Here is a 72,089-nt window from a genome sequence, read left to right on the forward strand (position 1 = left end):
AGAAGGCTGTGGCCGAGGCCGAGAAAAAGGCAGCCGCAGAGCAGGCTCTTCGTGAGAAGCACGAGGCCAGGGTTATTGAAGCTGAGCAGGAGCTTCAAGAGGCCGTGAAGAAATGCGAGACCTTGGAGCAGAGTTTAACGGAGAAGGAATCCGAACTCACAAGGGCTCACCAGGCCGCGCGCGATGCCCGGGGGAAACCCAAAGCGCCCGGCAGGAGATTCAAGAGGCGAGGAAGATCGCGGCGGGTAAGGCTTTTTTTGCATGTAAAGCAAGTATTTGAGGAGAAAATTATGTTTCTAATTTTGAATTCGGATTTCTCCAGGGATATTTGCGGAGCTGCCCCGCAGCATATCGGATGCCGCCCAATTCTACCGAGCCGAAGAAAGGGAAACTGCGGATAAGCTCTTCTGGTCGCAGTATCTGGCACCGAATTATCCGGTGCCTTTTGCCGATCAACTGAAACAGTTGATCGAACTGCATAGGGCGGCCGAACTAGCCATGAAGGATTTGATTATCCGGCTATGGCCCGCCGAGCCGATTCCAAGCAACACTTCGGGCTCGTGAAGCGGCTTGTAAGTGCCTGCCCTCGACTTGACGTCACCAAGCGGTCGGTCTGTATAGAGGGTGCGCGAATGGCCTTTGCCCGCGCAAAGGTACACTGGGGGAAGATGGATGCTGAAAAGCTGATGACCGAGGGACCGCCAGAGGGGAAGGAGCACCGCAAGCCCGAATTATATTATGAAAGTGTCCTAAAAGGATCCTGCCTTGCGGCGGAGCAATGCACCAAGGACGTTATATTTCCATGAATACAATCATGTTGTCCTTTGTAATGTTAAACAAGGTCATTTCTATTATTGATTGCCTGTTATATGAAAGTTTATCCTTGTGCACGGCCGTGTTATATATTAATCCTGAGAGTTGGCCAGTCGTCGGCTTCTGCCCCCACGTAGGAAGTACGGGGGTGTTCGGGATAAACCTGATCACTCTTTATCCCAGTTTTCGGTCCTTCGAAGGAGGTGTTCAGCACAACGAACCAGGCAATCAGACTATAGGGCTTTATCACTCTCACTTAGCCATAGGAGCTTTAGGAAGGTAGGCGCAGCCCCTGGTGTTCAGAAGACCGCACGAGGGGCTCTATAAGCACCTGATCGAAAGAAAAACCGATCCATCGCACGCTGCATTGGTTATGGCATTATGCGGGAGAAATCCTTAAAGATTTTACAACCTCTCGAACAGCTGACCAGCTCTCGCCGTATCATGACAGTCAGTTTTCGGCTTTCTCTACTGAGGTGCTCATCCGGAAGAACCGGGACACAATCGCAGTAGTTCTCCCTGTGCCGCCTTAGCCGATATAGCGGAACGTAAGGCAGCAAAACATGGGAGCCGGGCAAACCCAACATTTGACCCAAGACATGATTCGGAGCTGATGCATATAATGCTATAAGTTCGGGGTGCCGAACTTCCATGAAGGTGTTCGGACTTTATTGCCGTATTATGGGTGAAACGAAGCCCCTGGCATATTTAAGGCATATCGCGGCATACAGATGCCACTTGACAAAAGAATTTCAATAAGAAATAACAGCAGATAAGCGTCATATAAATCCACATGTTGTATTTGAATGGTACGTCGATGCGTATGAGTACAGGTAATGTGATAAAAAGGAGATATGACTGTGGAACCTACTAAGACCAGGGGGGAGAAGCTGTGTGCGGATCCGGAGTATAGTCGGATAGTCATTGCGGGAAATATCTAAGGATTCCCTTGCGCGTTCGAGCTGCTTCCGAATCGCCAGTCCTGGTCGGCGCAAGGGTGAACCTGCAAAGGGAATGTAAGAAATGTTTGTGTGCCGGAGAGCGGTTGAGCCGCGGTATGCGGCCTGTCCTGGCCTTCGCCGGAGTGTTTAATTGAGCTCTGGATGAGCCGGGCTATCCTGCCGCGAAGTAGTTCGGAGTCCTTTGGCGGTGTCCGGGAGCCTGGCCGTCGACTCGAGGTTCTATTGGAAGGTGCCACTTGTTGCTTCTGCTGTTAAAGCAGCGGTATACTCCTTGGTGCCGAGGGAAAGTTCGACCTTGCCATTAACCGTGATGACACCGCGCCGACTGAGCATCTTGAGCTTACGGTAAGCGTAATGTGGCACCGCGTTGAATCGAGCGAACGCGGTTCGTCCGAGCAGTGCCTGATAATCACTGCGGAAGGGGACGATGTCGAAGATTAACTCTTCGGCACGGTAATTGTCTGGTGATCCGAAGACTACCTCAAGGGCGATGGAGCCTATACAGCTGGCCTCCACACCTGGTATAATACCTTTGAGGGTGGCTTTAGTGGGCTTGATCATCGAATGATCAATGCCCATCTTGCGCACTGTTTCCTGGTAAAGCAGGTTTAGACTGCTGCCTCCGTCCATAAGGACTCGTGTGAGGTGGAACCCGTCAATTATTGGGTCGAGGACTAGTGCGGCTGGATTGCCTTGATTGGCGTTAACCGGACGATCCGTGCGGTTGAAGGTAATCGGCCCTAGTTTATATTGTGGGACGACTGGTTCCATTAAGTCGACATCCCTAAGGGTGCGCCTCCGGTCCGGGTTGGGAGTGTGGGTGCCGTTTACCACGTTCACCGTTTGGATTTGCGGGGGAAATTTCTTTTGCCCTCCTGTATTCGGTGAACTGGGCTCCTCATCGCCATCATCGCTTTGAGACCCCTTATCTTTGTTTTTGGTGCCTGACCTGCTGGCTTGTTTGAAGACCCAACATTCTCTGTTGGTATGATTGGCTGGTGTTCCTGGGGTGCCATGAATTTGGCATGGGTGGTCGAGTATGCGGTCCAGACTGGACGGACCCGAATTGTCATTTTTGAGTGGCTCATTCCGCTGACCAGACTTAGAGCCACTAAATCCGGCATTGACTGCCGTATCTTCGGCATTTTCACCATTTTTTGCGGCGCTTGTGTTTGTTGCGTCGGGGTTTGCCGTTGCTATCTCTGGCCTCTGATGTGCCAGGGTTGCTTGCTGTGTTGTTGCTACGGGCCAACCAGCTATCTTTGCCCGTGCAAAAGCAGGTCATGAGTGTCGTGAGGGCCGCCATGGATTTTGGCTTCTCTTGTCCGAGATGTCGGGCGAGCCACTCGTCGCGGATGTTATGTTTAAAGGCGCTAGGGCTTCGTCATCCGGACAGTCGACAATTTGGTTCTGTTTAGTTAGGAACCGAGTCCAGAATTTCCTGGCTGACTCTCCGGTCTGTTGAGTTATGTGACTTAAATCGTCAGCATCCGGTGGTCGCACATAAGTGCCCTGGAAGTTGTCTAGGAATGCGTCTGCCAGGTTCTCCCAACTTCCGATGGAGTTTGCCGGCAAGCTATTTAGCCAATGCCGAGCCGACCCTTTGAGTTTTAGCGGGAGATACTTGATGGCGTGTAGATCATCCCCGCGGGGCCATGTGGATGTGGAGGAAGAAATCCTCTATCCATACCGCGGGGTCTGTAGTGCCATCATATGATTCAATGTTCACGGGTTTAAACCCTTCTGGGAATTCGTGATCCATTACTTCGTCAGTGAAGCATAGGGGGTGTGCGGCGCCTCTGTGCCGGGCTATGTCGCGACGCAGTTCATACGAGTCTTGTCTGCTGTATTCGGCCCTGCCGGATTTGCTTTTAGTATATCCGGCGTGACGGTCGTCGTCACGCGTTGGGACGCGCCCTCGTGATCCGTAGATCGATCTTGCATGTCCTGCTTTGTTTTCCAATGCGTCTCGCAGGTCCTGCGTGTTACCCCGGGCCTTGGTATTTTTGTTTAACTGGCGACGAGGTGCAGGCTGGACTTCGGCCTGATATGCCGTTTTGTCTCGGCCACGAGGTGGCCGGTCAGCCGCATCATACGCTGGAAGCGTAGGCTTTAATGCTTCCTCCTCTAGTTGGGGTAGCAACCTGCGCTTTGGGTAACTTTTGGTTGGGCGCTCGAGTTCGTATTCCTCGGCCGCCAGGACCTCAGTCCATCTATCCGCTAGCAGATCTTGGTCAGCTTGAAGCTGTTGTTGCTTTTTCTTCAGGCTTTTTGTTGTGGCTATAAGCCGGCGCTTTAAGCGCTCCTGTTTGACGGGATCCTCAGTCACGATAAATTCTTCGTCGCCGAGGCTCACCTCGTCTTCGGAGAGAGGCATGTAATTGTCATCCTCTGATTCTCCGTCTGCTGCCTATTCCTTAGGGCTAGCTTGCCCATCCTCCCGCTCGAAACCGGAGCAATGCACCAAGGACGTTATATTTCCATGAATACAATCATGTTGTCCTTTGTAATGTTAAACAAGGTCATTTCTATTATTGATTGCCTGTTATATGAAAGTTTATCCTTGTGCACGGCCGTGTTATATATTAATCCTGAGAGTTGGCCAGTCGTCGGCTTCTGCCCCCACGTAGGAAGTACGGGGGTGTTCGGGATAAACCTGATCACTCTTTATCCCAGTTTTGGGTCCTTCGAAGGAGGTGTTCAGCACAACGAACCAGGCCATCAGACTATAGGGCTTTATCACTCTCACTTAGCCATAGGAGCTTTAGGAAGGTAGGCGCAGCCCCTGGTGTTCAGAAGACCGCACGAGGGGCTCTATAAGCACCTGATCGAAAGAAAAACCGATCCATCGCACGCTGCATTGGTTATGGCATTATGCGGGAGAAATCCTTAAAGATTTTACAACCTCTCGAACAGCTGACCAGCTCTCGCCGTATCATGACAGTCAGTTTTCGGCTTTCTCTACTGAGGTGCTCATCCGGAAGAACCGGGACACAATCGCAGTAGTTCTCCCTGTGCCGCCTTAGCCGATATAGCGGAACGTAAGGCAGCAAAACATGGGAGCCGGGCAAACCCAACATTTGACCCAAGACATGATTCGGAGCTGATGCATATAATGCTATAAGTTCGGGGTGCCGAACTTCCATGAAGGTGTTCGGACTTTATTGCCGTATTATGGGTGAAACGAAGCCCCTGGCATATTTAAGGCATATCGCGGCATACAGATGCCACTTGACAAAAGAATTTCAATAAGAAATAACAGCAGATAAGCGTCATATAAATCCACATGTTGTATTTGAATGGTACGTCGATGCGTATGAGTACAGGTAATGTGATAAAAAGGAGATATGACTGTGGAACCTACTAAGACCAGGGGGGAGAAGCTGTGTGCGGATCCGGAGTATAGTCGGATAGTCATTGCGGGAAATATCTAAGGATTCCCTTGCGCGTTCGAGCTGCTTCCGAATCGCCAGTCCTGGTCGGCGCAAGGGTGAACCTGCAAAGGGAATGTAAGAAATGTTTGTGTGCCGGAGAGCGGTTGAGCCGCGGTATGCGGCCTGTCCTGGCCTTCGCCGGAGTGTTTAATTGAGCTCTGGATGAGCCGGGCTATCCTGCCGCGAAGTAGTTCGGAGTCCTTTGGCGGTGTCCGGGAGCCTGGCCGTCGACTCGAGGTTCTATTGGAAGGTGCCACTTGTTGCTTCTGCTGTTAAAGCAGCGGTATACTCCTTGGTGCCGAGGGAAAGTTCGACCTTGCCATTAACCGTGATGACGCCGCGCCGACTGAGCATCTTGAGCTTACGGTAAGCGTAATGTGGCACCGCGTTGAATCGAGCGAACGCGGTTCGTCCGAGCAGTGCCTGATAATCACTGCGGAAGGGGACGATGTCGAAGATTAACTCTTCGGCACGGTAATTGTCTGGTGATCCGAAGACTACCTCAAGGGCGATGGAGCCTATACAGCTGGCCTCCACACCTGGTATAATACCTTTGAGGGTGGCTTTAGTGGGCTTGATCATCGAATGATCAATGCCCATCTTGCGCACTGTTTCCTGGTAAAGCAGGTTTAGACTGCTGCCTCCGTCCATAAGGACTCGTGTGAGGTGGAACCCGTCAATTATTGGGTCGAGGACTAGTGCGGCTGGATTGCCTTGATTGGCGTTAACCGGACGATCCGTGCGGTTGAAGGTAATCGGCCCTAGTTTATATTGTGGGACGACTGGTTCCATTAAGTCGACATCCCTAAGGGTGCGCCTCCGGTCCGGGTTGGGAGTGTGGGTGCCGTTTACCACGTTCACCGTTTGGATTTGCGGGGGAAATTTCTTTTGCCCTCCTGTATTCGGTGAACTGGGCTCCTCATCGCCATCATCGCTTTGAGACCCCTTATCTTTGTTTTTGGTGCCTGACCTGCTGGCTTGTTTGAAGACCCAACATTCTCTGTTGGTATGATTGGCTGGTGTTCCTGGGGTGCCATGAATTTGGCATGGGTGGTCGAGTATGCGGTCCAGACTGGACGGACCCGAATTGTCATTTTTGAGTGGCTCATTCCGCTGACCAGACTTAGAGCCACTAAATCCGGCATTGACTGCCGTATCTTCGGCATTTTCACCATTTTTTGCGGCGCTTGTGTTTGTTGCGTCGGGGTTTGTCGTTGCTATCTCTGGCCTCTGATGTGCCAGGGTTGCTTGCTGTGTTGTTGCTACGGGCCAACCAGCTATCTTTGCCCGTGCAAAAGCAGGTCATGAGTGTCGTGAGGGCCGCCATGGATTTTGGCTTCTCTTGTCCGAGATGTCGGGCGAGCCACTCGTCGCGGATGTTATGTTTAAAGGCGCTAGGGCTTCGTCATCCGGACAGTCGACAATTTGGTTCTTTTTAGTTAGGAACCGAGTCCAGAATTTCCTGGCTGACTCTCCGGTCTGTTGAGTTATGTGACTTAAATCGTCAGCATCCGGTGGTCGCACATAAGTGCCCTGGAAGTTGTCTAGGAATGCGTCTGCCAGGTTCTCCCAACTTCCGATGGAGTTTGCCGGCAAGCTATTTAGCCAATGCCGAGCCGACCCTTTGAGTTTTAGCGGGAGATACTTGATGGCGTGTAGATCATCCCCGCGGGGCCATGTGGATGTGGAGGAAGAAATCCTCTATCCATACCGCGGGGTCTGTAGTGCCATCATATGATTCAATGTTCACGGGTTTAAACCCTTCTGGGAATTCGTGATCCATTACTTCGTCAGTGAAGCATAGGGGGTGTGCGGCGCCTCTGTGCCGGGCTATGTCGCGACGCAGTTCATACGAGTCTTGTCTGCTGTATTCGGCCCTGCCGGATTTGCTTTTAGTATATCCGGCGTGACGGTCGTCGTCACGCGTTGGGACGCGCCCTCGTGATCCGTAGATCGATCTTGCATGTCCTGCTTTGTTTTCCAATGCGTCTCGCAGGTCCTGCGTGTTACCCCGGGCCTTGGTATTTTTGTTTAACTGGCGACGAGGTGCAGGCTGGACTTCGGCCTGATATGCCGTTTTGTCTCGGCCACGAGGTGGCCGGTCAGCCGCATCATACGCTGGAAGCGTAGGCTTTAATGCTTCCTCCTCTAGTTGGGGTAGCAACCTGCGCTTTGGGTAACTTTTGGTTGGGCGCTCGAGTTCGTATTCCTCGGCCGCCAGGACCTCAGTCCATCTATCCGCTAGCAGATCTTGGTCAGCTTGAAGCTGTTGTTGCTTTTTCTTCAGGCTTTTTGTTGTGGCTATAAGCCGGCGCTTTAAGCGCTCCTGTTTGACGGGATCCTCAGTCACGATAAATTCTTCGTCGCCGAGGCTCACCTCGTCTTCGAAGAGAGGCATGTAATTGTCATCCTCTGATTCTCCGTCTGCTGCCTATTCCTTAGGGCTAGCTTGCCCATCCTCCCGCTCGAAGCCTGGCTGGAGGGGATTGTCTTCCTCTTCGGCACTATCCACAGCGTTATTGTCTCTTGTGCCGGTATCGCCGCTTTTGCTATGGCGGGGCTTAGAGCGGCGCCGTTGACGCCAGTGCTTAGATTGCTTCTCGAGAGGATTATCCTCCATTGCCTTATTGCCATCGCTTTCTTTGAGGGTGTCCACCATGTATATATCATATGATGAGGTGGCAGTCCAGCGCCCTGTGGGCGGTGGTTCCTGTTCTTCTCCTGCATCGTCGTCCATACCGTCGATGTCTTCGGAGCCAAAATCGAGCATGTCGGTTAAGTCGTCGACAGTGGCTATTAAGTGGGTGGTGGGTGGGGAACGAATTTCTTAGTCGTCCGCTTCCCACTCGAGCCGGACATAGTTCGGCCAAGGGCCTCCTGAAAAGGAGAGAGACCTTAATGAATTCGGCACGTCGCCCAGGGGCGAGTGCTGAAAGATATCCACGGAGGAAAACTCCATGGTCGGCGCCCAATCAGATTCGATAGGCACGGACGCAGGCGGTTCGGAGCCCGTGGCCGGGGACGAATCCAAGGGTCCGGCAACACAGGTCTCGTAGGAGGTGAAGTCAGTATTCGGCTCTATCGCCGCTGAGTGTGCGGCCTCCGTGGCGTGGTCCATCCACCCGTCCTCGGACGGCGCAATCTGCTTCGGATTGAGGGCCGGAGTAGCCACAGGTGTGATCTCTCGAACACCGTCTGACGACAGAGCTAAGTCATGCTCGTCGTGACTGTGCGGCGCACCTGACATGGGCTCGAATCCGTCGAAGCTCAACTCTCCGCGGATATCGGCGGTATAGTTTAAGTTTCCAAACCTGACCTGACGGCCAGGGGCGTAGCTCTCGATCTGCTCTAGATGGCCAAGCGAGTTGGCCCGCAGTATGAAGCCGCCGAATACAAAGATCTGTCCGGGGAGAAAAACCTCACCCTGGATCGCATCGTTGCTGATGATCGAAGGAGCCATCCAGCCTTTATCATGACGGCACAGTGAAACTCTCAATGAAAGCACCAGTGTCGGTGTCAAAACCGGCGGATCTCGGGTAGGGGGTCCTGAACTGTGCGTCTAAGGCGGATGGTAATAGGAGGCGGGGGACACAATGTTTACCCAGGTTCGGGCCCTCTCGATGGAGGTAATACCCTACTTCCTGCTTGATTGATCTTGATGATATGAGTATTACAAGAGTTGATCTACCACGAGATCGTAGAGGCTAAACCCTAGAAGCTAGCCTATGATCATGATTGTTCTTGTCCTACGGACTTAACCCTCCAGTTTATATAGACAGTGGAGGGGGCTAGGGTTACACAGAGTCGGTTACAAGGGAGGAGATCTACATATCCGAATTGCCAAGCTTGCTTTCCACGCAAAGGAGAGTCCCACCCGGACACGGGACGAAGTCTTCAATCTTGTATCTTCATAGTCCAACAGTCCGACCAAAGTATATAATCCGGCTGTCCGAGGACCCCCTAATCCAGGACTCCCTCAAGGGGCGCAGTCGGCCCCGATGTCTTGAAATGCCATGGGGTGCGGATGAGGCTACCCATGGCTAATAACTCCGACATAATGTGTACTAAAGACAAAGCTTTTTGTTACATTTTTCTTTCCCCTCCTGCAAGGAGACCATGGCAAAACCTTCCTCCCCTAGAACTCGCCGACGAGCCCATGAATTTGTCTCCCTCCTATTTTCCACTCCGATAGCCGTTGGCAGGGAGGGGGATTCTGACGCCTCAGCTCTAGCTAATAGATAGGTTAGGGTTTTAGGCCCTGTTTGTGTGGGCTTTTGCTTTTGCTTTTACAACTTTTCCACTTTGGCCAAAAAGCCATAAAAGCTCCTAAGTAGGTGCTTTTGAAGCTTTTTTTGGCTTTTGATGAATTAATATAACCTATTTGAGCTCCAAAATCCATAAAAGCTCCAAAAGCACCTATTTAGGAGCTTTTATGGCTTTTTGGCCAAAGTGAAAAAGCTGCAAAAGCAAAAGCAAAAGCCCAAACAAATAGGGCCTTAGTCTTCACAGGGGAGTCTCGGACGGATGGCAGTGCTTCTTTTTGAGTCAGTCTTCCGGCGTCGATCCTCCACAAATTCACCCGTTGGGACAGATTAAATAGAGCTCCGACGTAGATTCCCGTCAACTCCTCATGGCGGCGAGGTTAGAGTTTCTCATCGTGCATAAGTGATGGCGAGATTTGGTGTCAGATTCTTAAGACCGATTCAAGTGTTCAACTGCGACGATTGTGGCTCCGAGGCACTGGCCCTTAGGGGCACGTGCATGAAGACTTTCTGGTTGTTATTGTCATGGTCATGCTGCTCCGGTATGGAAGTGGCGACACTGTTCCACAAACCTTGATGAAATTTTATAATACTCCCTCTGTCCCAAAATCAGTGACTCAACTTTGTACTAACTTTAGTACAAAGTTAGTACAAAGTTGAGTCACTTATTTTGGGACGGAGGGAGTAGATGTGTGTCCTTTAAAAAAAGACAAAGCTTTGTTTATGTGACAGAAAATTGACGTCAACGGATTCTTCTTCTTTTTTGCGTGAGAAACTTTCAATCTCTTCATCTTCAATCATTGGTAGTACAAAGAACATCAGAGGTAATAAAAATTACAACCATGTCCGTGGATCATCTAGCGACGACTACAAGCACTAGAGCGAGCCGAAGGCGCGCCGCCGTCATCGCCCCTCCTTTGCTGGAGCGGGCAAACCTTTTTGTAGTAGACAGTTGGGAAGTTATCGTGCTAAGGCCCCATAGGACCAGCGCACCAGAGCAGCAACCATCGCCAATGAAGAAAGTTGTAGATCGAAAGAATCAAACGTGTAAACACACCCAAACGAAGACAAACGAAGACCGGATTTAAATAGATCCATCGAAGACCAGCGCCGATCGAATCCCGTGAGATCTGACGGAGACACACCTTCATACGCCCTCTGACGAAGCTAGACGCACCATCGGGGGGATATGACGTGGGACACATTATTCCTACTGAGGGACATCGCCTCCGCCACACAACCCCAACCAAGACGTTAAACCTAACAAGAACGAGAATGGGGAACCTCCCGTCGGCGGGGCCCCGTGATCCTCCGCACCTCCATGGCCCAAAGGCCATTGGAGATGGGGTGGACCGGCGGCGGCGCCGACGGGAGGAGGAAGAAAACCTAGACTCTTTTCTTGTGGAGGAGGAAAAGTTTGACGTCAATGGATTCATATTAAAAGAACTTAGTTCCCATAAAAAAGAACTAATTTATTATTTATCACATAAACCACACGCTAACTGTTCGATTGTCGGTCAAAGATATGAATCGAAATACTCCCTGCAAAATGGTACGGGTAGAGTTTATTTGTGCGTGATGGAGTGTCTTTTTTATCAGAGTCTTATATATTGTGATCGATTAAATTTTTAGAGAAAAAGGACACTGACATCGCCTAATAGGGTCCACGCATGCATTGTTCCACTTACTCTCTCATTCGGACTAGTTGAACAAATAAAACTGAGCACCTAATCATGGACAAGTAACTTCCTTAAAAAATCACGAAAAATGAGCGCATGCATTGTTTTCATATGAACGATGCCAGCGATAAGTAGAACAAAGGAAGCTAGCTTTCAATTAGACAACATCATGGGGAGTATATTATATAAAACGGGTGGAGGCGTTGAGCCATCCATTCCCTGGTATACGTACGCAGTACTAGCCTCCTTTTCTAAAAAAAATACGTACGCAGTACTAGAACAGTTTCAGAGGACCCACATAATGCTAGGCGATCATACATATATCCTCATCAGCACGTAACAGCCATCCAACGAGGCAGTCATAGACTCCCCCAACCTCTCGTTTGATGCTTCTTTATGTTCTCGTTGCTGATGCGAGTATGCGAGCGATGTTACCGATCATCGTCCCCCGTCCAAGTACGGGGTCCGAGACCGCCGAGCTGAGGAGCAGCAGCCTCATATACAACGTTTCTGACGACGGGCGTAGGCACCGGAGAAGAAGCCTGGGCACGTAGCACGTACAGACGAGGCAACGAGCCAGTCATAGACTCCCCCAACCTCTCGTTTGATGCTTCTGTTTGTTCTCGTCGCTGATGCGAGTATGCGAGCGATGTTACCGATCATCATCTGCCGAGCTGAGGAGCGGCAGCCTCATAGACTACGTTTCTGACGACGGGTGTATGCACCTGGAGTACAGACGAGCGTCGGTGCACGCACAAGCCGGTGAGAGATCGTTGTTAATACTGGCGCAGTAGAGCGTAGGACGCTTTTGTAGCCGTCGCCGTATCGATCGCCAGGGTGTCATGGATACGCCGAAACCACTGGTAGGTAGGTACAGCAATCAGAGGTTGTTGATCACGGATGCCCCCCCCTCTCTATCTACTAATCTACGTACCAGTCTGTCTACTAGGGAAAAGGAGAAAAGGTATCAGGGCGCTTTTCGTTAGCAGTAGAAGGAAACGTCGATGAGCACCCGGCAGGAGCAGCGCCGGGCCGGCAGGGGCAGTTGCAAAGCTCGGCACGCGCCACTGTGATGATAAACCACGCTTACTAAGGATGTTTATCGGCGGAGGACTGGAGGAGGATATATGATAACCACCCATCCGTCAAGTCGATGATGAGCACCGGCGACTGGGCAAGACGACAGAGATCGCCGTAACGGCTGACGGGACGGGAGTGGGCAGCAGTGGAGCCGTTGCCATGGCAGGGAAGGGAAGGGAAGGGAAGGATCGACACGACACGCAGCTGGCAGCAGCATGTGTAGGGGCAGGCAAAGCAAAAATGGTGTGCGCGGCTGGGCCCGGTCGTCTCAGTTTTGTCATCTGGGCCCCGGCGGCCAATCCAGGCCCAGCTGGACCGATCAGCCCTGGTAGGCCTGCCTGCTCCTCTCGCTCCACCCGTGTGCGTCGCGTCCGCCTCCGCCCACCGTTTGGAGGAGAAGCAGGACGGAGCCCCACGCACAGCGGCCTCCTCCCCTCCCCTCGCCGGATTTGATACGGCGTGCGGTGCGCACGCACAGCTGAGCGTGCCACCAGCCTTGCAATTCGTTAGTGTGTCCAATGAACGATCAGGGCTGTTGCGCTTCCGTAGTGCTGGCTTATATTTGGGGTGCAGTTGAGACGCCAGCCATAATTTAGCTGCTAAATCACCTTGTCTAGTAGTACTAGTAGTAACAGAAAGGGGCCATTTGTCCTGCTCCTCCCAGAGTAATTCGGCCTAGCCGAGAGCCTAGATTAGCAGCTGCACCGGTACCATGCTTTGAGCTTCAAAAGGGAGATTATGGCAGTTTAATACCCTGGACCTGGATCCAGTGGCCTACTCTCTAGTAGAGCTTATAGGTGGGTTTAGTTGCACCAACGACCAATCCACCTTTTGTAATTTAGCCGGTGTACATAGTTAGTTACTCGCACGTACTAACTGCGACAGATGGCAGAGCTCGAACCAAACTCCATCAGCCATCAGGCATCACATCGCCTATATATAATGGTGCCTCTAGAAGGCCTCCGTTAAGTTCCTAAATATTTGTCTTTTTAGAGATTTCAAATGAACTACCACATACGAATGTATATAGACATATTTTAGAGTGTAGATTCACCCATTTTGCTTCGTATGTAGTCATTTGTTGAAATCTTTAGAAAGACAAATATTTAAGAACGGAGGGAGTAGTTCGTTAGTTAACTTACTCTGTAATGGCATGGTTAACTTGAGACAGGGACGTCGTAGGCCAATTTGGTGCGCAGAGGGTTAGGTCTCACGTCCTCTGGTAGGCCTAAATATGGCGATGGAATCGTGGAGAGGCTCATTCGGTTCGAGCCTAGATATAGCCGATCGTGAAAGATCAACGGCCCTGTGCCTTTGCTTTGCAGGGCACTTGCAGAGCTCAAGCAACTTGGGCTAGTTGTTCGATCGTTTCCAAGAACATTAGGGTTTGGGTTGGGTCCGCAGCTGCGAGTAGGGATCGCTTTCGATCATTCCGTCCGGGACGTGCCACCAGCCTTGCATTGCATGCACGCACGCACGTACGTACCAGGTCCTTATCTTCTCTGCTAAAGCGCCCAACTGAAATGATGCTCCTAGCTTTCAATGTCAGTCCGGGACGTCTGGGTGATAAGCACTAATTTGTAGTCTTTATTAGCGACGTGATCTCGCTTCATTAGCTGTACTGATGCTCCTCATTTGGTTTTTTTTGGAAGAAATGCATGTCATTGGTGAGCTGGGTACCCAGACGCTGGTGAATTTTGCAGGAAGTGGTGAAGGCGGTACATGCGACCAAACATATGTATGGACGTTACACTTTTTTTGTCAGATCGTACAGCGCTAGTAGTACGATATTATTTTCTTCTAGTACACTTTTTGTGCATTAGTAGGTGCTCTTTTTGTTTCATATAAATTGAGCGCGTGCGTCCGGTGATATGTACAGCTGGCGTGCCAGCAGAAAACAGCCCCCGGCGACGTGAGGGGCATGTGCCGGTGATGTACAACATGATGCGACGCGGGTAGTCTATGATCGACCTATGCGCTATGGCTGTTTTGTGGGGCCAGTTCTTTGAAAATCAGTTCGTCTGTGCCCTAGCAGCGAAATTAGGCCGCTTGCTTCCTTGATACTGCTCATCTCTTGAGAGTTATGAAAAGAGAGGAATACACGAATCTTTCGTAATAATGCTGTTTCGGTGGGATTCGTCGGTGCTAGGATTAAAAAGGAGACCTCACTTTGAATTTTGAAACATTGCAGGAGCGAGGCATTTGAATAACGTAATGCCGCGAGAGTGATTGTTGTAATTCGACCTTGGGCCTTAACTTCTAAAACTTCTCTCTTAATTAATGAAAATTGCAAATCTTTTGCCTAATTTTTTAAAAAATTACCTACATGTGCGGGAGGTCCTATTCAGCGTGCAGCGTGTCGAAGGACGACCAAAGCGCACCCCCAAGACGGTCCCTTCGAATCGCTGGCCAGTCAGTCTATTGGGCCTAGGCCCATCTGGAGAAGCAAGGGGAAAACAAAGAGGAAGAAAAACTAAAAAAAGTATTCTAGATAAAATATAAAATATTATTAATGTTTAATAAAAATATTAATGAATTAATTTTTTTACATTTGGAAAAATATTCATGAATAAAAAATGTTTGCTAATTTAGTAAATGTTCGCAATTGTTATCTGAAATTTAAAAAATACTCATGAATTGAAAATATGTTCATGATTTAAAAAAATGTTTTCAGATTTGAAAAGAAGTTCTCAGAGTTTCAGAAATGTTCAAGAACTGAAAACACATTTTTGAATTTTAAAAATGTTCATTAGCTCAAAGCCTCCAGTCGGCATAGGAGCACCACGTTCACGTACAAATAAACGCAAACGCAGCCCACAACCAATCCACTCCCTAACATGCGGGGCCATGAATTGGAAACCTTACTCGATGCACCAGAAGGAACTTAGTAGGGGGTGTGCGACGCTAAACCGGCCGCCAAAGTGGCAATAAATTAAATAAGCATGCATTCATGTGCACGCGAGTCCCCAAAATGGACACACTATTATGCGCGGACTGGTCCGGACTCGTTCACGGATGGTGGTACGAGAGCCAGCCATCCAAAACTAGCTGTCAACCTCCGCCCGCAATACAAACTTATTCAAACAATATTCACGCAAACACGATGGAATTCATTCAAATGAACATAATTCAGACGTAATTTACATAAACCGGACGTTATTCCATCCGTTCAACTAAAACCTAAAAAAACATAACTAGTTTGTAGCCCGAAAAAACTGGATCTCGCTCCCGTGCCGCTCGTGGGCGACACCGGGGCGCCCCCAGCCGCAGCCGCCGGTCTCCGCTCGTCAGCAACTCCTCCTCCTCGCCGCCGCCGCCAGCGAGTGCGGTGGCGACGGGGCCTGCTCCTCTAGATCATGAGACGTGTGTGGCTCGAGTGCACAACGACGCTGGGAGTCTGCGGCGGCCAGGGCGGGTTGGTCCTGTGATTCTTTGCCTGTCTTGCGACCATGGCCGGCATTGATCTGGTGTGTTCGATCTGGCATGGCGACAACACCTCGTGCTTCCTCACCTGATTGGGTGACAGCCCTGTTCCCCTCAATGGTGGGGTAGAAGCGTAACTTAGGGCTGGTTCTGTGTGAAGGTGCTTCTGATCTGGTGCATGGCTATGCAACACTCTAGGAGTGTCTGCTTCCTGACATTGGGCGCTCTCACAGCCAAGCTCCATCCCCGACGAAGCTCCATGAGATTGCCATCGAAAGGTCTTTATGAGGGTTTCTTCTTCCAGATGTGATGGTTGACTCCGACGGGCAGATACAAACTATGGACAATGACTTGACGCAAAGGGATGTTTGTGCAGCAATTGTGGTCCACACCAGATGTAACTGATGGGATCGAGGAAAAGTGGTGGAGGAAAAACATAACAGACTTTGATGGTGGTGCTACTCGAGCACCCGGTCTCGAGCTTCGGGGTGAAAACCTAGGTTTGAACTTCGCTCTTTATACCTGGCAATGGCAATACTTGTATGTCGTTACCTTGTTGAAGACATTGCTCGGATGTGTTCGGACTGATTCTTCAGGGTGAAAACCTAGATTCTTGCCTTGAGTGGTGGATCCGGTGACGGCGGCGGTTGAGCGCCGCTACCTTCCTGAAGGCGTTGCCGTTGAAGAATCTAGTCGTCATGTGTTCTCATGAGATGATTGGTGCGGATATGGTCATTGTTGTAGTTTGTCGATCGCAAATCTGATCGCTTTGAGGTTTTTTTCTTTTTATTTTCACCGCCTATGCATAACTTCGGTCTTACATGACTTTGCTATTTGCCAGCGTGTTTTTTGTGTGTGTGCGTTGGTGTTGGCTGTGTGCATCTTAGTCGTGCAGAGGACGGATGTGTACTCATTGTGTTCGTATCCCCTGGATGCTTCATTTTCAGTTAATAACTATCACCCTTTGTCGAAAAAAATATTGTAGCGGACGGTGACCTCTTACGGCCGGCCGAGCTGACAGGCAGCACCTCCGTCAGTGTTCGTGTCGTCGTCGTCATCCTGGAGCGAGCGCTCGATAAGGAGCTCAATGTTCTCCTGGTACTCCTCATCCGTGACCCCCGCCTCCACGAGGCGGCACGGCGACTCCTACGGTAGGTGCTCCTCCTCGTTGGCAGACAAGATGATGATCTCCTCCTTCTCGGAGGAACATGCTATCGTGGAGGTTGATGGCCCTAGAGAGCGACGGAGGCGGTCCCAAGATCCAAATCCGGAAGGAGATCCGGAGCCTCCACCTACCTGCGCAGAGAACCACTACTTCGGCTTGATGTGGTGCAGTGTGATGTGGACGGCGTCGATGTTGAGAGGATCAGAAAGGCGGTAAGCGGAGAGGAGTGGTAGAGTGTGGCATGGATGATGCCAGAGCTGTGGTCAAATATGCACGACGAGGCGAACATAAGGGAACCCGGCTTCAATGCAGCGCCGGAGTAGGATTCTCGGTCACCGCGCCGGCATTGAACCGGCGCCGCTCGCTCGTCCGGTTGGGTCGATCTGACTAGCATCATTGTCATATGGAGTTACAAACTATGAAATTTATTATACAAACTATGGAATTTTCTTATACAAACAATGGAGTTTTATTTTTCAAATATCATGGCAATTTCAATATGCATCTGCCATGGCAATGCTTGTCATATTTGTTCTTGTACTATTCATTTTTTGCCATGGTAAGTTTAATATGCATCTGCCATGTAAGATGCATTTCTTTGCCATCGATTTTTTACAAAAAATAAGGTGGCATTTTTCATAATCCTTGTCTACTTAAAACCATGGCATTGTTTCCTCAAAACATTGAAAAAGTTTTATATTGCTTTTGCCATGGTTTATATTTTAAAAATCCTAAAAATTTGCCATGTGTATCTTTCAATTTTTCATACAAGTTATACCCATGTTTATTTACATTGCTTTTTTAGATATAAACTATGCATGGTAAACCTTTTGATGTTTTTGCCATGGCATTTTTATTATTAAGAGTATGGCATTTTTATTATTAAGAGTTATTTTTTGCCTTTTCTATTTCATAATACTAACTTGGTAAAGTTTTTTTTTTCTTGTATTGTCACGTGGCATTTTGTATTGTTCCATGGCCAAAGATAAAGAAAAAATGTTCATGGCAAATGTATATTACATATGTTTTCCATGGTAGCTTTTATTAAAGTTTTTTTTGTTGTTTTTTGTACACACGATAGTGTTTTCATAAAAAAAATCCCATGGCAAATTGTAACCCACGACTTTTTTTAAGGAATGTTTTTTGAAATGTCTCCATGGCATATTTTTAGATATTTTTTTCGAATATGATGATTACAAGAACTTGTAATTCTTCCAATTGTTGCCATGTGATCTTTTTACAATTTTTGTGGCAAACCAAAATACATTATTCATTATTTTTTTATGCTTTTAAATTTGTACCTTGGCAAAATCATGTATTTTGTAATAATTTTCCACTTATTTTTTCTTTGTATTTTTGGCAATGTCAAATTTGGCTTGTTGTGCCCCAAGTAGAGGCTCAATCTCTAACAGCGTGTTTGGTTGGGGGTATTTAGAGCTAGGGAATGGAAATTAAAGGGGTACGAGACTTCAATCTATTGTTTGGTTAGGGAGATTGGAAATTCATAAGGGAATAGTCATGGGACTTGGGGCTCCAACTCCCATCATTTTATTAACAGGGGAGGGGGTGGGAGTTGAAAGGGAATTGGTTCACTGAGTCAATCTTAGCCCTTCATCATAACTCACATTAATTTCCCTTGTCTTGTCCCTTGTCAATTTTCACGAACCAAGCAACGGAATACAACTTCTCCTCGAATCCTCGCACATAATTTCCATCATGCGCCAAACAAAGGATTAGGAATAAAACGACTCATCCCATGTCTAATCTCAATACAACTCCCTGCTCTAAACTCCCATTCCTCTTCCTAAATATTGTCAAACACGCTGTAAGATCCAGTCATGAAAATGAGAAGGCGGGGGTGGCGTCGCGCTAGGACTAGCTCCTATTGGACGCTCTTCGCGCCCAACAGCATGCAGACGCACAAAGGACCCACGATTGGGCCGGCCAACTAACAGCAAACGAAAGGAAAGCACGACGTAAAAATGACAGAGACGAGCGAGACGCTGACGAACACGCGACTGTCAGTCCTATGCCACTGACCAATAGAGCCGTCGACTACTATTATGTTCCTCGTGACTATGGCAGGGTGGACGCTCTGCTCTTTGGCTACCTCCACTCTAATCAAAAGACTAAAGACTACTGCTTTAAGGGAAACATGATTTGTCTAAGTTCTCACCCAGACGCTACATCTAAGATAATCTTTACACATTTTTGAATGTTTCTTAAAAAATTGGAAATAAAATTTAAACGCCGAATATTGTCTCGACAATTATTTCTGGAATTCCAAACCTTTGTTATTCCGCATTGTATTTCAAATATAATTAAATTTTGAGATCCCGAACATTTTTTTTAATCTGTGAACAATCTTGAGAAGCGGAAACAGTTTTCGAAACTTCAAACAAAATTTGAAAACATGAACATTTTTTTGAAATCCACAACATTTGTTTATACGCGAACATCTTTTAAATCAGTGAACAATTTTGGAAAAAATGATAATTTTTTTGGAAAGATGAACAATCTTTGAAAAACTGGAACACATTTTGAAATTCTAAGCAAATTTTGATAAAAGGAGAACAAAAAATAATATTCTGAACAATTTTTGAAAACACAAACAAATTTTGAAACTCCAAACTTTTGAAAACACGAACAACTGAAACATATTTTATAATTTTAAACAAGTTTTGGAGAAATGAGAACAAAAATTTACATTCCGAAGAAATTTTCGGAACAAAGGTTAACATTCCGAACAATTTATGGAAACACAAACAAAATTTGGAAAATAGAATTTCTTTTGAAATTGATGAACAAATTTGAGATTCTAATCTTTTTTTATTTTGAAATTTTTTGGAATTTCCGAGCAAAAATTGAAAACATGAACATTTCAAATATTTTTAAGTTTTTAAATACAATCCAGTCATTTTTGAAATTTCTAAACACTTTTGGAAAAGGAAAATAAACTAAAAAATAAATAAAAAGAAACAAAAAACGAGAAAGGAAAAGGAAAAAACAATAGGAAGCCGAAAGAACCCGAAAAGAAACAACACAGGAAAAACTCGGTTCAGGGAACCTGCTAGAAGGTTTCCAAATCCAGTTAGACGCGCTGTGTAGATCTGTTGGTGGGTCGGCTCATGTTGGTCGCTCGCATCGCTGCTATGTGCGATTGCCCAACAGTTCGTCACAGGGAGCGGAGAATAGGTCTTTCCCGTGCTAGGGGTGCCTCTCACCCGAGCGAACTAAGGGTGAGTTCGGATGGTGTCCTGGACACTGTGCCTAGAAAACATTGGTGCCTGCGAGTTGCCTGGTACGTTGGTGTCTTCATGCCTGGTCAGGCTAGCCTAGACTAGAGGTGTTTGGATCGGGGATGACTCCTGTGCACTCGTATTTATGGTGCTACCGGTGCACCATATGCCATAGAACATTAAAAAAATCTTTTAAAAAATCTAGCACATTAACACAATATTAATGTATGATGTAACATAATTTTGTACCAAAATTTGAGACTTTTTTGAGATACAAAAATGACAAATTTGACATCAGTGTGATAATGAGCCAAATCTAAAGCCCAAATTATGTTATGCACTATTCACTGTTGAATTTGTGATTTTTGCTTTCCGAGTTATGTTTCGAATTTTTACTTGAAATTTTGTAACAACCTACACGAATGATGTGTGAATGTGCTTAATTTTTTAGAATTTTTAAACATTTTAAAAGCGCAATATGAGTTTGGTGCGCCGGTAGCGCTACAAACTCCGGTGCACCAGATATTTTCCGTTTGGATCATAGCCTGGCCTGGTAAATTATTAAATGGATTATAAAGTCATCAAGTCTGGTATGGAACGGCTGGTCGAAATCATTAATTAAGGAGTACTCGTTGCAAAGAACACTCCACCTTTCCAGGTCACGACAAGTGGCGCACATGCAGCGTGCCACTTGTCGCAACCTGGAGTTTTTCCTTTTTTTTAGATCCGTTTATTCAAAACGTTTTATCTCTTAAACCGTGCGTCCAAATCTCAAACCGTTTTCACCATTGGATTCCTCGCGTCTAGATCTTCAAAACTAGATCCCATGTTAATAGGTTTTGACGAACTTTTTTTCATGAAAAAAAACGGACGAAAAAACCAAACCGGGAGCACGATTTTTTTCCCTTTCTGAAAGAGGCACGCCAGTGCTTCTCGCGAAATCACAACCGTGCCTCTCGTGGAAGCAAAACCGTAACTCTCGTGAAAGGAAAAAAACAGAAAACACATTTTTTTCCTTTCCGAAAGAGGCACGCCCGTAACTCTCGCGAAAGCACAACCGTGCCTCTGGCGAAAGCAAAACCGTGACTCTCGCGAAAGAAAAAAAATAGAAAACGCGTATTTTTTCCCTTTCCGAGAGGCACGGCCGTGACTCTCGCGAAAGCACAACCATGCCTCTCGCGAAAGCAAAACCGTGACTCTCGCGAAAGAAAAAAAAGTAGAAAACGCGTTTTGTTTTTCCCTTTCCGGGAGGCACGGCCGTGACTCTCGCGAAAGCACAACCGTGCCTCTCGCGGAAGAAAAACCGTGACTTTTCGTGAAAGAAAAAAAAATAGAAAACGCATTTTTTTGTTTCCAAAATGCACGGCCGTGACTTTCGATAAAGCACAACCGTGCCTCTCGCGGAAGAAAAACCGTGACTTTTCGCGAAAGAAAAAAAAGAAAACACGTTTTTTCGCGTAAATTTTTTTTTTGAAAAGTTTTTTGGTCGAAAAGCTAAGGAAGATCGAAAAAAACCAAAACGTCAAAAAAACCCGAAAAAAAGTTTAAAAAGCCAAAAACGTGCGCGGAAAAATAAAAAAAAATCTCGAGGGAGCGTCCAGAGCGCGACACGTGGCGAATGGCTGAGAGCGCGGCAAGTGGCGCTGATCGTTGCGAGGCCCCGGAAGGAGCGCTCGTTAACTAGTTGCTCCCACGGCTGGTTAGCATTGGAAATTGACGCCCAGGCTATTACGCATGTGCGCCAGCTACCCATTTCATACGCCTAGCCCAGGCTAAGTAAGATGCCTTGATTTACAGCCCACGCTAAGCAACGTACGCAGGAACAGATCCAGGCTAGCATATGTTTCTTCAGGACATCAGCCAAACACAGTTCAGGCACTTTCCAGGGAGGCTTCAGGCCATGCCTTTTTCAGCCAGGACTTGATCCAAAGACGCTCTAATTCCTTGGGGAAGCTTCCTTGGAAGCAGTCCCAGTCATTTGCGTCCTTTTCTGTTTGTGCTTTATTTTTTCTTTCGTGATATTCTTGATTTTTTCCATTTTAAGTTTATGAACATGTTTTTTAGTCATGAACCTTTATTAGAATACATGAAGATGTTTTGAAATACTTAAAAGAATAATGATATTTTAAAATAGCAAATAATTGGAAAATTATGATTATTTTCTGAATTCACACACATTTTGAAAGAACATGCGGTGTCCCATGTTTGGTTTTGGTAATTAATGACAATCTTGATTGACCAATGGTTGCCTTGAGTTATATTTGAAGGATTTGTCCATAGGCTTTTTTGGAGTCCATTTGTTGGTTTCAAGGAGAGTTTGTGATGACCAAGGTGCTATTCAAGGAATTACCTAAAGATTGGTCATGTGAGAGGTTGATCAAGATTAAGTCAAAGAGTGAACCAAGTTGATCAACACACAAAGCGTAGAAGATGTACCGAGAGGGATCAAGTGATCCCATGGTACGGTAAGCATTGTCAATTATGCTTTGTGTACTAACCCATGGTCTTCGTGAGATTTCTTTGTGGGGTTAGGTTGCGGTGTGCACGTTCAAGTGATGCATCACGAAGAGATCAAGTGTTTGAAGATTGCCATCCATTCTGGTGAAGACTTGTGAAGTTGTGCCGAAGAGTGGCTCACCCATAGTGGAGTATGGGGGAGCAATCTACTAGTCTTCACCGAGCCAACGCAATCAAGAAAGGTGGTCCTACTTGAGGAAGTCAAGATCGTCTACATCTAGCTCAAGTGGACTTTGTGCAAGGCAAAGGTTTGGCCTTGATAGGTTCTCTATTTTACCGGTCTCATGGTGGTAGTTTGGAGACTAGGTTATAGGATCGATTGCCGTACTATCAAGGGGGCTCTCAAGTGAATAGCTTGATCATATCGTTCGTAGAGAGCTCAAACCATTGCATGCTTGCATCATCTTTCTTGGTTCTTATTTGGTTTTCTCCTTGTGAGATTTGGAGCTTATGGTCATCTTCTTGACAAGCTCGAGTTCTTTGAAAACGGAGGTCACATGTTTCTTCTATCGCGTTTTCGGTGTTGGAGGTTTTACCGGTCTTATTCGAGGAAGGGTTCCCACCATTTTCTTATGGGACTTTTCTAATTTCCTTCTTATTGTTATTTCTATCAAGATTGTGTTAGCTCTTGTCGCTAGCTTTCCAACAAACTTGGTTTCGTTGAATTCAGAGTACGTTTGCAGAAGTTGTGTCAGTTTTGGTGTCCTTAAAAAGGCTGCAGCGGTACTACCGCTTGGAAGGGATGTAATTTTTTACTACCGCTCTTGCGAGCGGTACTACCGCGGCACTTCTGTGGCTACTTCCGCTCCGGACCAAAAACTCGTCTTAAGTCCAGCGGTGGTAGGCACGGATGTATTTTTTTAGTACCGCTCGCAAGCAGTAGTACTGCTACCCTTAGCGGTAGTACCGCTCTGGCGGTTCTACCGGCCTTTTGCCTCCTCGCTGTTGTTTTTCAAAGGGCTTCCACCGCCCTAGCGGTAGTACCGCTCCCATGAGCAGTAGTACCGCTCTGTGTGGGCTGTGAGCATAACGGTTGGATTTTTCCCCACCTATAAAATGGGGTCTTCTTCCCCAATGGACCATATCTCTTAAGCTCGTGTTCTTCCCCCATTGTTGACCTTCTTCGAGCTTGCTACCTCTCAATCCCTCCATGGATTCTTGCTAGTTTTGGGGGGGGGGGGGAAGAGAGAGAAGATCTAGATCCACATTTCCACCAATCACTTTTTCCTCTAAGTGAGGGGAACCCCTTGGATCTAGATCTTGGAGTTCTTCGTGTTCTCTTCTTCGTTCTTCCTCTCATTTTCCTCCCTAGCATTAGTTGCTTTGGAGGGATTTGGGAGAGAAGGACTTGGGCACTCTGTGTGCCCTTGCCATTGCATTTGGTGCATCGGTTTGAGTTCTCCACGGTGATACGTGGAAGTTACAAGTTGAGAAGCTTATTACTCTTGGGTGCTTGGTACCCTTGAGCTTGTTCATCTTGGGTGCCTTGGTTCCCTAGACGGTTGGTGGTGTTCGGAGCTCAATCATTGTGGTGTAAAGCTCCGGGCAAGCGTCGGGGTCTCCAATTAGGTTGTGGAGATCGCCCCGAGCAATTTGACGGGTTTCGGTGACCGCCCCCAAGGGTTGCCAACGTGTACGGGTCTGGTGACTGCCCCCAAGGGTTGCCATTTGTATGGGTTCGGTGACCGCCCTCAAGGGACCTTTAGTGGAATCACAGTATCTTCCATTGTGCGAGGGCGTGAGGAGATTACGGTGGCCCTAGTGGCTTCACTACAAAAAAATACACTTCCGTGATGATACGTGTTTGTCACAGTAGGTCACGTTTTCTGTCATGCATGTACATCCATGACGATTTTATGACAGAATCAAGATAGTCATACCTGTGCTGTCGTAGAAGTGTTCCATGACATTACCAAAATTATCATCACGGAAGTGTCCACTTCCATGATGATAAATCGCGCGTCATAGAAGTGCTTTCGTCAAGGGTGACCGACACGTGGCATCCACCGTAACGGGTCGCCGTTAAGCCATCGGGTTCCGGTTTGGATCCGATAACCCATTAATAGCCCCGACCAATGGGGATTTTCCACGTGTAAAATCATCATTGGCTGGAGGAAACACATGTCGGCCCGGGGTTCAGACAGTTGTCATCCAGCGAATTGATGGAACACGCCTATGATACGTCGACACGTGTCTCGGCCCAACAGTGGCCCATTCAGGTTAAAAGGCCGGGCCTGTCAAAATAAGCGGGCCGTGTCGTGGATCTAAGACTGACAGTAGAATCGGGGGTAGGTATGAGGAGGCAAGATCCTAGCTATGGCGAAGTTGTACACACGAGTTTTACGAGTTCAGGCCCTTCGCGGAGGAAGTAATAGCCCTACGTCTCGGTGCCCGGGGGCGGTCGACTGGATTATGCGTGTGTGTGTGTTACAGGGGGTGCCAACCCTTGTGCCAGTGGAGGGGGGTGGCTTATATAGAGTGCGCCAGGACCCCAGCCAGCCCACGTTACAAGGGGTTTAAGGTACATCAAGAGGGGGGCGTTACTGGTAACACTAGTAATAAAGAGACATAAATGATCATTAAGTCTATGAAGTAAACGTCCGACCGTTGCCATGCAGAGTGACTTTAGATCTTGTGTCTGTCGAGTGATAGTTCTCGCGGCCGAGTGACTTTGATTCTTCCGAGTGGAATGCTTCATGGTCGAGTGGATGACGCTATCCCTCGAATGCTTCTGGTTTTAGGGTGATGTCCTAGGGAAGGGTGTCTAGGTCAGGCCTATGACCCTACCCTAGGTACATAGCTTCATCAGGCCGGCCCATTAGCGACCTACTTGAGTCAGGCCCATTCACAAGCATGATCCATACAAGTTACATAGAATCGGCCCTGCAAAGGCCCATTCTAGATTTGACAATTTCCAGCCCATCGTCAGTTTTAGCCCGTTAACGGCTCGCTACGTCTTTGGCCCAATTACGGCCCGAGCTTCTTTTGGCCTGTTAACAGCCCATCGTTAGTTCCAGCCCGTTAACGGCTCGGAACGTCTTTTGGCCTTTTCTCGGCCCATTCTGCAGTTGGGACATTTCTAGCCCGTTGTGACTTTAGGCCTGTCCTCGGCCCATTCGGTAAATGGGCCAATTCCAAGCCCATTTTGTCTTTCGGTCTGTTAACAGCCCGCACAACAGTTGGGGCTTTGACTTTGGGTCCATTAGGGGCCCACATTCCGCAGGGCAAAATTTCAGCCCGATGCGACTTTCGGCCTGTTAAAAGCCTAGTTTGCAAATTGGGTCTCCTCTGGCCCATAACACTTTCGGCCTCTTACTGGCCCGTAAAGTAAAAGGGCCGAGACAAAATTGACATTTATTTAGGCCTGCTAGAGGCCCGCGGGCCATTTCCATTTATACGGCCCTATCGAGCTTTTGGCCTGTTAACGGCCTGCTAAGAGCCATTGTTACGGTGGGCCACATCATTTGGGATCCACTAAATATTATTCTGACCAGCCCAATTAAGGCCCGCTTTGACTACACATGTTTGTTCATTTGTATGGCGTCTAGGACATGTTTGGGCGTGTTGGCCCCCGTTCCAACGATATAGCATATTCAAGAATTATCCTACTCTATACTATCGCCTCTAAAAAACATATACACTATACAATAAAAAGATTAAGGTATAGAAACGTCGAATAATCCTACACTATACAATAAAGAAATTACAGCCGAATATACCCACTGGGCATTATAGTTCAGCACCAATGATAATAAAGCGTACTCAAACAGCAAATTACATACACTGGACAAATAAAGCTCATACATCATGGACACGCATCAACATAACTTACCATTTGAACTATAATCTCTTCAGAAAATAGGATTGGCCGGATTCAGATAGCACAAATTTCAGTCTGCAAAATCTCCAATTCCTTCGTGGTTACCTCAGTGTCTCGTTTCATTTTTTTGACTCCTGCATCTAATACCTACAAGTCCAGTCTCATCTTGTTGATTGTACGTTGAGAATCATGTACACGTTGTCTTGCCACCTCTAGTTGATGCTCGAGAACATCAGCACATTCGAATTCCAATCCATAATCATTTGGTAACAGCCATGCCGCACTGCTCGCAGATCTTTATGCTGATGTCACTTCATCCTGAAATGTTTCTGTAAGTACACATAACTAGGGCAAAAATATAGTTACAACAGTGAAGCGAGCAAGACAGACTATTTTGTACATGGCAAAACAGGACTAACAATAATGTTACACGTCATGAAGCATAAGCAGGTGACATTCTAAAAATTATAAAAATGGTAGTCTGTGCAGCCCGCATACAGAAATCCATCATAGCTCACTAGAGGAGCATGATGTTGACAAGCTCTGTTAGGTCAAGAATAGCAAGTAAACAAAGCAAACAGTCCTAGTATGGCTGGCTGATACAAACAAGCAATTTAACATATGTGTGAGCAAATCTTGCACAACACTGAATTACATATCAAGAAAAGAAGCAAAGAAGGAGGCTTAAAGACCATCACTTGACTGGCCAGATTTAAGGGGCATTTAAACATCACGTGCAACATATGAACTAACATAAACATTGCATATTCCAGATTCTACAATGGAATGCACATGTATTAGGTTATGCCATGTAAGATGATGCCTAAATGTACACTATAGCAGGCAGGAGTGATTCATCATTGCACGCATAATTGAATTGCAGGTTAAGGGCCAGTTCTATTCCGCCTTTTCAGAGCTTATTGTCAAAATAAGCCATAAAAGATGTAAAGAAGTCATTTTTGAGTTATGGGCTTGGGCTTAACTTATTTTGCTTTGGAGGGGGTGTTTCGTGTAGAAGCTCACTAAAAATTGAAGGGAAGGGGAATAGTGAAATGACTCCGATGTCTGCCTATATTACACTCAAAATGCCACTGCTCACACCCGCGTCACACCTGACCCTCAAGTAAAAACAAACACGCAAGCGTTCATTGCCCTGCCCGCTTGCATCTCCTCTCCCCTTTCCCTCTACCTCGATCCCCTGCCTGTAGCGCTAGGGTTCCTCCAGCGAGCCGTCGCCACTGGTCCCATCTGGCCTAGTCCTCGACAATGCTCTGTCCATCTAGGCTACATAGCCGGAGGGTAGGGCCAAATCTCCCCGGCTGATCCTCCCTCTGGCGCCGCCCCTCATCCTCATGGTCTCCAGCAGCTGCTCCACTGTGGTCTGTCCAACGCACTACTCCGGCGGGCGCCGCACAACTACGGCCGATGCTACACTGCGACAGAAGGCACCTCATTCCCGCTCCCCTCCTCCCAGGCCGTGACCTTGAGGTGCTATTGAAGGATGAGCTCATCCAACAAGGTGAGGATCTCCTATGATTTTTTGCCAAATTTTCATTCTGATCCGCTATACGATGAATTGCTATGAGCTGCTTCTGCTGCTGCTATAGGATGCATTGCTATGAGCTGCTCCTGCTGCTGCTATATGATGAATTGCTATGAGCTGCTGCTGCTATATGATGAATTGCTATGAGCTCCTCCTCCTGCTGCTATGTGATGAATTGCTATTAGCTGCTCCTGCTGCTGCTATATGATGAATTGCTATGAGCTGCTGCTGGTATATGATGAATTGCACACTGCTACTGCTGATGTATGATGAGTTGCTATGAGCTGCCACTGCTGCTATATGATGCTTTCAGGTGGTGTTGCTATATGATAATAACCAGCCACTTGGACCATCGAATTTTGATAAATAATTGTTCTTCATTTAAATTTGGGTCATGCTTTCTTCGTTTAAATTAGGCAATGAGATCTCTATGGAAGACATTGACCAAAGTAGATTGTGCCAAGTAGATGGTATCTTTGTATTTGCATTTTGAACAAATAGTGATGGTTTGTTTTCCTATCATATTAATTACTGCACTGGGTTCAATTTGTGATGTTTGCAAGTCAAATTAATTTTCATATGGGTAGCCAAATGACAAAATATAATGCAATCTAGACTTTTCACTCATCATACCAAAGATAAGCTGAAGAGGAAGGCAATGAAAAGAACTGGTTGGCTTAATACATGGAGCTTATATTCACAGGTGCTTATTTTCTTAGGATAACTCGTAATAACTGTCGCTAAGAAACTTGGCCAATAGAACTGACATACAAATAACATGTCATGATGATTGCAATGGAGACCCAGTTCTTTTGCCAGATTCTCCCAGAATCTGACCCCTACCCTGATTCTCCCAGAATCTTTGAGCCCAATTTGTTTTACAATCCTATCTAGTTACGGTCTAATTAGGTAGGATTGTAAAACAAAAGGGGGTCAAAGATTCTAGGAGAAGCTAGAGAGGGGCAGATTCTGGGAGAATCCTGCAAAAGAACTGGGTTGGAGTGACGTACCATAGCACACTGTATAGGCTCACCGCTGGCTCTCCTTTTTTTGCGATGTTCCATGAAATTGCCACATACATCTTGTACTTTTTCATTGCGTAACCCTGTCTGCAAGTTGACACGGCTAATTTTAGACATCTCTACATGATAATACATTGCATATCCCTTGCGCATATTTAAACCACCAATTAACGATTGTGTGCGTAGCATAAACTAGCCATGACTCTGTGTGCTGGACTAGCAGACACTCTAAGGGAGCCTAATGTAGTGCACTGGAATTCCTACATGCCACCTACGATTTTGTGTAATGTACTACCTTTGTTCCTAAATATATGTCTTTGTAGAGATTCCAGTATGGACTACATCAGATGTATATAGATGCATTTTCGAGTGTAGATTCACTCATTTTGCTCTGTATGTAGCCTATAGTGGAATCTCTAGAAAGACTTATATTTAGGAACGGAGGTACGAGGTAGTATCATGTATGACATCTACATATCTAATTTAGCAGCCAATAATAGAAATCATTGTCTGCACAAAGGGATTACTGGTCGAAAATCCTAGCAAAGCACGCTGGCAGGCACACAACAATACAAGAGAGAGAGAGACGCACTTACAAGATCATAGCAATGCCTCAGTCCAGGATCTTGGTTGGCCGAGCTGTTAGATCCAGAAGAAACATCGTCCTTGTAGTTTTTGCCAGCTGCATAGCATGTAACAGCGACCTATTAGTATATTTGAAGTACATCGGGCAGGTGATGCTAGACGGGTTTAAAGGTGACAAGTACCTAGGTCGTGGCGGGTGCTTGGCATCTTGCCAAACGGTGGGAATTAGGTTAGAAACGTCAAGGGTGATGACGCTGCGCTGGCTGTCATGGTCCGGTAAGGCGATCTAGAACCGTTGAGTAGGGTGTTTGTGGAGCGGCTCCGGTAGGGTGGACTACGGTGTGGGCGAAGCGGGTCTGAGGTCGTGGACGAGGGCATCGGTGAAGCTGCTTCGGTGGTTGGGTTTAGGATGGTGTCGACGATGCAGATCTGTGGCCACGGACGGGGCGTCAGAAGCTGCTCCGGTAGGTTGGACGAGGGTGCAACGAAGCGGATCTGAGGCCGTGGACTTGTGAGTTAGCAAAGCGGCCCCGGTAGGGTTGAGAATGGTATAGGCGAAGCTACTCCGGTAGGGTTGACGATGGTGTCGGCGAAGCGGCTCCGGTAGGGTTGAGGAAGGTGTCGGCGAAGAGGATCAGAGGCCGTCGACGGGGACGTCGGTGGGGCGGCTCTGGGGGGTGTGGACGAAGCGTCTCCGGTGGGGAGTACGAAGGAGCCGCTGCAAATGCACCGAGGTTGACGAGAGTACCAGCGAAGCATATCCGACGCCGTGGACAAGGCCGGCACTGAATGGATTGTGGTACAGTGGTGGATGAGCAGTCTACTTGTTGCTAGTGGAGGTGGGTGGGGTAGATGTGGCCGCAGAAGCACATCCGGCAAGGTGGACGCCGCTTGCAGTGAATGGGATCTGGTACGCCGGTGGATGAGCAGTCTAGGGTTTTGAGAGGGGAGGGGTAGAAATGCCGATGAAGTATGGACGGCGTGATGTAAGATGCTTTGGTGCTGTGGAGTTAGTCGTTTTTGCGGGAGGGGGGAGGAAATGGGGGTGCCGTGTGGTGGGGGGAACCGGAAGTTACCAAAGCAGCCCCGACCTATTATGTAGATGAGGGCGGTATTGTAACTATTGTTCTCCGTGCACCAAGGACAAAAGGGGAATTTCACATGCTAAATGCCAGGTGGCGGAATTTTTAGAAGGAGGCGGGAGATTTTGCCGCCCGCGGGATCGTTCGTATCCAGTTTCAACTAATTTTGGATAGTGATAGCGGGAAGGTCATGCGAGACTGTGTACACGGGGCACGCGTCAGCAGTTAATAACTGGTGTGAAGTCCACCCCAGAAAAAAAGACAATAACTCGGGATGATGCACCGATAACTTGGACGTTCACACGGGCGCGGCCAATCGTACGAGTGTAGAGGCGCGTTCACAAAAAAGGGATCAAACGCTCAACCTATGTATTTCTCGTGTAAATAGATAATTTAGTGCCATTGGTTATTTACTTTAAACATAATGCATTGATGTGTTATTGTAGAGGCGCACAAAAAGAAATGGATATTGTAGTCCTCTACTTAAAAGTGTTACCTCATATGATTACATAGCCTCCATTTCATAAATTGCATACCCGTTGAATTCATATATGAATATTACATATATTACTTCATAATAGAACCTTAAATCATCCAAGACTAATGAATTTGAATGCAAGACCAACAATGGTGCATGTACATGATAGCTACATTGGTTGTTTGAAGAACATCACTGTAACTTTGGGATGCACAATTGAAAATGATTATTTATAAAGAAAAAATATGGGATATGTGAGTGCCCAATCTTTGTAGCGTTGAATCGATATTGTATCTTTGGCCACGATAAGAAGTAGATATTGTTTTATGTTCAAGCGATGCACATCCACGATCGCTAGATAGTGATACGTGAATGAATTGTGCAATCTCTCACACACATACACATCTCCTTTCTCCGTGGGCATTGGAATCACACACACGCACTTCATGTATTTCTCTCCCTCCGTCAAGGTTAGAATTCGTCTTTCTACCCATCCTACAAGTCTCTCACACAAAAACACACACGCTCTCTCTATCGAACACGCCCACCCACCGCCACTAATGTCTCAAAGTATAATTATGTCTCTCACACATATGCCTAAGGTTAAATTGAGTTCCGGAACCATGTGATATATACAATGGGATTCCAGCAGAGCACCTTTTGTTTTGAGATTTCGCTCTCTCTCTCTCTCTCACACACACACACACACACACACACACACACGTAGACATTGTTTCTCGCTTCATTTTTTCCGGCACTTGCATGCAGACCGTTTGTTTATCTCCGTGATGCTTTAAGTATGCCTCGCACACATGCTATCTACCTATCCCTTAATATAGATATGTGTCACACAAACTCCTTCTCCCTATATCTAAGTGTCACTGCCCCCCCACACCCACACACACACACTTCCCGACACCGAAGGAGTAGGGTGACACCTCGATCTTGATACTAATCTATCTACTGGCTTCTCTCTCAAACACACACACACACTACCCGACACCAAAGGAGTAGGGTGGCACCTCGATGTTGATAGTAATCTATCTACTGCTTCTCTCTCAAACACACACACATACACACACACACTCGCTAGTTGTGCCTCTGTGCCTACCGCGCACACTCTCGATACGTTTTTCTCTCCCTCCCCCCTCCCACCCAACAATGACAGCAAAAGGGTGACAACTCGATCTGATCTTAATCTATCAATTGGTTTCTCTCTCAAACATTGTGTCTCTGTGCCTCGCTCAGACACACTTGATATGTATTTCTCTCCGTAGCCCCCTCGATATGTAGACTTCTCGCGCGCGTGCACAACTGTAGTGCCGATGACGCTGAACCCAGTGTGCCTTGTTTTTACCGGCCTCATGTGATAGTTTTCACCCTGTTTTCTGTTAATTAACAAGGCAACCTTTTCTTTGTTACTATTAGTGAATCAGAAATCATTCAGGGCAGACATAAAATATATCACTTCAACCCAATTATCACAGTAACTATTTTAAAAGAAACTAGCTAGATGTCCGTGCGTTGCACGGAACATCAAGATGCATTTGTATGAGTGGTTTATCTTGTGAGAGAAAAGGATGAACAAGGGAAGTCCTTATTTGCAAACGTGGAGAGGGGTGTGGGTATCTTGTTGCAAAATTGCCATAGTTTCCTTCCTATCCATTAGATATAAATCCGACGGCCTATATTGTAGGATGGCACGCACACCATCATCACCAACTCTGTTTTCTACTCCCTCCGTTTCTAAATATTTGTCTTTTTAGAGATTTCAACAAGTGACTACATACGAAGCAAAATGAGTGAATCTACACTCTAAAATATGTCTACATACACATCCGTATGTGGTGAAAAAGAAAAATATTTAGGAAAGGAGGGAGTATAAGAGTAGACATGGAGATATAGCTCCAGCATCGTCCACAACGAAAATGTGCTGGATTGGTTAGTGCCGGATGCTCGCAATGCGACCTGAGTTCGAATTCTGTCTTTAACTTTAGATTTTTATATTATGTATTATTTAATATATACTTCTTTCGCTACTGTACTGACAGTGGAACTCACAGAGTACTTAGAATACAAGATTAAGGATGGACTTGTTTCTTTTTAACTTTCTGTACGAAGTTGTAGCCACCCTGCAAGTCACGTGTACACTGTACATGCAATTAACTTTTTATAGAGGGAGAATCATACACACAATTAACTCAAATGGATTGGATGTGACTCTATTATTTCTAGCATAAGAGCATCTCCAATGGCAGCCGACAAATTTCCTCCCGATTCCTTCCGCGGAGGACGACATCAAACGCCAGCGGCATATATTTTCACAACTCTAACCAACCAGAGGAAATTCGTGCAAACACGGACTGATTTCATATAAGCATGAAGGATTTCGTATAAAAAACCCAGATCTTCATATATACATGATGGATTTCATTACATTTACATGAACTAAGCGGTGCTTATCTGGCTCTCGTGGTATAATTAATACTCCCTCCATCCGGAAATACTTGTCCTAGAAATGGATGTATCTAGACTTATTTAAGTTATAGATACATCCAATTTAAACATTTTGAGAACAAATATTTCCGGACGGAGGGAGTACCTAATCTAAATGGCCGCCCGCGGATCCCTTTGTCTTCCTCATGTCCAACAGACACTTGCGGTGTCGATGAAGGTCCTCGGAAGAGACGAAGCAGCAAAGAAACCACCTGAAGACGCAGTCGTCGCCTTGGCGGTGGCCTTCATGGGACCCAAGTGGCGACGGCCTCCCGTGTTCTACTTCTCCTTGATGATGGCGGCGGACACGGATAAGCTGGCCACCGACTCGTCGCTCTCCACGCACCCAGCTTCTGTCTCTGCCTGCATGGCACTACCGCAGGCACGGGAGGCGTGCCCGCAGGCACGGGAGGCGTGCCCATAGACACGGGAGGCGCGGCCACCGCAGACACTGGTGGCGCGGTACGACGCAGCAACGACGACGCCCGTGCCGCCGTGCCGGCGTGGAGCAACTCATCACTCCTCATCGAGCTGAACTGGAGCGGCGAGTTGCTGAACCATGCACTGGCTTGGGGCAGAAACTAGCTCCGTCGGGCCAAGCGAGGTTGGTGAAGCATCGAGCGGCCTCGCCCGTATCCGGGGGGCTCGGCGGGCCACCCAGCCGGGTAGTATACCGGAGAACGGCTCCTCGGAAGCCATCGGAAGAGTGGAGAAAATGATGAAAGAGGAGATGGGGGAGTGGTGGAGGGGTGCGATTCTTGCCCGCTGTCTGTCTGGCCTCGTTTAAATAAAGGGCGGACGGTAGGAGCTTGGCTGGCGTCTGGCCTCGTTTAAACTGAGGGCGGATGGGAGGAGCTCGGCCGGCGTTGCGTTTAATTCCGACAAGCTCAGAGTAGGTTTCTCGGTTTACATGCGGGTTTAACGGAGGCGTTTGATGGAGGCGAGGAGGTGTGTTCAGCCGGGCGTGCAGCGGGCGGCGCAGTACTATTCGATTGACAGCGGGCGGCGCAGTTCCCGATAAGGCTTTAATGCAGACGAGGGAGATGTCAGATTCTGGGTTCCGCAGACCCTTGAGAGGTTCGAACTCTGGGGTGCGCACGAAGAACTCTCTCTCCCCACCCTGCCTACCCAACGATTCCACAGCCTAGCTCGATGAATCCAAAGAATAAGAGACACGGAGGTTTATACTGGTTCGGGCCATCTTGCGGTGTAATACCCTACTCCAGTTTTGGGGTGGATTGCCTCGAGGGGCTGAGGGCGAACTAGTACAGTGGATGGAACAGCCTTAGGAGGTGAGGTGTTCTTGAGCTCGATGAGCTGGTGAGGTGGTTCAGATGGAATGGCTCCGATCCAAGATTAGATGATCAGATGCCCCTCTACGGTGGTGGCTAAGACCTATTTATAGAGGCCCTGGTCCTCTTCCCAAATGTAGGCGGGAAGGGATCCCACAACGGCCAAATTTGAAGGGAGACAACTAGTACAAGCTATCCTGACAAAAGTAGTCTTCGCCTGCCAAAGGCTCTGGTGGTGACGCTGTCGTGGGCTCCGCGATGACCTCCGTCCTGTCGTCCTGCTGGTCTTGGTCTTGTTGCACCGATAAGGAAACCTTTCCTCGATTCCTCGGGACTCTGCGCCTGCGCTTGCCTCCTTGGCACCAAAGGGGAACTGGTACGCTGCGCCCGTTGGCGCCCGCCTGGCCTTGGTCGTCATGGCTCACGTCATGTGAACCTCGCGAGGTGCTCCTTGCATAGATATCTCTGCTCCTCGGGAGCCAACCTAGTGAGGCCGCCCCCAGGGAGGTCTTGGTGTCGTCCGCCTCGTGAGGGTCTTGAGTTGTTGTTGCTGAAGCTGGGCCGTACCGGGCCATTGATGGAGCCACACCACGGGCCGCAGGCAGGCAAGTCTGGGTACCCCCGTTCCCAGGACGCCAATAGTAGCCCCCGGGCCCAAGGCGCGCCCGAACATGGCTTCGAGGCAAAGCCAAAGGGCAAGTGCGGAGCGCTGCGGGCCCCAACCGCCTGTGGCCTCGGTCGACGCGTGGCGATTGGCGGGACGTGGGCGCCTCCACTTCCCTACGCTGCCTCGGCAACCGTTCGACTTGACGAGACTCTGCTGCATGCAGAGGAAAAACCATCATTACGTGCAATTGTGGAGGCCGGCGGTTGGCCTCTTTCTAGCTATAAATGAGGAGAGGGGTGAAGCACCCGTTGCTCATCTCCTTCTTCTTGCCGCCTGCTCCGTTTTCTTCTTCCTCGCCTCGTCGTCTTGCCGCAACACTCTTGGTGCCGATAAGGAGATTCTCCGCCGCTGAGAAGGGGAAAACACCCCGCGAGGAGCAGGGGCCACTTCCGCCGAAGAAGAGGTTCAGCTGCTCCCGCGATGCCGGCGCGAGGTTGGAGGTGACGCGGCCTTGGTACGAGCGGCCTCCTCCCGGCTACCCGCTGCCCTTGTATGCCCAGGCGCAAGGCTCTGGAGGAGGAGGCAGCGCCCCGTGCCGCTCGCGTCACGGTCGTGGTGACCAAGCTGTGGTTGCACGAGCCGCCGGCCCACAAACCCATGTCGAGGGATCCTCGCGTGAGTTCGTGGTGTGGGTGGCGATGCCACCACGCACATGGATCCAGTTCCCGCGGTTCTTCACCGAGGAGATGCCGCCGCAGGGGCCGCTTGAGCTGTGGCTGCAGCACGCCGGGTGCTGCACCCTGGCCACGGGGGCAGAGGTCGAGGCCATCCCCCAGGGCAAGATCTTCATGACCCGAGGATGGGGCGAGGTCGCCCGCGCTTGCCGCGCGGAGGGGGCCCTCGCCATCCACTTTGAGTATGACGGCGGCTCCACTCTGTTCTTCAAGGTCTTCGACAAGGAGGGCCGCCGCCTGGAGTGCTGCCCTGGAGGGAGCCGCCAGGATGGTGCAGCTGCAGGCACCGAGCCTGCCCTCGGCCCTGCCGACAGCTCCTCCAGCAGCAGCGATGGTTCCTGGGAGTCCAGCGACTCTCCCGAGCTTGACGAGTCTCCGGAGACGAGGGACGATAGCTACGCGCCACCGAGCTCTCGTCGTGCCCGGAGCGCGGCAGTGGCATCTGCCAGTCGTCGTCGATGACCTGGATGGGGTTGGCGTCGTCCTCTCGTGGCCCACTGTTGATGATGGCGTAGTCGGCGACGTCCGTAGTTAGGACTCCTTGAGTTTTTTCTTCTTTTGTTTCCTGCGAGGAATCGAGACGAACCCTGCGGGGGTGTGTAAAGGGCCTTTAGTGCTTTTGCTCCAATGCTTATTATTCCTATTATGATGTTTGTGGTTGCATGTCTTGCTTCGGCATCGTTCCCCCTTTTCATCCTCACAGTAGCTTAGCGCTCTACGCCGGCAGGTCCCAGTCCCCAGGCAGGCTTCAGCCATCGCTGGTATGCCAGGTCGCGGTGCCGTAGTCAAGGCAAGGAGGTGAGCGGCCCAAGGTCCGGTAAGAGCTCCTGAGGCACGATGCTCAAGAGGCCCCCTTGGCGTGCAAGCAGCTTCCTGAAGGCTCAAAAGGAAGGCGGCATTGCCGGAGCAAGGCTGCGAAAGTCCAAAATTTCGGATTGTGGCGTCGCGCCAATCATGAACGTGTGACTTATCTTAACGAGCCTGAGGTGATTCCCTACATGGAGCGCCTGATCTGTGCTTCGGCGGCAGTGTAGCTAGGTCAGGCTCGCGCTGCCCCCCTTTCCCGCTCTTCTAGATGCTCTGCGTCCTCGGGTCCCGACTCTCGAGCGATGCTCAACCGCCGCTGGTATGCCAGGTCGCGATGCTGTGGTCAAGGCGAGGGGGTGAGGGCCGGAGAGTCAGTAAGAGCTCCTGAGGCGCGATGCTCAGGAGCCCCCCTTTAACGCGCAAGCGAATCGCGTGAGAAAGGAGGCAGCCGGTAGGGCCACCCATGGCTAAGCTCCGGAGATTCCTGCAGGTTAGTTCGAGGGGAGAATATAGTTCATAATCATGATTGCTGTCCAGCGCTGGCCTTTCCGCAAGAAGATGAGGGCACCGAGGACCCGGTGAGGTGATGTGCGCGGGGCGGGCCGCGAGCCAGAGCTCGATCTCTCAGGTTTGTCAGCGTTACAGGGACGGACCCAAGCACAAGCGCCGTGCCAGCATGTGTAGCCCCCGTTGCGGGATGAGCAGGAGGCCGGTCAGCAACACGGGAGGCCGCGAAGGGCGACAGGTAAGCAGGTAATAGTCATAACGCAACTCACGGAAGGAGACAAGCTAGTTCAGGTAAATGCAAGAACGATACATGCCACAGGGATGGACCCATGCGGCCTGGGGATGATGCAGCCCGAGGGGCGCCCCCATCAGAGTAAATTAAAGATGCAAAAGGATACATGTCGTAGGGACAGGCCCGTGCGACCTGGGGATAATGCAGCCCGAGGGGCGCCCCCAACTGAATGAACCGGAAAGAGTCACCTGGCACCGTTGCTGAAGAGGTGTTGGAGTAGCTGAAGACGCGTGCTGAAGAAGTTTCTCCTCACGAGCCTCCTGGGTCCTGAACCTCGGGAGGCTCTGGGGGCCCGAGAGGCTCATGAAGAACCGTCGCCATCTCCGCTAGGACCGCATGGTGTCTGGCCTCCTGAGCCGCCAGAACACTCCGCAGGCGACGCTGGAAGGTAACAGCCGCATTCGGCAGGCTGAAAGGCATGCGAACATAGCTGTGAGGTGGACCCTCGCACTGACCAACCCGCGAAGGACAGAAGCGCTCCCGGGATGCGGCCTTGTTGAGCCCTGGGATGTTGACGCAGACGTGCAGCTCGTCGTCCTTGCCAAGACAAGGAGCCATGCCAGGTGATGGGCGACGGTCACCGCACATGGCTCTTGCCTCTTGAAGCTCCTCGATGGCCTTGGTGATGAACTCCTGAGCACCGGACACTCCATGCCTTGTGCCCTCATGAGGGAAGTGTGCACTGAAGCATGCCTCCATGTGGTGCCCGAGCGCCTCCCTCGTGACGTTGGCTAGGTCTGAGGCCCTCCAGAAGAGAGCCCCGAGCCCAGCCCGAGGAGGGCGTCGGGCGCGCCTTCCTATGCTAGGGAGGGAGGCGCCCCATGTGCGGGCGCAGGTCCTGAGGTGGTGCCGCTGGAGACATCGCTCTCCTGAAGCTCTTGGCGGAGCAGCTGTTTCTTCTTCTTGGGGATAGCCTCAGGAGGGTAGACGGCGCCTTCGTTGTTCGGGTCTTCAGCCGCCGCAGCCCGGTAGGCGCGCTCGAGAGAGCACTCCGCGTCCTTCTCCTCGCAAGTGACCGTGATGACGCCGCAACTCCCTGGCATCTTGAGGACATTCTAACCATGGGGAGTCACTGCCATGAACTTGGCCAGGGACGGATACCCAAGGATGGCGTTGTATGGAAGGAGAATGTGGGCGACGTCGAGGTCGATGAGCTCAGTGCGATAGTTGTCGCGCTTGCCGAAGGTGACAGGGAGGCGGATCTGCCCTATCGGGGTAGTGGAGCCGTCGATCACTCCTGAGAAGGGCTTAGTCGGCTTGGAAAGAACATTGAGCCCAGCACCGCCGTCGATGAGGGTCTTGGTGACAAGGAGTTGCTGACAATGGGCGAGCAGAGCATCGAGAGAGCGCTAGTACTTGCCGCACACTTGAGCTGGTCAGAGGAGCTGAAGGTAATGGTGCACTTGGACCACCTGAGTGGACGCGTGGCCTCGAGCCTGGGAAGGGCCGTGTTCACCTCACGGGCGAACTGCTTGAAGATGCGCTGAGAGGCTGGGGCCTGCGTGCCGCCCAAGATGCAGGCGATGGCGCGCGGCTCCTGGAAGCCCCCAACCCTCTCATCCTGGTGATGATCGTCGTTCCTCCTTGGTGGTGGTGGCAGCGGAGGGAGGCCAGCTTTTCCCTGAGGACGGTCCTCACGAGGCTGGTCCCTCCAGGCGCCCTCACGAGGCTGGCCCTGTCAGCGGTCCTCACGAGGCTGGTCACGCCACTCCTGGCAGGGGGCCGCGGTCGTCCCAGCGTCCTCCACTTCGTCCTCCTCCACGGCCGTAGCCTCGGCCATTGCGCTCGGGGCGTCGACCAAGCTCCCGTCGCGGATGGCCCTGAGCTCCTGACAGTCATTGGTGTTGTGGCTGTGTATGTTGTGGAAGGCGCGGAAGGGGCGGCCGCCCTTGGACGACTCCGGGTGGTTGCAGCCACGCTTCATCTCTAGTTCAGCCGCGAGCACGACCGCTCCCTTGCGCTTGACATCCTTGGTCTTAGCCTTCTTGTCTTCTGGGTCGGCAGCTGGGAGCTCGAGGAGGGAGAGGCGTCCTTCCTCAGCTCTCGCGCACTTGGTCGCCATGTTGAACATCTCCAGAGCCGTGCGCAAGTCCTCATGCATGGGGAGCTCCTCCTTCATCTTGACATCACGGACGCCGTCAGAGAATGCTGAGATGATGGCCTCGTCCGTCACCTTGGGAATCTTGAGGCGAACGTTGTTGAAGCGTTGGATGTACTTCTGCAGGGTTCCCCTGGTTGCTGCTTGATGCGTCGCAGGTCACCCGTGGCAGGCAGGCAGGCAGTCACGAGTGCCCTGGAAGTTGGCGATGAAACGCTCACGCATCTCGCCCCAGGAGGAGATATATCCCGCGGGCAGTTTCAGGAGCCACGAGCGCGCGCCGTCTTTGAGAGCCATGGGAAACCAGTTTGCCATGACTTTCTCGTCACCGTTGGCCGCCTCGATGCTCAGCTCGTAGAGCCGCAGGAACACAGCAGGGTCGGAGGTGCCGTCGTAGCGCGGAGGAAGGTCGGGCTTGAACTTCCCAGGCCAGACGACGCTGTGCAGCTCGAGGGTAAAGGCACGGCAGCCCGCTGTAGTCACTGGAGCCCGTCGTGGAGGCGGAGCTTGGTCTTGGTACCCACGCGCCGCCACCGCAGGCTGAAGGAAATATGCCCTAGAGGCAATAATAAAGTTGTTATTTATATATCCTTATATCATGATAAATGTTTATTATTCATGCTAGAATTGTATTAACCGGAAACTTAGTACATGTGTGAATACATAGACAAACAAAGTGTCCCTAGTATGCCTCTACTTGACTAGCTCGTTAGTCCAAGATGGTTAAGTTTCCTAGCCATAGACATGTGTCATCATTTGATGAACGGGATCACATCATTAGAGAATGATGTGATGGACAATACCCATCCGTTAGCTTAGCACGATGATCGTTTAGTTTATTGCTATTGCTTTCTTCATGACTTATACATGTTCCTCTAACTATGAGATTATGCAACTCCTGAATACCGGAGGAACACTTAGTGTGCTATCAAACGTCACAACGTAACTGAGTGATTATAAAGATGCTCTACAGGTGCCTCCGATGGTGTTTGTTGAGTTGGCATAGATCGAGATTAGGATTTGTCACTCCGTGTATCAGAGAGGTATCTCTGGGCCCTCTAAGTAATGCACATCGCTATAAGCCTTGCAAGCAATGTTACTAATGAGTTAGTTGCGGGATGATGCATTACGAAACAAGTAAAGAGACTTGCCGGTAACGAGATTGAACTAGGTATGGTGATACCGACAATCGAATCTCGGGCAAGTAACATACCGATGACAAAGGGAACAACGTATGTTGTTATGCGGTTTGACCGATAAAGATCTTCGTAGAATATGTAGGAGCATGTATGAGCATCCAGGTTCTGCTATTGGTTATTGACCGGAGATGCGTCTCGATCATGTCTACATAGTTCTCGAACCCGTAGGGTCCGCATGCTTAACGTTCGATGATGATTTGTATTATGAGTTTATGTGATTTGATGACTGAAGGTTGTTCGGAGTCCTGGATGAGATCACGAACATGACGAGGAGTCTCGAAATGGTCGAGACATAAAGATTGATATATTGGACGATGTTATTCGGACACCGGATGAGTTCCGGGAGGTACCGGATAATTATCGGAGTGCCGGAGGGTTATCGGAACCCCCCGGGGGAACTAATGGGCCTCGATGGGCCTTAGTGGGAAGAGAGGAAAGGACAAGAGGGGCTGGCCGCGCCCCTGGGTCCGAATTGGACTAGGGGAAGGGGGCGGCGCCCCCCTTTCCTTCCCTTCCCCCTCTTCCTTCCTTCTTCCCCCTCTTCCTTAGGTGCAGACCTACTAGGACCTGGAGTCCTAGTAGGATTCCCCTCTCCTGGCGCGCCTAGGAGGGCCGACCGGCCTCCCCTCCCCTCCTTTATATACGGGGGCAGGGGGCACCCTGGAACACACAAGTTTCTCTTAACCGTGTGCGGTGCCCCCCCTCCACAGTTACACACCTCGGTCATATCGTCGTAGTGCTTAGGCGAAGCCCTGCGCCGGTAACTTCATCATCACCGTCACCACGCCGTTGTGCTGATGGAACTCTCCTTCGGCCTCAACTGGATCAAGAGCCTGAGGGACGTCATCGAGCTGAACATGTGCTGAACGCGGAGGTGCCATACGTTCGGTACTTGGATCGGTTGGATCGCGGAGACGTTCGACAACATCAACCGCGTTAATAAATGCTTCCGCTTTCGGTCTACGAGGGTACGTGGACACACTCTCCCCGCTCGTTGCTATGCATATCCTAGATAGATCTTGCATGATCGTAGGTAAAGTTTTTGAAATACTGCGTTCCCCAACAGTGGTATCCGAGCCAGGTCTATGCATAGATGTTATATGCACAAGTAGAACACAATGAGTTGTGGGCGATGATAGTCATACTGCTTACCAGCAACGTCTTACTTTGATTCGGCGGCATTGTTGGATGAAGCGGCCCAGACCGACATTACATGACAACGTTCATGAGACTGGTTCTACCGACGTGCTTCGCACACACGTGGCTAGTGGGTGTCTGTTTCTCCAACTTTAGTTGAATCGAGTTTGACTACACCCGGTCCTTGTTGAAGGTTAAAACAGCACACTTGACGAAAAATCATTGTGGTTTTGATGCGTAGGTAAGAACGGTTCTTGCTAGAAGCCTGTAGCAGCCACGTAAAACTTGCAACAACAAAGTAGAGGACGTCTAACTTGTTTTTGCAGGGCTTGCTGTGATGTGATATGGTCAAGACGTGATGATATATAATTTGTTGTATGAGATGTTCATGTTTTGTAAGAGTTATCGGCAACTGGCATGAGCCATATGGTTGTCGCTTTATTGTATGAAATGCAATCGCCATGTAATTGCTTTACTTTATCACTAAGCGGTAGCTATAGTCGTAGAAGCAATAGTTGGCGAGACGACAGCGATGCTTCGATGGAGATCAAGGTGTCAAGCCGGTGACGATGGTGATCATGACGGTGCTTTGGAGATGGAGATCAAAGGCACAAGATGATGATGGCCATATCATATCACTTATTTGATTGCATGTGATGTTTATCTTTTATGCATCTTATTTTGCTTAGTACGGCGGTAGCATTATAAGATGATCTCTCACTAAATTTCAAGGTATAAGAGTTCTCCCTGAGTATGCACCGTTGCTATAGTTTGTCGTGCTGAGACACCATGTGATGATCGGGTGTGATAAGCTCTACGTTCACATACAACGGGTGCAAGCCAGTTTTGCACACGCAGAATACTCGGGTTAAACTTGACGTGCCTATCATATGCAGATATGGCCTCAGAACACTGAGACTGAAAGGTCGAGCGTGAATCATATAGTAGATATGATCAACATAGTGATGTTCACCATTGAAAACTACTCCATCTCACGTGATGATCGGACATGGTTTAGTTGATACGGATCACGTGATCACTTAGATGACTGGAGGGATGTCTATCTAAGTGGGAGTTCTTAAGTAATATGATTAGTTGAACTTTAATTTATCATGAACTTAGTACCTGATAGTATTTTGCATGTCTATGTTGTTGTAGATAAATGGCCCGTGCTACTGTTCCTTTGAATTTTAATGCGTTCCTAGAGAAATCTAAGTTGAAAGATGATGGTAGCAACTACACGGACTGGGTCCGTAACTTGAGGATTATCCTCATTGTTGCACAGAAGAATTACGTCCTGGAAGCACCGCTAGGTGCAAGACCTGCTGCAGGAGCAACACTAGACGTTGTGAATGCCTGGCAGAGCAAAGCTGATGACTACTCGATAGTTCAGTGTGCCATGCTTTACGGCTTAGAACCGGGACTTCAACCAAATTTTGAACATCATGGAGCATATGAGATGTTCCAGGAGTTGAAGTTAATATTTCAAGCAAATGTCCGGATTGAGAGATATGAAGTCTCCAATAAGTTCTACAGCTGCAAAATGGAGGAGAATAGTTCTGTCAGTGAACATATACTCAGAATGTCTGGGTACCACAACCACTTGACTTAACTTGGAGTTAATCTTCCTGTTGATAGTGTCATTGACAGAGTTCTTCAATCACTGCCACCAAGCTACAAAAGCTTCGTGATGAACTATAATATGCAAGGGATGTATAAGACAATTCCCGAGCTCTTCGTGATGCCAAAGGCTGCGGAGGTAGAAATCAAGAAGGAGCATCAAGTGTTGATGGTTAGCAAGACCACTAGTTTCAAGAAAAAGGTCAAAGGGAAGAAGGGGAACTTCAAGAAGAACGGCAAGCAAGTTGCTGCTCAAGTGAAGAAGCCCAAGTCTGGACCTAAGCCTGAGACTGAGTGCTTCTACTGCAAAGGGACTGGTCGCTGGAAGCGGAACTGCCCCAAGTATTTGGCGAATAAGAAGGATGGCAAAGTGAAAGGTATATATTTGATATACATGTTATTGATGTGTACCTTACTAATGCTCGTAATAGCGCCTGGGTATTTGATATTGGTTCTATTATTCATATTTGTAACTCGAAACAGGAGCTACAGATTAAATGAAGGTTGGCTAAGGATGAGGTGACGATGCGCATGGGAAATGGTTCCAAAGTCAATGTGATCGCCGTCGGCACGCTACCTCTACATCTACCTTTGGGAATTAGTTTTAGACCTGAATAATTGTTATTTGGTGCCAGCGTTAAGCATGAACATTATATCTGGATCTTGTTTGATGCGAGACGGTTATTCATTTAAATCAGAGAATAATGGTTGTTCTATTTATATGAGTAATACTTTTATGGTCATGCACCCTTATGAGTGGTCTATTTTTGTTGAATCTCGATATTAGTGATACACATATTCATAGTATTGAAGCCAAAAGATATAAGTTTAATAATGATAGTGCAACTTATTTGTGGCACTGCCGTTTAGGTCATATTGGTGTAAAGCGCATGAAAAAACTCCATGCTGATGGGCTTTTGGAATCACTTGATGCTTGCGAACCATGCCTCATGGACAAGATGACTAAGACTCCATTCTCCGGAACAATGGAGCGAGCAACAGACTTATTGGAAATAATACATACTGATGTATGCGGTCCGATGATTGTTGAAGCTCGCGGCGGGTATCATTATTCTCTAACCTTCACAGATGATTTGAGCAGATATGGGTATATCTACTTGATGAAGCATACATCTTAAACATTTGAAAAGTTCAAAGAATTTCAGAGTGAAGTGGAAAATCATCGTAACAAGAAAATAAAGTTTCTACGATCTGATCGTGGGGGTGAATATTTGAGTTATGAGTTTGGTCTTCATTTGAAACAGTGCGGAATAGTTTCGTAACTCACGCCACCTGGAACACCACAGCGAAATGGTGTGTCTGAATGTCGTAACCATACTTTATTAGATATATGGTGCAATCTATGATGTCTCTTACTGATTTACCACTATCATTTTGGGGTTATGCTTTAGGGACGGCCGCATTCACGTTAAATAGGGCACCATCTAAATCCATTGAGACGACACCATATGAACTGTAGTTTGGCAAGAAACCCAAGTTGTCGTTTCTTAAAGTTTAGGGCTGCAATGTGAAAGGATCGAGAAGAGGTGTCTAGAGGGGGTGAATAGACTCTTAACAAAGAAAAGTTGCAGCTTTTATTTCCTTCAAGTCAAGGTAGAGTTTTAGCACAAGTTTAAACATTCAAAATACATTCAAGCCAGCATGGCAAGAGTATATGAGCAACGGAAAGTAAGGCATGCAAGTTGCAAGAAAGTAAAGGGATGGGATTGGAGTATGCAAACGCAATTGGAGACACAGAGATTTTTGGCGTGGTTCTGACAGGTGGCGCTATCGTACATCCACGTTGATGGAGATTTCAACCCACGAAGGGTAACGGCTGCGCGAGTCCACGGAGTGCTCCACCCACGAAGGGTCCACTAAGAAGCAACCTTGTCTATCCCACAATGGCCATCGCCCACGAAGGACTTGCCTCACTAGGGTAGTTCTTCACGAAGTAGGTGATCTCCTTGCCCGTACAAACTCCTTGGTTCAACTCCACAATCTTGACGGAGGCTCCCAAGGGACACCTAACCAATCTAGGAGACACCACTCTCCAAAAGGTAATAGACGATGTGTTGATGATGAACTCCTTGCTCTTGTGCTTCAAATGATAGTCTCCCCAACACTCAACTCTCTCTCACAGATTTGGATTTTGTGTAAAGATGATTTGAGTGGAAAGCAAGTTGGAGAAGGCTAGAGATCAAGATTTATGAGGTTGGAATGGAATATCTTGACCTCAACACATGAGTAGGTGGTTCTCTCTCAGAAAATGTATGCTGGAAGTGTAGACATGTTCTGATGGCTCTCCTCACGAATGAAGAGTGGGTGGAGGGGTATATATAGCCTCCACACAAAATCTAACCGTTACACACAATTCACCAAACTCGGTGGGACCGAATCAGAAAACTCGGTCGGATCGATTCAGTTCATAATGTGACCGTTAGGCATTTCGGTGGGACCGATATGATCAACTCAGTGAGACCGATGTGCTAGGGTTAGGGTAGAACCTCATCTCGGTTTGACCGATTACACAAACTCGGTGGGACCAATTTTGGTAATAGGCTAACCAGAGAGTTGGTCAGGCAAACTCGGTGGGACCGATTACAAAACTCGGTAAGACCGAAATTATTGCAACAGGCAACAGAGAGTTTGCAAGCCCATCTCGGTGAGACCGAGAGCCCATCGATGAGACCAAATTGATTAGGGTTTGTGGCAGTGGCTATGTCAGATGAACTTGGTGGCGCCGGATAGAAAGTTTTGGTGGGTCCGAGTTTGACTTTTGGTTTGGGACATATGTGGATATGAGAAAGTGGTTGAGGGTTTTGGAGCATATCACTAAGCACTTTGAGCAAGCAAGCCATTAAGCAACACCTCATCCCCTTTTAATAGTATTGGCTTTCCTATGGACTCAATGTGATCTTGGATCACTAAAAGTAAAATGTAAAGTCTTGAGCTTTTGAGCTTGAGCCAATCCTTTATCCTTAGCAACTTGAAGGGGTTCCATATCCTCTTGTCCACGCCACTCCATCTGTTGAACTTGTCTGAAATATACTAGATGAAAACATTAGTCCAACAAGAGATATGTTGACATTAATTACCAAAACCATCTAGGGAGCACTTGTGCTTTCATTCCCCCCTTTTTTGTAATTGATGACAACATACATCAAAGCTTTAGGTAAAGATAAAGAGAATAGCAGGTAAAGCTTTGGAAAGACATGTAACATGTATAGGCTCCCCCTACATGTGTGCAATCATGTCAATATGGAAAGTAAGAGCATGTGACTGCATAATCATGACAGAGCAGGCAATGTGTTACATGTGTCTTGGCTATATGCATCAGGGCAAATGATATGAATATATGAATTGTAACTTCATGTTCATGATTCCTTCTTGCAAATAGTATGTACATTAGCAAGAAATCTTCATGCACATGAGTGTGATGCATATAGTTACCTTATGGTCTTGAGCTGGCTTAGGAAGGGATGAACCTGAGTAAACAAGGTTAGATAACACAGATACATCTACTAGACAGAGCAAACAAAAGAGCCACAAGAGTACCAAGATTGGGATAACATGTAGAGAGTGAGTACTGGGTACTCTATTGAATGCAAACATGTTCCCAAAGGTAAAAGATATGCAATGAATTCAAAGATTTCCTTCCCTAGCAGTCTTTCTCCCCCTGAATCTTATATAGGATAATGGGAGAAAATAGGGAAACAAAATCAGAGCAAAAACTGATCAGATCACAGAAACATAACATAGACATGTCATTCCCCTCTTAAAGACATGTGAATTCTCTCCTCTTGAACACCAAGCATCTGGGGCATGTGATTCCTCTCCCCCCTATTTGAAGCATTCTCTCCCCCTTTTGAAGGATTAAGCTTTGATGTGAACTCTCTCTCCCCCTTTGACATCAATTTCCAAGAAGGGATCTTCTGGAGTGTGAGTCAAAATAGGTTTGTTCCTTGAGTCACAGAGCAAAGCAGCATATAAAATGTGATGCTGGCAGAGGACAAGAATCATTGAGTGGAGCTGGAACAAAAGTGCAGGAACAAGTGGCAAATTGTCTTCTCTGCAGTGAAATCGGTGGCACCGAGTTAAAATTTTCGGTTGCACCGAAATGGTTCGGTTTGACTGAAAGTGATAGATCGGTGTGACCGAGTTCAATACAGAAAAGGAGCAATTGACACCTCAGCTCACTAGGCAAATACGATCTCACAAAGATTTGCAAGGAATTAACTGAAGGATTCGCAAAGAATTGGATGCAAAGAAATGCAAAACAAATTAGACAAAAGAAAATCTAGATGAAGTCTTTTTTTTGAAAAAAGGGAAGGGGAACAAAAATGCAAGCAACAAATGCATGAACTCAGAGAAACACTAGAGAACTTCATCTAGAATTGGGCGGTGACAAAGTCACCTATGTTAGAGTATATTGACTAAGGAGTCAAGTGAGTACACTTGATCATAAGTCATACTCATCGTTTAAGCTCAAAATGGGGTTACCATCTTTCGTTTAAGCTTTTTATGTATTCGCATCTTGTTGAGTTGCTTTGACCCATGACTTGGAGTAAAGCTTCTCTAAGATGGAATAACATACCTTGGGTGGTGGTGTTGAACTTGATCATGTAGTTGAACTTGCGTGGAGTGCTCAAGGTTGATGTAGAGCATCAATGGTTGGGGGCACCACTTGTTGTTTGAGTTCATCTACCTACATGGGTTAGTCTTGCAAGGAAGAGCACTTCTGTATCCAACATGACGATCATGAAATTTGATACCAAATGAAATTTGATATATAGAATTTGTCAAAGGATATGTTGAAGGGTTTCATGCTTCCTTGTCTTAAACCACCATGGTGTAGAGACTTGGTGATGTAGAGATTGCTCAAGATGTGAGTGAGTTGCAATCCCATGGATTTAGATTCATCCAAGTACCTACAAGGGTTAGATAGCATGCAAGGGTACAAATGTATCCAAGACATATGATTATCATCAAAAGAGAAGAATCAAGGATTAGTCGTAGGCTCATGCCTTGCATGTATCCACATGGAGTTCCTACTCCAAGTTTGAAGCATCAATGATGTTCAATTCACCTCTCAAATGGCAAAATACTTTCTCATCAAGCGGTTTGGTGAAAATATCCGCCAATTGCTTATCGGTACGAACATGCTTAAGATCAATGTCCCCTTTAGCAACATGATCTCGAATGAAATGATGACGAACTTCAATATGCTTAGTTCGAGAATGTTGCACGGGATTGTGAGCAATCTTAATAGCACTCTCATTGTCACAAAGCAATGGAACATGTTTGACATAGATCCCATAATCCTTAAGAGTTTGGGTCATCCAAAGTAATTGAGCACAACATGAACCGGCAGCAATGTATTCCGCTTCGGCGGTGGATAAGGATACCGAGTTTTGTTTCTTGGAGGACCAAGATACAAGAGATCTACCAAGAAATTGACAAGTACCCGAAGTGGATTTTCTATCAACCTTGTCTCCGGCATAGTCCGAGTCGGAATAGCCAACAAGATCAAAAGAGGACCTCTTAGGATACCAAATGCCAAAATTTGGTGTATGTATTAAGTATCTCACTATCCTTTTCACAGCCTTAAGATGACATTCTTTGGGGGCCACTTGATATCGTGCACACATGCACACACTTAGCATAATATCGGGACGGGAGACACATAGATATAACAATGAACCAATCATAGATCGGTAAACCTTTTGGTCAACCAATTTGCCATCCTTGGTCAAGTCAAGATGTCCACTAGTAGGAATGGGAGTTTTCATACCTTTGCTTTCTTGCATGTTGAACTTCTTGAATAAGTCCTTGGTGTACTTTGTTTGAGAAACAAAGGTGCCTTCCTTGGTTTGCTTGATTTGCAAACCAAGAAAGGACTTGAGTTCACTCATCATAGACATCTCGAACTTCTTTGACATTAGCTTTCCAAACTTTTCACTAAAATGAGGGTTAGTCGAACCAAATATGATATCATCAACATAAATTTGTCATACAAATAATTCACCATTAACCCTTTTAGTAAAAAGAGTAGAATCTATTTTTCCAATCTCAAAGCCTTTTTCAATAAGGAACTTGGTCAAGCATTTATACCACGCTCTACGAGCTTGTTTAAGACCATAAAGAGCTTTGTGAAGTTTGTAAACATGATCGGGTTTCTGAGGATTGACAAAGCCGGGAGGTTGTTTAACATAAACTTCCTCCTCAATTTCACCATTTAGAAAAGCACTTTTAATATCCATTTGGTACAAGGTGATATCATGGTGATTAGCATAGGCAAATAAGATGCGGATGGACTCAAGTCTACCAATGGGGGCATATGTCTCACCGTAGTCCATACCTTCGACTTGAGTGTAGCCTTGGGCGACGAGACATGCTTTGTTGCGGACGACTTGACCATCTTCGTCTTGCTTGTTGCGAAACACCCATTTGGTACTGATGATGTTGTGGTTGTTGTTGGGCTTCTCGACCAATGTCCACACTTGATTTCTCTCAAAGTTGTGTAGCTCTTCATGCATAGCATTTATCCAATCCAGATCTTCCAATGCTTCTTCAACCTTCATAGGTTCAATGCTAGAGATGAATGAATAATGTTCACAAAAATCAGCCAAACGAGTTTTAGAGCGAGTGATTCTCCCGGTTTGGATATAATTGAAGATTTGTTCGACGGGATGGTCTCTTGAGACTCTTGCTCGAACTCGTGAGAGCTTTTGCTTGGGTCGGGGTGGAACATCTTCTTCATCATCTTGTTCTTCTTCTTGGCCTTCTTCATTGTTGACGTTGTCGTTCTCTTGTCGTGGTGGAGAAGGAGGTTGATGAGGTTCATCTTGGTGTACTTCCTCATTTTCTTCATCTTGATGTGTCCCACTTGTGGATGCTTCCGTGTCAACTCTTGGTTCACCTTGTCGTGAGGTAGAAGCTTCCACTTGGACAGACGAGGTACTCTCCTTCACCTCCGTTGGATGAATCTTGCCAATAGACAAGTCTTGGATTGCTTCCGAAGAGTCTTTGTCTCCTACATCAATTGGCAATTGCTCTACTTGCGAGCCATTAGATTCATCAAAATTCACATCTACCATCTCTTCAACCTTTCGGGTGAAATTGTTGCAGACACGGTAAGTGTGAGAGTTTGAGCCATAACCAAGTAGGAAACCCTCATGAGATTTAGGAGCAAATTTAGAATGACGATGCGTATCAAGAATGTAACACTTTGAGCCAAATACTCAAACGTATCCAACTTGGGGTTTGTTATTACCGGTGAGGAGCTCGTATGCCGTCTTGCTGAGTAGCTTGTGAAGATACAAGCGATTTGTTGCATGACAAGCTGTCTCAACCGCTTCCGCCCAAAAGTGTTTTGGAGTCTTGTACTCATCAAGCATCGTTCTCGCCATTTCGATAAGAGTTCGGTTCTTCCTCTCAACAACTCCATTTTGTTGAGGCGTGTACGTAGCCGAGAACTCGTGTGAAATCCCTTCTTCGTCAAGAAAGGTATCCACATTTGCGTTCTTGAACTCTGTTCCATTATCGCTGCGAACCTTCTTGATCTTCACTTCAAATTGATTTTGGGCCTTCCTAGCAAAGTTCTTGAAGATCTTTTGGACATGCGATTTATCATCAAGAAAGAACACCCACGTAAATCTTGAAAAATCATCGACTATGACTAGACCAAATGAGTTACCACCGAGACTTTTGTAGGCATTGGGACCAAAGAGATCCATATGAAGTAGCTCGAGCGGTCTTCTCGTGGTCATGATGTTCTTCACGGGGTGACTTCCTCCTACTTGTTTTCCTGCTTGACAAGCACTGCACAATCTATCCTTGTCAAATATAACATCTTTCACTCCAAGGATATGATTACATTTAATAAGCTTATCAAGATTTCGCATGCCCACATGGCCTAACCTTCTATGCCACAACCAACCTTTTGAAGATTTTGCAATTAAACAAGTTCTAGGTTGAGCCCTTTTAGTGAAGTCAACAATGTAAAGATCACCTCTACGTATACCGGTAAAGACCATTTTATGATTATCTCTATGAAACACTTGGCAATCTACTTCAGTGAATAGGACATTGAAACCAAAGTCAGCGAGTCTAGATACAGAAAGTAAATTGTAGCCAAGAGATTCAACGAGCATAACATTTTGTATGGAGCTATCATGTGAGATGTCCACCTTACCAAGGCCAACCACCTTACCCTTTGAGTTATCACCAAAAGTGACATACTTCCTAGGGCCATCGTTTTCAGCAAGCTCACGAAACATATCCTTATCTCCGGTCATATGATCATTACATCCACTATCAAGGAATCATTCCTTTCCTCCAGCCATGTAGCCGCGAAGATTAGCCATAAGACCAAAGTGTCTCATAGACTCATGAGATCAAAGTCATTATCATCATCCTCATCATAGTATCCATGTTCAACTTCATCTTGTGATGGGTCAATTCCTAGAGAGAATGATTCATTAGATAAATGATCATCACAATAATCATCTTTATGAATTCTAATGACTTCAGAGATGATATTGCTAATGATTCCAACATCTCCTTTGGCACGCATGAGATTAGTAAGCTCAAATAGACAATCACCAAACCTAGGATCATTGGAATTCATTTTACTCAAGGCAATAGACTTATGAAGGATCTCATCTAAGTTTTGCAAGGAATAGTTTGGAAATCGTTCCTCAAGAAATCTCCATATAGTGTAGGCACAATCAAGAGTAGGCAAGCTAGCAATCAAATTTTTGGGCAATCCTCTAATGATAAGATTGATAGTTCTAAGATTGCGAATCATGTCAAGATCCTCATCGGGAGTGGGATGCAAAGGATCACTAGGGGGAATGCACGGACTAGTAATGTACTTGTTCAAGTGATATTCACTGAAAATCTCAAGCATCTCACTTTCCACTCATGAAAGTACTCTCCATCAAGAATAGGCAATCTATGTCTAAGACTCCCCAACGTAGACACATCCATCTTCCTCCAAAGGTGTTTAAACCAAAGCAATGGAGACCAATGCTCTGATACCAATTGAAAGGATCAAGAAGAGGTGTCTAGAGGGGGGGGGGTGAATAGACTCTTAACAAAGAAAACTTACAGTTTTTATTTTCTTCAAGTCAAGGTAGAGTTTTAGCACAAGTTTAAACATTAACAATACATTCAAGCAAGCGTGGCAAGAGTATATGAGCAGCGGAAAGTAAGACATGCAAGTTGCAAGAACGTAAAGGGATGGGATTGGAGTATGCAAACGCAATTGGAGACACAGAGATTTTTGGCGTGGTTCCGATAGGTGGTGCTATTGTACATCCACGTTGATGGAGACTTCAACCCACGAAGGGTAACGGCTGCGCGAGTCCATGGAGGGCTCCACCCACAAAGGGTCCACGAAGAAGCAACCTTGTCTATCCCACCATGGCCATCGCCCACGAAGGACTTGCCTCACTAGGGTAGATCTTCACGAAGTAGGCAATCTCCTTGCCCGTACAAACTCCTTGGTTCAACTCCACAATCTTGACGGAGGCTCCCAAGTGACACCTAACCAATCTAGGAGATACCACTCTCCAAAAGGTAATAGACGGTGTGTTGATGATGAACTCCTTGATCTTGTGCTTCAAATGATAGTCTCCCCAACACTCAACTCTCTCTCATAGATTTGGATTTGGTGGAAAGATGATTTGAGTGGAAAGCAAGTTGGAGAAGGCTAGAGATCAAGATTTATGAGGTTGGAATGGAATATCTGGACCTCAACACATGAGTAGGTGGTTCTCTCTCAGAAAATGTATGCTGGAAGTGTAGGCATGTTCTGATGGCTCTCCTCATGAACGAAGAGTGGGTGGAGGGGTATATATAGCCTCCACACAAAATCTAATCGTTACACACAATTCACCAAACTCGGTGGGACCGAATCAGAAAATTCGGTCGGACTGATTCAGTTCATAATGTGACCGTTAGGCATTTCGATGGGACCTATATGATCAACTCGGTGGGACCGATATGCTAGGGTTAGGGTAGAACCTCATCTCGGTTTGACCGATTACACAAACTCGGTGGGACCGATTTTGGTAATAGGCTAACCAGAGAGTTGGTCAGGCAAACTTGATGGGACCGATTACAAAACTCGGTAAGACCGAAATTATTGCAACAGGCAACAGAGAGTTTGCAAGCCCATCTCGGTGAGACCGAGATCCCATCGGTGAGACCGAATTGATTAGGGTTTGTGGCAGTGGTTATGTCAGATGAACTCGGTGGCGCCGGATAGAAAGTTTCGGTGGGGCCGAGTTTGACTTTTGGTTTGGGACATATGTGGATATGAGAAAGTGGTTGAGGGTTTTGGAGCATATCACTAAGCACTTTGAGCAAGCAAGCCATTAAGCAACACCTCATCCCCTTTTAATAGTATTGGCTTTCCTATGGACTCAATGTGATCTTGGATCACTAAAAGTAAAATGTAAAGTCTTGAGCTTTTGAGCTTGAGCCAATCCTTTATCCTTAGCAACTTGAAGGGGTTCCATATCCTCTTGTCAACGCCACTCCATCTGTTGAACTTGTCTGAAATATACTAGATGAAAACATTAGTCCAACAAGAGATATGTTGACATTAATTACCAAAACCACCCAGGGAGCACTTGTGCTTTCACAATGCTTACCAAAACCACTCGGGCAATTGCCGCATTTTATGATTATGAAATTTGGCAAATGGATGTCAAAACTGCATTCCTTAATGGATATCTTAAAGAAGAGTTGTATATGATGCAACCAGAAGGTTTTGTCGATCCTAAAGGTGCTAACAAAGTGTGCAAGCTCCAGCAATCCATTTATGGACTGGTGCAAGCCTCTCGGAGTTGGAATATACGCTTTGATAGTGTGATCAAAGCATATGGTTTTATGCAGACTTTTGGAGAAGCCTGTAGTTACAAGAAAGTGAGTGGGAGCTCTGTAGCATTTCTGATATTATATGTGGATGACATATTGTTGATCGGAAATGATACTGAATTTCTGAATAGCATAAAAGGATACTTGAATAAGAATTTTTCAATGAAAGACCTCGGTGAAGCTGCTTACATATTGGGCATCAAGATCTATAGAGATAGATCAAGACGCTTAATTGGACTTTCACAAAGCACATACCTTGATAAGATTTTGAAGAAGTTCAAAATGGATCAGTCAAAGAAAGGGTTCTTGCCTGTGTTACAAGGTGTGAATTTGAGTGAGACTCAATGCCCGACCACTGCAGAAGACAGAGAGAAAATGAAAGTCATTCCCTATGCCTCAGCCATAGATTCTATCATGTATGCAATGCTGTGTACCAGACCTGATATGTGCCTTGCTATAAGTATAGTAGGGAGGTACCAAAGTAATCCAAGAGTGGATCACTGGACAGCGGTCAAGAACATCCTGAAATACCTAAAAAGGACTAAGGATATGTTTCTCATTTATGGAGGTGAGTGATACGTCTCCAACATATCTATAATTTTTGATTGTCCATGCTATATTATCTACTGTTTTGGACATTATTGGGCTTTATTATTCACTTTTATATTATTTTTGGGACTAACCTATTAACCGGAGGCCCAGCCCAGAATTGCTGTTTTTTGCCTATTTCAGAGTTTCGCAGAAAAGGAATATCAAACGGAGTCCAAACGGAATGAAACCTTCGGGAACGTGATTTTTAGGAAGAATATGATCCAGGAGACTTGGACCCTACGTCAAGAAACAAAAGAGGAGGCCACGAGGTAGGGGGGCGTGCCTACCCCCCAAGGGCGCGCCCTCCACCCTCGTGGGCCCCCCTGTTGCTCCACCGACGTACTCCTTCCTCCTATATATACCTACGTACCCCCAAACGATCAGATACGGAGCCAAAAACCTAATTCCACCGCCGCAACCTTCTGTACCCACGAGATCCCATCTTGGGGCCTGTTCCGGAGCTCCACCGGAGGGGGCATCCATCACGGAGGGCTTCTACATCATCACCATAGCCTCTCCGATCAAGTGTGAGTAGTTTACCTCAGACCTTCGGGTCCATAGTTAGTAGCTAGATGGCTTCTTCTCTCTTTTTGGATCTCAATACAATGTTCTCCCCTCTCTCGTGGAGATCTATTCGATGTAATCTTCTTTTGCGGTGTGTTTGTTGAGACCGATGAATTGTGGGTTTATGATCAAGATTATCTATGAACAATATTTGAATCTTCTCTGAATTCTTTTATGTATGATTGGTTATCTTTGCAAGTCCCTTCGAATTATCAGTTTGGTTTGGCCTACTAGATTGATCTTTCTTGCAATGGGAGAAGTGCTTAGCTTTGGGTTCAATCTTGCGGTGTCCTTTCCCAGTGACAGTAGGGGCAGCAAGGCACGTATTGTATTGTTGCCATCGAGGATAACAAGATGGGGTTTTTATCATATTGCATAAATTTATCCCTCTACATCATGTCATCTTGCTTAAGGCATTACTCTGTTCTTATGAACTTAATACTCTAGATGCATGCTGGATAGCGGTCGATGTGTGGAGTAATAGTAGTAGATGCAGGCAGGAGTCGGTCTACTTGTCTCGGACGTGATACCTATATACATGATCATACCTAGATATTCTCATAACTATGCTCAATTCTGTCAATTGCTCAACAGTAATTTGTTCACCCACCATAAAATACTTATGCTCTCGAGAGAAGCCACTAGTGAAACCTATGGCCCCCGGGTCTATCTTCATCATATTAATCTTCCAACACTTAGTTATTTGCTTTGCTTTTTTACTTTTCTTTTATCTTACTTTGCATCTTTATCACAAAAATACCAAAAATATTATCCTATCATATCTATCAGATCTCACTCTCGTAAGTGACCGTGAAGGGATTGACAACCCCTTATCGTGTTGGTTGCGAGGATTTATTTGTTTTGTGTAGGTGCAAGGGACTCGCACGTAGCCTCCTACTGGATTGATACCTTGGTTCTCAAAAACTGAGGGAAATACTTACGCTACTTTGCTGCATCACCATAGCCTCTCCGATGAAGTGTGAGTAGTTTACCTCAGACCTTCGGGTCCATAGTTAGTAGCTAGATGGCTTCTTCTCTCTTTTTGGATCTCAATACAATGTTCTCCCCCTCTCTCGTGGAGATCTATTCGATGTAATCTTCTTTTGCGGTGTGTTTGTTGAGACCGATGAATTGTGGGTTTATGATCAAGATTATCTATGAACAATATTTGAATCTTCTCTGAATCCTTTTATGTATGATTGGTTATCTTTGCAAGTCTCTTCCAATTATCAGTTTGGTTTGGCCTACTAGATTGATCTTTCTTGCAATGGGAGAAGTCCTTAGCTTTGGGTTCAATCTTGCGGTGTCCTTTCCCAGTGACAGTAGGGGCAGCAAGGCATGTATTGTATTGTTGCCATCGAGGATAACAAGATGGGGTTTTTTATCATATTGCATGAATTTATCCCTCTACATCATGTCATCTTGCTTAAGGCGTTACTCTGTTCTTATGAACTTAATACTCTAGATGCATGCTGGATAGCGGTCGATGTGTGGAGTAATAGTAGTAGATGCAGGCAGGAGTCGGTCTACTTGTCTCGGACGTGATGCCTATATACATGATCGTACCTAGATATTCTCATAACTATGCTCAATTCTGTCAATTGCTCAACAGTAATTTGTTCACCCACCGTAAAATACTTATGCTCTCGAGAGAAGCCACTAGTGAAACCTATGGCCCCCGGGTCTATCTTCATCATATTAATCTTCCAACACTTAGTTATTTCCTTTGCTTTTTACTTTGCTTTTATTTTACTTTGCATCTTTATCACAAAAATACCAAAAATATTATCCTATCATATCTATCAGATCTCACTCTCGTAAGTGACCGTGAAGGGATTGACAACCCCTTTTCGCATTGGTTGCGAGGATTTATTTGTTTTGTGTAGGTGCGAGGGACTCGCGCGTAGCCTCCTACTGGATTGATACCTTGGTTCTCAAAAACTGAGGGAAATACTTACGCTACTTTGCTGCATCACCCTTTCCTCTTCAAGGGAAAACCAACGCAGTGCTCAAGAGGTAGCAAGAAGGATTTCTGGCGCCGTTGCCGGGGAGGTCTACGCAAAAGTCAACATACCAAGTACCCATCACAAACCCTTATCTCCCACATTACATTATTTGCCATTTGCCTCTCATTTTCCTCTCCCCCACTTCACCCTTGCCGTTTTATTCGCCCTCTCTTTTTCGTTTGCCTCTTTTTCGCTTGATTCTTGTTTGATCGTGTTGCTTGTTTGTCACGATGGCTCAAGATAATACCAACTTATGTGACTTTACCAATACCAACAATAATGATTTCCTTAGCACTCCGATTGCTCCTCTTACCGATACTGAATCTTGTGAAATCAATGCTGCTTTGTTGAATCTTGTCATGAAAGATCAATTCGCCGGCCTTCCTAGTGAACATGCCGCTACTCATCTAAATAGCTTATTTGATTTGTGTGATATGCAAAAGAAGAAAGATGTTGATAATGCTATTGTTAAATTGAAGCTATTTCCTTTTTCGCTTAGAGATCGTGCTAAAGCTTGGTTTTCGTCTTTGCCTAAAAATAGTATTGATTCATGGAATAAGTGCAAAGATGCTTTTATCTCTAAGTATTTTCCTCCCGCTAAGATCATCTCTCTTAGAAACGATATTATGAATTTTAAGCAACTTGATCATGAACACGTTGCACAAGCTTGGGAGAGGATGAAATTAATGATACGTAATTGCCCTACACATGGCTTGAACTTGTGGATGATTATACAAAAATTTTATGCCGGATTGAATTTTGCTTCTAGAAATCTTTTAGATTCGGCCGCCGGAGGCACTTTTATGGAAATCACTTTAGGAGAAGCTACTAAACTCCTAGATAATATTATGGTTAATTATTCTCAATGGCACACTGAAAGATCTACTAATAAAAAAGTGCATGCGATAGAGGAAATTAATGTTTTGAGTGGAAAGATGGATGAACTTATGAAATTATTTGCTAATAAAAGTGTTTCTTCTAATCCTAATAATATGCCTTTGTCTACTTTGATTGAGAATAACAATGAAACTATGGATGTGAATTTTGTTGGTAGGAATAATTTTGGTAACAACGCATATAAAGGAAACTTTAATCCTAGGCCTTATCCTAGTAATTCCCCTAATAATTATGGTAATTCCTACAACAACTCTTATGGAAATTTTAATAAGATGCCCTCTGAATTTGAGACTAGTGTTAAAGAGTTTATGAATTCGCAAAATAATTTCAATGCTTTGCTTGAAGAGAAATTGCTTAAAGTTGATGAATTGGCTAGGAACGTTGATAGAATTTCTCTTGATGTTGATTCTTTAAAACTTAGATCTATTCCTCCTAAGCATGATATCAATGAGTCTCTCAAAGCCATTGAATTTCCATTGATGAGTGCAAAGAAAGAACCGCTAGGATGCGTGCTAAGAAAGATTCCTTTATGAAAGCGTGTTCTTCGAATTTCTATGAAAATAAAGATGAAGATCTAAAAGTTATTGATGTGTCTCCTATTAAATCCTTGTTTTGCAATATAAATCTTGATAATGATGAGACTGAATATGATCCACCTTTACCTAGAAGGCGTTCCAAAAATTCGGAGTTTTTAGATCTTGATGCTAAATTGATAAAAGTGGGATTGAAGAAATCAAAACCCTAGATGTTAATAAACCCACTATTTTGGATTTCAAGGAATTTAATTATGACAATTGCTCTTTGATAGATTGTATTTCCTTGTTGCAATCCGTGCTAAATTCTCCTCATGCTTATAGTTAAAATAAAGCGTTTACTAAACATATCGTTGATGCCTTGATGCAATCTTATCAAGAAAAACTTGAGTTGGAAGTTTCTATCCCTAGAAAACATTATGATCAGTGGGAACCTACTATTAAAATTTAGATTAAGGATCATGAGTTCTATGCTTTATGTGATTTGGGTGCTAGTGTTTCCACTATTCCCAAAACTTTGTGCGATTTGCTAGATTTCCGTGATTTTGATGATTGCTCTCTAAACTTGCACCTTGCGGATTCCACTATTAAGAAACCTATGGGAAGAATTGATGATGTTCTTATTGTTGCAAATAGGAACTATGTGCCCATATATTTTATTGTTCTTGATATAGATTGCAATCCTTCATGTCCTATTATTCTTGGTAGACCTTTCCTTAGAACGATTGGTGCAATTATTGATATGAAGGAAGGGAATATTAGATTCCAATTTCCATTAAAGAAAGGCATGGAACACTTCCATAGGAAGAAAATAAAATTACCATATGAATCTATCATGAGAGCCACTTATGGATTGCCTACCAAAGATGGCAATACCTAGATCTATCCTTGCTTTTATGCCTAGCTAGGGCGTTAAACGATAGCGCTTGTTGGGAGGCAACCCAATTTTATTTTTTAGTTTTTTGCTTTTTGCTTCTGTTTAGGAATAATTTTTTGTTCTAGCCTCTGGTTAGATGTGTTTTTAGGTTTTAATTAGTGTTTGTGCCAAGTTAAACCTATTGGATCTTCTTGGATGATAGTTATTTGATCTTGCAGAAATTTCCAGAAACTTTCTGTTCACGAAAACAATTGTTCAAAATCACCAGAACGTGATAAAATATTGATTCCAATTTCTGCTGATCAATAAACAAATTGTCTAGGTCGTCCTATTTTGGATGAGTTTTTGGAGTTCCAGAAGTTTGTGTTAGTTACAGATTACTACAGACTGTTCTGTTTTTGACAGATTCTGTTTTTCGTGTGTTGTTTGCTTATTTTGATGAATATATGGCTAGTAAAATAGTTTATAAACCATAGAGAAGTTGGAATACAGTAGTTTTAACACCAATATAAATAAAGAATGAGTTCATTACAGTACCTTGAAGTGGTCTTTTGTTTTCTTTCGCTAACGGAGCTCACGAGATTTTCTGTTCAGTTTTGTGTTATGAAGTTTTCAAGTTTTGGGTGAAAGATTAGATGGATTATGGAACAAGGAGTGGCAAGAGCCTAAGCTTGGGGATGCCCATGGCACCCCCAAGATAATCTAAGGACACCAAAAATCCAAAGCTTGGGGATGCCCCGGAAGGCATCCCCTCTTTCGTCTACTTCCATCGGTAACTTTACTTGGAGCTATATTTTTATTCACCACATGATATGTGTTTTGCTTGGAGCGTCTTGTATGATTTGAGTCTTTGCTTTTTAGTTTACCACAATCATCCTTGCTGTACACACCTTTTTAGAGAGCCATACATGATTTGGAATTTGTTAGAATACTCTATGTGCTTCGCTTATATCTTTTGAGTTATATAGTTTTGCTCTAGTACTTCACTTATATCTTTTTGAGCACGGTGGTGGATTTGTTTTATAGAAACTATTGACCTCTCATGCTTCACTTAGATTATTTTGAGAGTCTTAAATAGCATGGTAATTTGCTTAAATAATCCTAATATGCTTGATATTCAAGATTAGTAAAAACTTTCTTATGAGTGTGTTAAATACTAAGAGAAGTTTGATGCTTGATAATTGTTTTGAGATATAAAGATGGTGATATTAGAGTCATGAAAGTTGAGTAGTTGTGAATGTGAGAATTACTTGCGTTAAAGTTTGTGATTCCCGTAGCATGCACGTATGGTGAACCGTTATGTGATGAAGTCGGAGCATAATTTATTTATTTATTGTCTTCCTTATGAGTGGCGGTCGGGGACGAGCGATGGTCTTTTCCTACCAATCTATCCTCCAAGGAGCATGCGCGTAATACTTTGCTTTGATAACTTGTAGATTTTTGCAATAAGTATATGAGTTCTTTATGACTAATGTTGAGTCCATGGATTATACGCACTCTTCTTCCTTCCACCATTGCTAGCCTCTCTAATACCGCACACTTTTCGCCGGTATCATACACCCACCATATACCTTCCTCAAAACAGCAACCATACCTAACTATCATGGCATTTCCATAGCCATTCCGAGATATATTGCCATGCAACTTTCCACCGTTCCGTTTATTGTGACACGCTCCATCATTGTCATATTGCTTAGCATGATCATGTAGTTGCCATCGTATTTGTGGCAAAGCCACCGTTCATAATTCTTTCATACATGTCACTCTTGATTCATTGCATATCCCGGTACACCGCTGGAGGCATTCATATAGAGTCATATTTTGTTCTAAGTATCGAGTTGTAATTGTTGAGTTGTAAGAAAAATAAAAGTGTGATGATCTTCATTTTTAGAGCATTGTCCCAAGCGAGGAAAAGGATGATGGAGACTATGATTCCCCCACAAGTCGGGATGAGACTCCGGACGAAAAATAATAAAAATAAAAAATAGGCCATAAAAAAGAGAGAAAAGGCCCAAATTAAAAAAATGAGAGAAAAAGAGAGAAGGGACAATGTTACTATCCTTTTACCACACTTGTGCTTCAAAGTAGCACCATGATCTTCATGATAGAGAGTCTCTTGTTTTGTCACTTTCATATACTAGTGGGAATTTTTCATTATAGAACTTGGCTTGTATATTCCAACAATGGGCCTCCTCAAGTGCCCTAGGTCTTCGTGAGCAAGCGAGTTGGATGCACACCCACTTAGTTTCTTTTGTTGAGCTTTCATATACTTATAGCTCTAGTGCATCCGTTGCATGGAAATCCCTACTCACTCACATTGATATCTATTGATGGGCATCTCCATAGCCCGTTGATACAACTAGTTGATGTGAGACTATCTTCTCCCTTTTTGTCTTCTCCACAACCACCATTCTATTCCACATATAGTGCTATGTCCATGGCTCACGCTCATGTATTGCGTGAAGATTGAAGAAGTTTGAGAACGTTAAAAGTATGAAACAATTGCTTGGCTTGCCATCGGGGTTGTGCATGATTTAAATACTTTGTGTGGTGAAGATAGAGCATAGCCAGACTATATGATTTTGTAGGGATAACTTTCTTTGGCCATGTTATTTTGAGAAGACATAATTGCTTTGTTAGTATGCTTGAAGTATTATTATTTTTATGTTAATATTAAACTTTTGTCTTGAATCTTTTGGATCTGAATATTCATACCACAATTAAGAAGAATTACATTGAAATTATGCCAAGTAGCACTCCGCATCAAAAATTCTGTTTTTATCATTTACCTACTCGAGGACGAGCAGGAATTAAGCTTGGGGATGCCTGATACGTCTCCTACGTATCTATAACTTTTGATTGCTCCATGCTATATTATCTACTGTTTTGGACATTATTGGGCTTTATTATTCACTTTTATATTATTTTGGGACTAACCTATTAACCGGAGGCCCAGCCCAGAATTGCTGTTTTTTGCCTATTTCAGAGTTTCGCAGAAAAGGAATATCAAACGGAGTCCAAACAGAATGAAACCTTCGGGAACGTGATTTTTTGGAAGAATATGATCCAGGAGACTTGGACCCTACGTCAAGAAACAAAAGAGGAGGCCAGGAGGTAGGGGGCGCGCCCTCCACCCTCGTGGGCCCCCTGTTGCTCCACCGACGTACTCCTTCCTCCTATATATACCTACGTACCCCCAAACGATCAGATACGGAGCCAAAAACCTAATTCCACCGCCGCAACCTTCTGTACCCACGAGATCCCATCTTGGGGCCTGTTCCGGAGCTCCACCGGAGGGGGCATCCATCACGGAGGGCTTCTACAACATCACCATAGCCTCTCCAATCAAGTGTGAGTAGTTTACCTCAGACCTTCGGGTCCATAGTTAGTAGCTAGATGGCTTCTTCTCTCTTTTTGGATCTCAATACAATGTTCTCCCCTCTCTCGTGGAGATCTATTCGATGTAATCTTCTTTTGCGGTGTGTTTGTTGAGACCGATGAATTGTGGGTTTATGATCAAGATTATCTATGAACAATATTTGAATCTTCTCTGAATTCTTTTATGTATGATTGGTTATCTTTGCAAGTCCCTTCGAATTATCAGTTTGGTTTGGCCTACTAGATTGATCTTTCTTGCAATGGGAGAAGTGCTTAGCTTTGGGTTCAATCTTGCGGTGTCCTTTCCCAGTGACAGTAGGGGCAGCAAGGCACATATTGTATTGTTGCCATCGAGGATAACAAGATGGGGTTTTTATCATATTGCATAAATTTATCCCTCTACATCATGTCATCTTGCTTAAGGTGTTACTCTGTTCTTATGAAATTAATACTCTAGATGCATGTTGGATAGCGGTCGATGTGTGGAGTAATAGTAGTAGATGCAGGCAGGAGTCGGTCTACTTGTCTCGGACGTGATACCTATATACATGATCATACCTAGATATTCTCATAACTATGCTCAATTCTGTCAATTGCTCAACAGTAATTTGTTCACCCACCATAAAATACTTATGCTCTCGAGAGAAGCCACTAGTGAAACCTATGGCCCCCGGGTCTATCTTCATCATATTAATCTTCCAACACTTAGTTATTTGCTTTGATTTTTTTACTTTTCTTTTATCTTACTTTGCATCTTTATCACAAAAATACCAAAAATATTATCCTATCATATCTATCAGATCTCACTCTCGTAAGTGACCGTGAAGGGATTGACAACCCCTTATCGTGTTGGTTGCGAGGATTTATTTGTTTTGTGTAGGTGCAAGGGACTCGCGCGTAGCCTCCTACTGGATTGATACCTTGGTTCTCAAAAACTGAGGGAAATACTTACGCTACTTTGCTGCATCACCCTTTCCTCTTCAAGGCAAAACCAATGCAGTGCTCAAGAGGTAGCAGTGAGAAAGAGCTCGTCGTAAATGGTTACGTCGATGCAAGCTTTGACACTGATCTGGATGACTCTAATTCACAAACCGGATACGTATTTATATCGAATGGTGGAGCTGTCAGTTGGTGCAGTTCAAAACAGAGCGTCGTGGCAGGATCTACGTGTGAAGCGGAGTACATAGCTGCTTCGGAAGCAGCAAATGAAGGAGTCTGGATGAAGGAGTCCATATCCGATCTAGGTGTCATACCTAGTGCATCGGGTCCAATGAAAATCTTTGTGACAATACTGGAGTGATTTCCTTGGCAAAGGAATCCAGATTTCACAAGAGAACCAAGCACATCAAGAGATGCTTCAATTCCATCCGCGATCTAGTCAAGGAGGGAGACATAGAAGTTTGCAAAATACATACGAATCTGAATGTTTCAGACCCGTTGACTAAGCCTCTTCCACGAGCAAAACATGATCAGCACCAAGACTCCATGGGTGTTAGAATCATTACTATGTAATCTAGATTATTGACTCTAGTGCAAGTGGGAGACTGAAGGAAATATGCCCTAGATGCAATAATAAAGTTGTTATTTATATTTCCTTATATCATGATAAATGTTTATTATTCATGCTAGAATTGTATTAACCGGAAACTTAGAACATATGTGAATACATAGACAAACAGATTGTCCCTAGTATTCCTCTACTTGACTAGCTCGTTAGTCAAAGATGGTTAAGTTTCCTAGCCATAGACATGTGTTGTCATTTGATGAACGGGGTCACATCATTAGAGAATGATGTGATGGACATGACCCATCCGTTAGCTTAGCACTATGATCATTTAGTTTATTGCTATTGCTTTCTTCATGACTTATACATGTTCCTCTGACTATGAGATTATGCAACTCCCGAATACCGGAGGAACACTTAGTGTGCTATCAAACGTCACAACATAACTGGATGATTATAAAGATGCTCTACAGGTGTCTCCGATGGTGTTTGTTGAGTTGGAATAGATTGAGATTAGGATTTGTCACTCTGTGTATCAGAGAGGTATCTCTGGGCCCTCTCGGTAATGCACATCACTTTAAGCCTTGCAAGCACTGTGACTAATGAGTTAGTTGCGGGATGATGCATTACGAAACGAGTAAAGAGACTTGCCGATAACGAGATTGAACTAGGTATGGTGATACCGATGATCGAATCAAGGGCAAGTAACATACCGATGACAAAGGGAACAACGTATGTTGTTATGCGGTTTGCCGATAAAGATCTTCGTAGAATATGTAGGAGCCAATATGAGCATCCAGGTTCTGCTATTGGTTATTGACCGGAGATGTGTCTCGATCATTTCTACATAGTTCTCGAACCCGTAGGGTCCGCACGCTTAACGTTCGATGACGATTGTATTATGAGTTTATGTGATTTGATGACCGAAGGTTGTTCGGAGTCCCGGATGAGATCACGGACATGACGAGGAGTCTCGAAATGGTCGAGACATAAAGATTGATATATTGGACGATGTTATTCGGACACCGGATGAGTTCCGGGAGGTACCAGATAATTATTGGAGTGCCGGAGGGTTATCGGAACCCCCCGGGGGAACTAATGGGCCTCGATGGGCCTTAGTGGGAAGAGAGGAAGGGCCAAGAGGGGCTGGCCGTGCCCCCCGGGGTCCGAATTGGACTAGGGGAAGGGGGCGGCGCCCCCCTTTCCTTCCCTTCCCCCTCTTCCTTCCTGCTTCCCCCTCTTCCTTAGGTGGAAACCTACTAGGACTTGGAGTCCTTGTAGGATTCCCCTCTCCTGGTGCGCCCTAGGAGGGCCGGCCAGCCTCCCCTCCCCTCCATTATATACGGGGGCAGGGGGGCACCCTAGAACACACAAGTTTCTCTTAACCGTGTGCAGTGCCCCCCTCCACAATTACACACCTCGGTCATATCGTCGTAGTGCTTAGGTGAAGCCCTGCGCTGTTAACTTCATCATCATCGTCACCACGCCGTCGTGCTGACGGAACTCTCCTTCGGCCTCAAATGGATCAAGAGCCCAAGGGACGTCATCTAGCTGAACGTGTGCTGAACGCGGAGGTGCCGTACGTTCGGTACTTGGATCGGTTGGATCGCGAAGACGTTCGACTACATCAACCACGTTACTAAACGCTTCCGCTTTCGGTCTACGAGGGTACGTGGACACACTCTCCCCGCTCGTTGCTATGCATCTCCAAGATAGAGCTTGCGTGATCATAGGTAAATTTTTTGAAATACTGCGTTCCCCAACACCTGTGGCGCGCGGTCTTGACGTGGTGCTACTGGGAGTGTAGGAGCATCTTCTTGCGGCCGAGGGACCTCCTGGCAGCTTCCTTCTTCACGCGCGGGCGCCCTGCACGGTGGGTCGCGCCGCGGGGCCGCGCGTCTTGGTGCGAGGGCGACATCTTGACGCGGAGGTGGCAGAGGTGCTCCATGGGCTACGTCGCCTGCTGCAGGAGGCGGGCGAGGCAGCGAGAGGGACGGTGCAGGAGAGCCCCCAGCGGCGCTGACGAGCTCAGCGATGCAGTCCAGCCAGTCCTCGTAGAGGTCGCCGACGGGGTGGTAGCGCATGAGCTTGTGCCCCATGAGCAGCGCAGCCTGCGCGTTCGCGGGCCCACGGCGAGCGTGGGACGACGTGCCGGCCGGAGTCAGCGACAGGGTGGCGGTGCGTCCATCCTGCCGCACAGAGGGGTGCAGCGAGGAAGCCTGCTGCTCAATCCCTGCCGGGCCAGTGGCGGCGTTGGCAGCGGGTGATGGAGAGCGACGGGGAGGCCCACCCACGGGCGTCGTGTGGGCGACGTGAGTGTTGAGAGCCGCTCGGCGCTCAGCACGGGCTCGATGAGCATCAGCCATGGAAGCGGTGGTGCCTGGATTAACAGAGGAAAAGCTTCGGCGCACCCCTACCTGGTGCGCCAAATGTCAGATTCTGGGTTCCGCAGACCCTTTAGAGGTTCGAACTCTGGGGTGCACACGAAGAATTCTCTCTCCCCAGCTTGCCTACCCAACGATTCCACAACCTAGCTCGATGAACCCAAAGAACAAGAGACACGGATGTTTATACTGGTTTGGGCCACCTTGCAGTGTAATACCCTACTCCAGTTTTGTGGTGGATTGCCTCGAGGAGCTGAGGGCGAACTAGTAAAGTGGATGGAACAACCTCAGGAGGTGAGGTGTTCTTGAGCTCGATGAGCTGGTGAGGTGGTTCAGATGGAATGGCTCTAATCCAAGATCAGATGACACGATGCCCCTCTACGGTGGTGTCTAAGTCCTATTTATAGAGGCCCTGGTCCTCTTCCCAAATGTAGGCGGGAAGGGATCCCACAACGGCCAAATTTGAAGGGAGACAACTAGTACAAGCTATCCTGACAAAAGTAGTCTTCGCCTGCCAAAGGGTTTGGTGGTGACGCTGTCGTGGGCTCTGCGATGACCTCCGTCCTGCTGTCCTGCTAGTCTTGGTCTTGTTGCACCGATAAGGAAACCTTTCCTCGATTCCTCGGGACTCCGCGCCCGCGCTTGCCTCCTTGGCACCAAAGGGGAAACTGGTACACTGTGCCCGCTGGCGCCCGCCTGGCCTTGGTCGTCATGGCTCATGTCATGTGAACCTCGCGAGGTGCTCCTTGCATAGATATATCCGCTCCTCGGGAGCCAACCTAGTGAGGCCGCCCCCTGGGAGGTCTTGGTGTCGTCCGCCTCACAAGGCTTGGCCCCTCGCGAGGGTCTTAAGCTATTGCTGCTGAAGCTAGGCCGTACCGGGCCATTGATGGAGCCACGCCACGGGCCGCAGGCAGGCAAGTCTGGGTACCCCCGTTCCCAGGATGCCGACAGGAGAGGGTAGCGGTTCCCGAAATGTTGAACGGCCAATGATGCATCCTCCTTCAATTAGCATCATGAATGCATGAGGGAAGTAATGGGAGGAGGACCGGGAAAAGAGGCAGCACGATGTGAATGCAACGCAGTTTGCACTCATATAAAGGCGCCCCTCCATTCCAATGCATCTACCACATCGTACGCACCTAAGCATTTGCCTAAGCACCTACACTAGGTGAGGGAGTCCTGGATTAGGGGGTCCTCGGACAGCCGGACTATATACTCTGGCCGGACTGTTGGACTATAAATATACAAGATTGAAGACTTCGTCCCGTGTGCGGGTGGGACTCTCCTTTGCGTGGAAGGCAAGGTTGGCAATTCGGATATGTAGATCTCCTCCCTTCTAACCGACTCTGTGTAACCCTAGCCCCCTCCAGTGTCTATATAAACCGGAGGGTTTAGTCCGTAGGACAAGAACAACAATCATAATCATAGGCTAGCTTCTAGGGTTTAGCCTCTACGATCTCGTGGTAGATCAACTCTTGTAATACTCATATCATCAAGATCAATCAAGCAGGAAGTAGGGTATTACCTCCATCGAGAGGGCCCGAACCTGGGTAAACATTGTGTCCCCCGCCTCCTGTTACCATCCGCCTTAGACGCATAGTTCGGGACCCCCTACCCGAGATCCGCCAGTTTTGACACCGACATTGGTGCTTTCATTGAGAGTTCCACTGTGCCGTCTGATACGTCTCCAACGTATCTATAATTTTTGATTGCTCCATGCTATATTATCTTCTGTTTTGGACATTATTGGGCTTTATTATCCACTTTTATATTATTTTTGGGACTAACCTATTAACCGGAGGCCCAACCCAGAATTGTTGTTTTTTGCCTATTTCAGAGTTTCGCAGAAAAAGAATATAAAACGGAGTCCAAACGGAATGAAACCTTCGGGAACGTGATTTTCGGAACGAACATGATCCAGGAGACTTGGACCCTACGTCAAGGAAGCTTCCAGGAAGCCACAAGGTAGGGGGTGCGCCTACCCCCCTGGGCGCGCCCTCCACCCTCGTGGGCCCCATGTTGCTCCACCGACGTACTCCTTCCTCCTATATATACCTACGTACCCCCAAACGATCAGATACGGAGCCAAAAACCTAACTCCACCACCGCAACCTTCTGTACCCATGAGATCCCATCTTCGGGCCTGTTTCGGAGCTCCGCCGGAGGGGGCATCAATCATGGAGGGCTTCTACATCAACACCATAGCCTCTCCGATGAAGTGTGAGTAGTTTACCTCAGACCTTCGGGTCCATAGTTAGTAGCTAGATGGCTTCCTCTCTCTTTTTGGATCTCAATACAATGTTCTCCCCCTCTCTCGTGGAGATCTATTCGATGTAATCTTGTTTTGCGGTGTGTTTGTTGAGACCGATGAATTGTGGGTTTATGATCAAGTTTATCTATGAACAATATTTGAATCTTGTGAATTCTTTTATGTATGATTGGTTATCTTTGCAAGTCTCTTCGAATTATTAGTTTGGTTTGGCCTACTAGCTTGATCTTTCTTGCAATGGGAGAAGTGCTTAGCTTTGGGTTCAATCTTGCGGTGTCCTTTCCCAGTGACAGTAGGGGCAGCAAGGCACGTATTGTATTGTTGCCATCGAGGATAACAAGATGGGGTTTTTTTTATCATATTGCATGAATTTATCCCTCTACATCATGTCATCTTGCTTAAGGCATTACTCTGTTCTTATGAACTTAATACTCTAGATGCATGCTGGATAGCGGTCGATGTGTCGAGTAATAGTAGTAGATGCACGCAGGAGTCGATCTACTTGTCTCGGACGTGATGCCTATATACATGATCATACCTAGATATTCTCATAACTATGCTCAATTCTGTCAATTGCTCAACAGTAATTTGTTCACCCACCGTAAAATACTTATGCTCTTGAGAGAAGCCACTAGTGAAACCTATGGCCCTCGGGTCTATCTTCATCATATTAATCTTCCAACACTTAGTTATTTCCTTTGCTTTTTACTTTGCTTTTATTTTACTTTGCATCTTTATCACAAAAATACCAAAAATATTATCCTATCATATCTATCAGATCTCACTCTCGTAAGTGACCGTGAAGGGATTGACAACCCCTTTTCGCATTGGTTGCGAGGATTTATTTGTTTTGTGTAGGTGCGAGGGACTCGCGCGTAGCCTCCTACTGGATTGATACCTTGGTTCTCAAAAACTGAGGGAAATACTTACGCTACTTTGCTGCATCACCCTTTCCTCTTCAAGGGAAAACCAACGCAGTGCTCAAGAGGTAGCAAGAAGGATTTCTGGCGCCGTTGCCGGGGAGGTCTACGCAAAAGTCAACATACCAAGTACCCATCACAAACCCTTATCTCCCACATTACATTATTTGCCATTTGCCTCTCATTTTCCTCTCCCCCACTTCACCCTTGCCGTTTTATTCGCCCTCTCTTTTTCGTTCGCCTCTTTTTCGCTTGCTTCTTGTTTGATCGTGTTGCTTGTTTGTCACGATGGCTCAAGATAATACCAACTTATGTGACTTTACCAATACCAACAATAATGATTTCCTTAGCACTCCGATTGCTCCTCTTACCGATACTGAATCTTGTGAAATCAATGCTGCTTTGTTGAATCTTGTCATGAAAGATCAATTCGCCGGCCTTCCTAGTGAAGATGCTGCTACTCATCTAAATAGCTTCGTTGATTTGTGTGATAAAAGAAGAAAGATGTTGACAATGATATTGTTAAACTGAAGCTATTTCCTTTTTTGCTTAGAGATCGTGCTAAAGCTTGGTTTTCGTCTTTGCCTAAAAATAGTATTGATTCTTGGAATAAATTCAAAGATGCTTTTATCTCTAAGTATTTTCCTCCCGCTAAGATTATCTCTCTTAGAAAAGATATTATGAATTTTAAGCAACTTGATCGTGAACATGTTGCATAAGCTTGGGAGAGGATGAAACTAATGATACGTAATTGCCCTACTCATGGTTTGAATTTGTGGATGATTATACAAATTTTTTATGCTGGATTGAATTTTGCTTCTAGAAATCTTTTAGATTCGGCTGCAGGAGGCACTTTTATGGAAACCACTTTAGGAGAAGCTACTAAACTCCTAGATAATATTATGGTTAATTATTCTCAATGGCACACTGAAAGATCTACTAATAAAAAAGTGCATGCGATAGAAGAAATTAATGTTTTGAGTGGAAAGATGGATGAACTTATGAAATTATTTGCTACTAAGAGTGTTTCTTCTGATCCTAATGATATGCCTTTGTCTACTTTGATTGAGAATAATAATGAATCTATGGATGTGAATTTTGTTGGTAGGAATAATTTTGGTAACAACACGTATAGAGGAAACTTTAATCCTAGGCCTTATCCTAGTAATTCCTCTAATAATTATGGTAATTCCTACAACAATTCTTATGGAAACTTTAATAAGATGCCCTCTGAATTTGAGACTAGTGTTAAGGAGTTTATGAATTCGCAAAAGAATTTCAATGCTTTGCTTGAAGAAAAATTGCTTAAAGTTGATGATTTGGCTAGGAACGTTGATAGAATTTCTCTTGATGTTGATTCTTTGAAACTGAGATCTATTC

The sequence above is a fragment of the Aegilops tauschii genome, chromosome 3 (assembly GCF_002575655.3).
Source record: "Aegilops tauschii subsp. strangulata cultivar AL8/78 chromosome 3, Aet v6.0, whole genome shotgun sequence".
Taxonomy (NCBI): domain Eukaryota; kingdom Viridiplantae; phylum Streptophyta; class Magnoliopsida; order Poales; family Poaceae; genus Aegilops; species Aegilops tauschii.